At 33.4% G+C, this 71113-nt stretch overlaps 7 protein-coding genes and 1 non-coding gene across 12 annotated transcripts in view; 4 read left to right on the forward strand and 4 right to left on the reverse strand.

Annotated features, from left to right (window-relative positions):
• Window positions 1-5090: 5090 nt before the first annotated feature.
• Window positions 5091-13857, reverse strand: LOC129873610 (DExH-box ATP-dependent RNA helicase DExH17). 4 transcript variants are annotated; one of them, XM_055948737.1, is made up of 29 exons: window positions 13642-13857; window positions 13470-13511; window positions 13294-13375; window positions 12557-12740; window positions 11937-12098; window positions 11610-11847; window positions 11488-11524; window positions 11360-11406; window positions 10780-10817; window positions 10538-10559; window positions 10223-10435; window positions 9911-10067; window positions 9784-9835; window positions 9539-9610; window positions 9306-9355; window positions 9084-9201; window positions 8930-8993; window positions 8766-8849; window positions 8565-8690; window positions 8289-8485; window positions 8021-8209; window positions 7678-7929; window positions 7523-7572; window positions 7190-7207; window positions 6963-7045; window positions 6676-6868; window positions 6350-6387; window positions 5913-6269; window positions 5091-5839 (listed from the first exon to the last, which is right to left on the reverse strand). In XM_055948737.1, the coding sequence occupies exons 3-29, from the start codon at window positions 13359-13361 to the stop codon at window positions 5304-5306; spliced, it is 3645 nt and encodes a 1214-aa protein (XP_055804712.1). In that variant the 5' UTR covers window positions 13362-13375; window positions 13470-13511; window positions 13642-13857; the 3' UTR covers window positions 5091-5303. The 4 variants fall into 4 exon arrangements, with proteins under 4 accessions (XP_055804712.1, XP_055804709.1, XP_055804711.1 ...); XM_055948734.1 differs by having other exon boundaries at window positions 10223-10559; XM_055948736.1 differs by having other exon boundaries at window positions 10223-10559; window positions 13458-13511.
• Window positions 13858-14250: 393 nt separating this feature from the next.
• LOC129873611 (pentatricopeptide repeat-containing protein At2g13600-like) lies at window positions 14251-17831 on the reverse strand. The gene is made up of 2 exons (XM_055948738.1): window positions 15003-17831; window positions 14251-14880 (listed from the first exon to the last, which is right to left on the reverse strand). The coding sequence occupies exon 1, from the start codon at window positions 17327-17329 to the stop codon at window positions 15146-15148; it is 2184 nt and encodes a 727-aa protein (XP_055804713.1). The 5' UTR covers window positions 17330-17831; the 3' UTR covers window positions 14251-14880; window positions 15003-15145.
• Window positions 17689-17848, reverse strand: LOC129875338 (U1 spliceosomal RNA). Its single transcript, XR_008763143.1, has one exon. It is a non-coding gene; the product is annotated as a U1 spliceosomal RNA (small nuclear RNA).
• Window positions 17849-18476: 628 nt separating this feature from the next.
• Window positions 18477-22846, reverse strand: LOC129874406 (sirohydrochlorin ferrochelatase, chloroplastic). The gene is made up of 7 exons (XM_055949690.1): window positions 22441-22846; window positions 21218-21304; window positions 20852-21060; window positions 20692-20753; window positions 19831-19941; window positions 19590-19682; window positions 18477-19021 (listed from the first exon to the last, which is right to left on the reverse strand). The coding sequence occupies exons 2-7, from the start codon at window positions 21256-21258 to the stop codon at window positions 18917-18919; spliced, it is 621 nt and encodes a 206-aa protein (XP_055805665.1). The 5' UTR covers window positions 21259-21304; window positions 22441-22846; the 3' UTR covers window positions 18477-18916.
• A 4527-nt stretch (window positions 22847-27373) lies between these two features.
• On the forward strand, window positions 27374-34410 carry LOC129873425 (glycosyltransferase BC10). 2 transcript variants are annotated; one of them, XM_055948520.1, is made up of 11 exons: window positions 27374-28071; window positions 30315-30431; window positions 30958-31058; window positions 31426-31497; window positions 31774-31855; window positions 32012-32092; window positions 32495-32533; window positions 32690-32755; window positions 33411-33560; window positions 33877-34005; window positions 34144-34410. In XM_055948520.1, the coding sequence occupies exons 1-11, from the start codon at window positions 27826-27828 to the stop codon at window positions 34183-34185; spliced, it is 1125 nt and encodes a 374-aa protein (XP_055804495.1). In that variant the 5' UTR covers window positions 27374-27825; the 3' UTR covers window positions 34186-34410. The 2 variants fall into 2 exon arrangements, with proteins under 2 accessions (XP_055804495.1, XP_055804496.1); XM_055948521.1 differs by lacking the exon at window positions 31426-31497.
• A 13055-nt stretch (window positions 34411-47465) lies between these two features.
• Window positions 47466-51168, forward strand: LOC129873852 (probable galactinol--sucrose galactosyltransferase 5). Its single transcript, XM_055949043.1, has 6 exons — window positions 47466-48108; window positions 48206-48475; window positions 48568-48998; window positions 49092-49269; window positions 49896-50263; window positions 50349-51168. Exons 1-6 carry the CDS (start codon window positions 47580-47582, stop codon window positions 50910-50912), a joined length of 2340 nt encoding a protein of 779 aa, XP_055805018.1. The 5' UTR covers window positions 47466-47579; the 3' UTR covers window positions 50913-51168.
• A 3563-nt stretch (window positions 51169-54731) lies between these two features.
• Window positions 54732-60665, forward strand: LOC129873205 (class E vacuolar protein-sorting machinery protein HSE1). The gene is made up of 3 exons (XM_055948249.1): window positions 54732-55157; window positions 58064-58342; window positions 59404-60665. Exons 1-3 carry the CDS (start codon window positions 54879-54881, stop codon window positions 60478-60480), a joined length of 1635 nt encoding a protein of 544 aa, XP_055804224.1. The 5' UTR covers window positions 54732-54878; the 3' UTR covers window positions 60481-60665.
• A 4352-nt stretch (window positions 60666-65017) lies between these two features.
• LOC129873263 (zinc finger CCCH domain-containing protein 41) overlaps window positions 65018-71113 on the forward strand; it is a 7336-nt gene continuing 1240 nt past the window's right edge. The window contains exons 1-4 of the mRNA XM_055948321.1: window positions 65018-65213; window positions 68132-68948; window positions 69030-70175; window positions 70698-71051. Coding sequence (XP_055804296.1) covers window positions 68229-68948; window positions 69030-70175; window positions 70698-71051 — 2220 coding nt within the window. The 5' untranslated portion in view covers window positions 65018-65213; window positions 68132-68228. The remainder of the gene's footprint in view (window positions 65214-68131; window positions 68949-69029; window positions 70176-70697; window positions 71052-71113) is intronic.

Here is a 71113-nt window from a genome sequence, read left to right on the forward strand (position 1 = left end):
GCCAAAGGGTTCAACCAACAAGAAGGCCTAGACTACAGTGAAACCTTCAGTCCTGTTGCCAAAATGGTTACTGTCAGAGCTGTTGTGGCCCTTGCTGCATCTAGAGGATGGTTTATTCACCAAATGGATGTTCACAATGCATTTCTAAATGGGGACCTGCTGGAAGAGGTTTATATGACCATCCTTGATGGGTTTGCTAGACAGGGGGAGTCTCCTACCAAGGTCTGCAAACTCCACAAGTCCTTGTATGGACTCAAACAAGCTCCTAGGCAGTGGAACTTGAAGCTGACTGAGGCCTTACTGAAGCTGGGATTTCATCAAAGCCACTATGACTATTCCTTGTTTACCAGGCAAGTTGACAGTGAAATACTTATTGTACTGGTATATGTGGATGACTTACTGATTACAGGTAGCAACACTGTACTAGTAGAGGACACAAAAAAGGGTCTACAAAAGCAATTCAACATGAAAGACTTAGGTGAGTTGAAGTTCTTTCTAGGCATTGAATGTGCTAGATCCAGTTAAGGAATTCACATGTCTCAGAGAAAATATGCACTGGAACTGATTGCTGAATGTGGGCTAGGAGGAGTTAAACCTGCAGGAACACCATTAGAACAAAACAAGAAGCTGACATCAGTGAAATATGATGAACTCCTATCACATGAAGGCACAATTGATGATAAACAACTGCAGCACCCTCAAAGGTACCAGAGACTTATGGAAAGACTTTTATATCTCACTATGACTAGACCTGATATATCTTTCCCAGTCCAGGTGTTGAGTCAATATATGCACAATCCCAAGGAGTCACATATGGAGTCTGCACTAAGAATTGTCAGGTACCTCAAGGAAGCTCCAGGCCTTGGGCTGTTAATGCCATCTCAAAGTACAAATACTTTGACTGCCTACTGTGATTCTGACTGGGGTGCCTGCCTGGAAACAAGAAGATCTGTTACTGGATATCTAGTAAAGTTTGGTGGATCACTAATTTCCTGGAAATCAAAGAAACAAGAGACAGTGTCAAGAAGCTCAGCAGAGGCTGAGTTTAGAAGTATGGCCAACTGTGCAGCTGAAGTCACCTGGCTGGTAAGTCTGTTTAAAGAGCTAGGAGTCCAGATTGAACTACCTGTTAACATGATCTGTGATAGCAAGGCTGCTATTCAAATTGCTGCAAATCCCATCTTTCATGAGAGAACCAAACATATTGACATAGATTGTCATTTTCTAAGGGAAAGAATCTGTCAAGGATTGCTGAAGACCAAGTTTATACATACAAAAGATCAGCTAGCAGACATACTTACCAAGAGTCTAGGGAAAGCTCAACATCAACATTTACTAAATCAGCTTGGAGTTATGAACCTCTTCAAACCATAAGCTTGAGGAGGAGTGTTAACCTTGCAAGCTACCAAGGTTGAAGAGTGGTTATAATATTGTTATAAGTTGGTAAAAGTAGTTAAGAGTTTGTTAGCAAGCTGTTATGGTTAGTTAAAATGTAGTTAAGAATCAACTTGTATAAAGGTATAAATACAGTACATATATACAGTACATATACAATGTGGATGTATATATAAAAGGTGATGTACTGATGAATATACATACAACTTCATTTTACAGATATTTTCCTCTCTCTAAAACTCTCTGCTCTCCCTTCTCTCTATAACTCTGTTTGTTCACTCTTCATCTTCTTCCTCTCGTCTTCTTCATCTTCTTCATCTAGCATCTTGCATGCTTGCTCTAACTCCTTTGATGGAGTTATCAGAGACAATAGATGAGACACTATAGGTGTATCATTGAAATTATATGATAAATAATATGACGATAATTATTAGGAAGAATGTCGGGAAAATCTATTTTGATCAGTTGAGGTAAGAATGCAATATACGCAATTCGCCTGATAAGCGCTTGCGGTGGAAGGACAATATTATACATATTTTTTGTTTTTGTATTCGATATCTTTATTAGAGTTCAAATCATTTGAATTTGTATGTTGCTATCACCCATGCTTTTAAATTTTTTCCATTGTCAAAAGCCCAAATATAAAATTTCTAATTATGAGTGAATAAATCTCAATCATTCCGTATAATTTTATGTTACTGTTTATGCTTGACCGATTGTGGTGGAGGACCATATATAGCATTAGCAGCTAAGCTTTGGGACTTCACTGTTTCTGGACCACACGATCCTTGAATGTCAACTAAATATATATCTGCCACATAAAAGAGCTCACAAACATTATTAGAAAAAACAGAGAGAGTAGGTATTAAATTTGCATATTTCTTTGGTTGCCGGGAAATAAAATTGAGGTGAATAAACAACACGTGTTTTTTTCTTTATTTATTAATTTCAATTTTCTTTGTCCAATAGGGAAGCTATTTTGGCATTTACAGAGATCTGCAGGATCACACAGAAGTGAAATTATGATCCTTAAATGTTTAATTTGTATGGCAAATTCTATACAATTCAGCAGCTAGACAATACTACTAGAATCTGATACATATGGGTAGATTAGGCTAATGCCATGAGTTTGGACTTTGTTGGTACAGATGTTTGGTATTAAGTGGAGAAAGAGTATAGTTGCTGACTGATATCCATCAAGTTTCTAACTGATCCTCAAAAATTTCTCAGTTATAGCAATTGCCTGCTTTTTTTCTTTGCTTGAACTTACTAAATATTGATATATTATAAAATAAATAAGGAGATACGCAATTTATTAATGCAACACCTTAAGATATTCTGCTATTTTGTTTATGAATTATGATTTATTCATTTTAGAAGATTTTATAAGAGAGAGAGAAATTTTAATAGTTTTCACGTATTGTGAGGTTTTAAGTTTATGAGAAAAAAATATACCCCCTCTATCCATCTATATTTATCCACTATATAAAAAATAGATATCCAACAATTCCTAATTTACCCATATCATTAATTAGTAGTCATTTTCTTATTATATTTTTCAAGACATTGTATTTATTATATTCAAAAGGTGATATGATATATTTATAGTTTCTTAAAAATTGTACAAAGTCAATAATGAAGAAGTATTGTTGGACAAAGGGCGTAACTTTTAAGATCTTATTAATTGCATATCCAAATAACATTTCAAACTTCAAATGGGCCATTAATTTTGTTTGAGTCATGGTTCAAATTGGTGAAATGTCAGAAATTATAGGTGTAGATATAGTTATGAACGATAGTAAGCAAGTACATATTTTTATAGTGAGAATACTTTTTTTAAAAAGACTTGGGAAAATCTATTGCTAAATTGATATAACATGATATGCAATTCGGGTGATAGGCGCTGGGACATCACTGTCTTAAAGCCCCTGTATTTGACTATTAGGAATTCGACTACTAAGAACTGGACCACACTATCCTTGAACGTTCAACTAAAAATCTGCCAAAGAGTTAATAGTAGTAATTAGTAAGATATATATGAATGTAAATACTGCATTTATATATGTTCTCCAAAATATACTACAAATTGAAAAAATAAAACCTGAAAGAGGCCTACCTCTGCCAGATACACACATCCATAATTCCATATAGGATATTTTGGAAGTCATTGAGGAAATTTTACACATCCTTTTTTTTTTTTCTTTTGTTGATCATAGTAAAGAAAGAGAACATTGTCCAATTCATGAAGTTATTTTGGCATTTACAGGAAAAGACTGCACTTCATGTGCATAAATGTTACTACAAACTCTGTACTATATCAATGTTAATTCATAAATGGCAAAAATGGATCTTTTAGAGATCTGCAGTATCACATGAAGTGAAACAAGCATCCCAAAATGTTTAATTTGTATAGCAAATTCTGTACCATTTACCAGCCAGGCAATACAAGAATCATCCACTGATTAAGTTGTCATTTCATGTTAGACAGAATCTGATAAGCAAGAACTTAAGGCTTTACACTTCAGAAGAAGTGCGCAACGGGGATTGTTTTTGTATAGTCTATTTGTCCCACATCGGAAAGATCTAATGCGTATCTACCCGAGAGATGCTACAAAACTCAAGGCCCAATGACGGAATGGTGCATGCCTTTCACGGCCTTTTGTCTAAGAGCAAATGTAGTATCTAGGATATTTTTGTTCTTATAAATATAGACTTAAAAAAAGCAAAATAAAATAATTATCTTTTAACCTCATTGCAGTATTTCTCTCTCGAAATTTTTCTTTGTTAGTTTTTTAATTTCTTTATTAAAAAAAGAACATTGAGTTTAGTCGAACCACAAACGCACATGTGGGGGCGTTTGACATGAAACTTTTTCACGTATTTCTGGAGTTCCAACTCCGGAAAACACACTTTGACCATGCAATTCCGAATTCCAGAATTTTTAACAATTTAAAAAAACAACAAAAATCACATTTTTCACTCCGAATTATTCACAAACTCCAATTATATTCATGGCCAACCGCAACTCTAACTTCCAAATACATTTTTCATCTTTTATTCAAATTTCACAATCAAATATGGCGAAACGCTCACATAGTAACTTGAGATCAAACGTTTAACTGTATCAAGCAACAAAAAGCAATAATCTTACCCATAGGAATCATCTACTATAGCAAATAATCATAAAGTTGAAGAAGAAGAAGGAAAAACAGAGGAGGGGAAGGAGACAAACCTTAGCAAGCAGATCGGTGTGAGATGGTTCCGCCAAAAAACAGGGGCACGAGAAAAAGAGTTTTTGGCTCAACACTAGAAGCCGCCGAAAAGGGTAAATACTCGGTAAAACGAGTTCACTCTATTTATGGTGGTCCACAGGAGAATCGAGAACTATCCAGAATTCTGACGAAATTTGACTACCTTCTGTATGGCCATTTGGAAATATTTACTCCACCTTCTCTCTTTCAATTTCTTTATCCATTTTTGACTTATGAATAAAGTGGGCATTTAGTCTATCTCTATATATAATTTATTTTGCCTGTTACAATTGTCGAGGCTCTCAATTTCCTTTAGCTTAGTTACAGTTTCAAAAACACACAAAAAAATGATGCTGAGAATTTGAACCATGATAGGAGTTTTTGACACGTAACCATTCATAAAACGTGACACTAGTAACTTGTTAAATAAATCAAGTTACCTGCTATAATAAGTGAGAGTATGCTAATAATGTAGAAATTCTTATACGTCATAAATCACAAGGCAATACCTTCTAAATGAACATTACTGTGGAGAAAGTAATTTTATTTAACTAAGCAAAGGAGACCAGACAAAATTTCCTCGTCCAGTTTTTACTTCTTCCTATAGTTCTCAATATGCAAGTCATTGGATTCAACATATTGTAGATACCACCATGTTCACTCAAACAGAAATGTAAAAATGCTTTTAAACCCAAGAAAAGGATTTGGTTGGCTGATTTCTCCAACTTGTACTGAAGAAGTGTCCTGTTCCTGGAAACTTGGAGAACATAGTGGATATTTAACTTTATTCCTTATAAAGCAAGCATTTGCAGCTGACAACAATCTTGATCTTCCCACTGCATCTTTTCTTGAGGTTTCCATAGAAAGATCATTTTTTTCACTTGTACCTGGTGTGTATCCATGAAGAGTTAGATCCTCAACCTCTTCAATTTGTTTAATTGCTGCATTTTCCGCAACTTTTGCATTTTCCACAACTTTTGTTGGAGTTGTCTCTTGAAACCCAAGGATGGCAGAATTGTGCTCAGGCTGGTGTATTATGAAGGTTTCATTGGCCATACTGAGTAACTCGGATCCTGTGTTCTTCACATTCTCAATGCTGTGGAAGATCTTAGAATCCACAGGCTTATATTCGAATATCATTCCTTCATCCATTGTTTCAAATGGAACACTCCCAGTCTCAAAGGAAAGCTTACCTAGAACAGTATAATTTGATGTCAGCCTGGATATAATTCTATACCAATATAAGTGCCAAACTTCGTATATTACCTGTGTCACTAGTCAGGTAAATAGCCGAAGAGACGTAAGGATCTGGTCTATGATTTTTGTTAGAAAATGGTCTATTTTCTTCTAGATCGATATATTCTGCAGATTGAATGACCATGCTGTGACATGGGACTTTGGTTCTTCTAACTTCTTCAGATACTCCTACAGCATTCTCAACAAGAAGCTGTTTCTCACGAGTGCGCTTTCTGATGAGATTCAAAGTCTCTAATGATGGTGAACATGAATCTTTCAGTGAGGTCAAAGCAGGGAGGTTTTTAGCCTTTTCACGTATATGGTCAAATATCGTATTTTCGTTTATGATTCTGCATTCATCATCTTCGACCGCAGGAGCAGGTACCACTTCATTGATGTATATAGCAGCAGAAGTCAGTAACACATTGACGCACATAAACACAACACGTGAGAGCTTAAATTGCTACCTTTGTCTAGATCTTCATCTATTAGCTTGAAACTGGGCCTGATAACAGAAACAAGAAGCCAGTTAATATTCAGTGTGGAAGCAGATTCGACCTGTCATACATGTAAGAGAGAACAATAGAATCTGGATCCTTCAGTTTCCCCAAAACAGATCACACAATTATTTCATAGGATCCCATCAAATAGAGTCAGAATTTGCTAAAAGTTTAAACTTCCCTCTCCTATAATCCAAATAAGAAACAGAAACTACAAAAGTTAGCAGTCATATTGTCAATCATCATGGGTATCACATACTTTACGTTCATAAAAAGGGAAAGTTAGCTCTCACATGTCTGAGCTCCAACCAGCTTCAGTTAAACTGTGAGACACTTGGTATGATGCTTGAGCTGCATCTTCTGTGACCTCTATGATGCAGTCATCATTGTTCTGGAAGGAAGAGGGTTGCTTGGTTCTGTACTTCATCACAAAATTAAGGTCAATCACCTTTATCAATACAACCTTTTGATGGAGATCAACACCAACTGCAGAAAAATGAAGTGATCTAGTCAGATAAAACTCAGGGGGAGAAGGAGTACACATAAATGAAACTACACATAGAATGTGTGAGGAGTTAACTAAATTCATCAAATATCAGATCTGCTTTAACAGTCAGCTTCCCTTGCTGAGGACTTGGCACCATAACTGTCTTGCTATAAGGGCTGTAAGAGAGAACCAAAATATCAGTGAAGATCACTACTAAATCTGACATTCACAAGAATTTCATGAATTTAATAATATAGTTGGTATAGTTCGGCAGTTTCTGAGGCTTGATTTGGAAATGAGGACCAAACTTCTAAGAGTACCTAGGAAAGTCATCCACCCTGCAGCAAGAAAAAAATTTCCAAGTCATTCTAGTGGCTAAATAATCTTAAAGAGAAACTTAACATCATTAGTTCATAAGTAGAACAGCCAAAGGAAATCATTAGAAAGGCGTCAAACGTATGACTAGTCATACAGAAGTAGATGCTAATAATTTGTTGAGAACCTTCTTTTTTTCAAGAAAAATAATGATAATCTGAATTTGAACTGATATAAACATGTTTTGAAATGTTCATATTTTGTTGAGAAGCTTTTCTTTTCACAAGAAAAATGATAGTCATTTTAAAGTGCACACTTCATCTTTAAGAATCTATTACCTTATTTTCTCATGAAACAGTACCAGATTATCTTCTTCAACCCCAACCACCTATCAGAAAATTTTCAACTGAATGTCATTGAGTAAATTCTACAACAAAATAAGTGTGATGTACAAAATTGCGCGCAGGCGAATTTTTCCCTATAATTACCATACCATATCAGCATAATGTCGTTTAGTTGTTTGCACAGGTTGTGACAACCTAGTCAGTGTTACCATAACCTTGGACTTCCCTTGCCTTTGGCTCTCAGTTTCCTCAACCCTCATCTCAACTTCTGGGGGTAGTGATAGTAATGACTCTTTTATATGATTCCCGAAAGGATATTTTCTGCCAGTGACCATCTCTATTTTCCTTGGATCTGCATCGGAGAGTGAGGTAAATGATTTTACTCCCATTGAATGCAGTGCCTATGCAGGAAGATAAGTGTACATCAGGAGAAACCTTAGGAATCTGTCTGTTCCCAACACATAAACTATCAGATCAATATAAGCTACAAACCTTTGCTGTCACCATTCCAATACCAGGCAATTGTTTCAGCAAGTACGGACTGTCATCCCAGACCTTTTGATACAAAGATTTGGTTAGAAGTGCTGAACTCAAAGCTCCTTGATAGTTCTTCCTGTATAGGAAATACTCTTTCATGCACTTTGCAATTCTGTAGCCATTTGCACATATAGAGTTCATGTCCTATATCATTAAAAGACTATTAGCCCATAGCAATGCTTTTGATGCATGGTTATAAAATACATGAACTTGATGACAAAACCTGGCTAAGGGATAAATCATGGACTAAAGGGTCCCCCGTTAGGCAGTCATTTGCCAAAACAAATATCTTCTCTTCTCTGGTTTGGACCCGCTTTTTTCTTTTCTCTTTGTCCCCAAGGATGTGAAAGCGGAGCCGATTGTCTTTGTCAATGTTTATGTCATTCAGGAGCTTCTTTTCATTGCGCCTCAATTGTATCCCTTCATTTTACAGGAAAGTGAGATATAACACCTGTTGCAATTACTCAAACGTTTTAATTTGTGGAGTATGAGAAGATACAGCTAAGTTCCTCAGCACGGCAAATTATTTGAAGTGCATCCTCTATGCTACAGTTTCCAGGGGCTTGCATGATGTGCTTCATCGTGTCGAATTTCAGATAATATTTCGTCATCAACTTTCCAGGTTCTGCATAGACAAGAGGCAGAAATTAAGATTCCCAACATGGATATAAGACTATACTGCATTCTGAAATCTCCATACCAAGAGGCTTTAAGAGGAAACCATCTTCATCTGTCCAAATCAATTGATACCTTGACAACTCATTTACATTCTGAACACAAATATCTGGAATATATATTTTAAGTCAGCACATATGGCTAAATAAACTTGAAAGAACTTCATAGTTTACCAGTGTCACTGATCACCTTGCATATGCCTCTCTAAACGGTCGCCAGTTAGCCCCTTCCTCACTGCATATTTCTCTGGATTCTATATTTTGAGTGAAGATTGTTAGGAATAAAACTTTACAGAAATTGCAGATAGATCATGTTCTCCATTAATCAGCTCAGGAAGATATACCTTTCTTATTCTTACATACAAAAATGAGCATTTCATCCATTCAATTGCTCCTGTTATATCTGACACGGTCAGTTGAACAATCTCTGCTGTTAGGTGCTCTGTAATACATGGAAGCAATCTAAAGAGAAAGAAAACCACATCAACTTCTTGGTTTCACAGTCCGTTTTGGATGAACCCAAGATCAAAAAGCATCACTAACTAACAAGATGAATAGTTACATACTGTGACTCCACCAATTCGCATCCACTTAATAAATTCTCGTACAAGTGAACCTAATGTGTAAAAGAAGGTTCAGATAGGAAAATTAGCAGCAATGATCAAGATGAAGTACAGAAGATTAGCTACTGACTGATGACTTCAGGGAAAGGAGAAAAGAGAACATAAAAAAATTACTCTTTCTAAGTCAAATTTTCATAATGCAGTGAACCTTATCTGTGCCACAATCGAAGACTCACAGTTTCTTTTCTGGTCATGATTATGACCATTCCCGTGTCATCAAATGGTGGTCGACCTGCTCTTCCTGACATCTGCAATAGTTGGATAATATATAGTTCTTATTTGGAACTAACAATAATTTTACTTTAGACGTAGGTTTCCAAGTGTGGACAAAATCATCATCTTCGAATTCTAGATACAGTACAAATTTGTATTGCCGAATACAAATGACTTAGCAGAGGGACCCCAGGGATGAGTAGCATGCCTGCAGGACGGTTGATCTGTCATATTCCATGTAAATCCCTTTTTCCTTATTGCTGGAAAGAACATGATAGAATTACAAGGATGACATCTGACTTATGAACAAATTAGATAATAGCTGGTGGACATACAAGTACTGAGTTGATTTAAGCACAACGGTATGTGCTGGTAGATTAATTCCATGGGCAAGAGTATTTGTAGTGCACAGCACTTGAATATCACCATTCAGAAAGAGGCCTTCAATGAGGTTGCGGTCGTTCATGGAAAGACCACCATTGTGATAACCAACTGCATAACACAGATAATCAATAATCTGCAGGATCTAGACACCTACATATTCAACATTCCACCACAAAGGAAAAAAGAGAGAATGAAAAACACATTTTTGTTTCAATCAGGGGTCTGATAGTGCCGCAACAAAAGGTAGGGAGGATAGTACATACCACCATACAGAATATAAGACTGCATTTGTTTGTCTCTACATGATAGTGAAGCTTCCCTCAACCTTTCTTGTTGCTCTCTACTTTTGATGAAAGGATTTGAATGACCAAAGGTCATTGCTGTCTGAGAGAGCTGTTGTGCTGCCTCTTGTGCTCCTTTTCTGGTTGAGCAAAAAACTAGAGCAGATTTTCCTCTAGAATGTTGCATGAGAATATCTGTACAAAATCTCATGCTTAGTGCTAGACATTGAATAGAACATAGTAAGGAAGAATAAATTGAAAATAGGAGGTATGTCACAACTAGCTTCTTATGCTTACCGAAGACATAGTTCTGTAGGCGCTGGAAAAGAAAATCAAACAGTATTGTCAAGATATTAAGAGGCATTTCAAGGTGTAATAATGAAAATCTCTAGCCATCCCGTAAAAAATATTCCAAAATTTAACAAAGCAAGACATGAAACTGGATAGAAGTGGGGAGACATTCAAAACCTTTATTTGTTGAAAGGGGTAAGAGAGGCATAAACAGAAAACTGAAAAAGAAAAGCCAACAAACAACATACCTTTTCAAATAGAAAGTCATTCTTCGCCGGAGTGTATCCTGCAGACAAAGGGTTGGCATTGCAGAACTTATAAGAAGCTAAGGCAGTGTTTACCCCAGAGGCATGTCAATGCACTTCCTACAAAGGCGCTTGATACATTTTATAGGCATTATACCGACATGTGTGACTCAGTTTCCTCACTGTACTTCCCTCTCATTTTATCAGAAAGTACCCTCTCTTCCAAAACGAAGTACTTTGTCATTTACTTGGCATTTGGTTCACAATATTATCCAATCAAAGATCTAACTGGGACCTGCTTTAATATTTTTGTTTGAACTCAGTTTAACACTTCCATTTTTTTTTAGGTTTTAACTTAACAATATTATAAATTCAAACTCCCAAGCGTAGCCCTCCCACCTTCCTAACTAATACCAAGCAATGCGTATTATAACTCTCTAGATCTTAAAACAGAGAAAAGTCAAAAAATGACACCTAATTTGAGATAAAGGTAGTGCTAAGCACAAACTGCTTTGACTAATTGAGTTAGGCTGTAACCAGGACTGAATCAAATGGAACATTCATCGTATGCATAAGTAAATACCAAAAACTTTGGTAGTCAACTTCACGGGTCTCATTTCTTCCCCAAACCTGCATATTGGACAGTGTCATATAGAATTAAAGGTTATTTTCTTTGATCAATAAAAAGATGACATAAATATTGAATTCTACCTTTTTACTCCTTGCTTGGGGACCATGAGCCATTCCGCTGCATAAAGCAAGACTTACAATCAAACTACTATATCAGCGATTATCATAAAATATTGACTTGTTTGAACTGTCTTCAAATTTACCAAGGTCATCAATGTTGGGAATGGTTGCAGAAACAGCTAAAAAACGGACATTAGCTAGAGCACTTGATTTCAGTTCAGGTTTACGAGAAAGCATTTTAATTCTACTGACAATTGCCTCCAAAGCTGCTCCACGAGGATCATTCAAGAAATGGACTTCATCAATTAGCACCAATGCAATATCACCAAAAAAACTCAGGCATCCATCATTTATGCGATAATGAGTCACAGCATCAAACTTCTGCAGAAAAATGGCAAATTCAATGACGAACAGATAGTTAGCCACAAAACAGAAAAAGAGTGGTGGCTGGCTTTCATCTATAGTCCGACCTCAGGAGTGGTAAGAATTACATCAGCGTCCTGTATATCTGTGATTTTGTAGTTCTCATTGTCCCCTGTCAGTTCCAAGCAATTTATCCCCCATGAACCAAGCTTCTGGTTCCAATTACGAAGCTTCTCTTGTATCAATGCTTTTGAGGGTGCAACATATATCTATTTATCACAAGAAAAAAGGAGGTTGCAGTAGTGTTAAATGACTAAAAGATGATGAAAATTTCAAATGGCTACATAATCGTCTTTGCACGGGCAGGAGTAGGCAAAAGTGACAAACATCACTGTGAATATCCTGACTGACATATGCAATTTGAAACAATATATCAATCTACAGGACGTGAATAGGAATAATGACCAATAAAACCGTGCATTATTGAGGTGCTAACTCTTTCATCCCAAAGGATGATCCTTTTGGTGCTTGGAAATGATAGATAAAAAGTTGAAGCAAAAAGAGAGTCTGAATAAGCTGGTAGTGTGAAATAAAATAGACAAGGCATGCAGTTAAGGCATCATAAAATGAAAGTTTTCCAGCACGTTTGACTCCTTCCATTCAATGGATCATTCTCCTTGAAATTGCAAATTCAGTTATCTTGTGCAAAACATTAATAGAAACTTACAGTCTTCAGAGACCCCTTTATGTGAATAAATTTTCCCTCTCCTGAAATAAACCTTGAGAGAAGCCTCAAAATGCATAGTTCAAAAAGCACTGTTTTTCCACTTCCCGTTGGCGCTGAGATTACCATGTTCACATCCGACAAGAAACAAGCAGGAAAGCATTCACTCTGCAGTGAGTTAAAATATCTGCATGTAGAAACAACAGTACCTGAAATATTACCAACTAGTTTGGGATACTAAAGAATGTGATACAGTGATAGCCTAGCGCAGATGTGAAGCTTCTGATCAAACATTCATCTCGACAGTTTGATTTGTGACCAAGGGCAAATAAAAAGAGCCAGCAATCATCATTGAAGCATTTCTAGGAATCTGGAAACAGTGTACAAGCTCCGTGGCTAGTCTATGTGTAGTGGCTTCCTAAATGATTTACGTTACAACAACAATAACTACTACCCCTCAATCTCTACACTAGAGGTTCTCTAGATCCCACTTTTTTATCCCTACACGTGCATACAAATTTCAGGTGATGCCCATATCGCAGTAGGAGAGTGTGTAACTTCTTCATTTCAAGGATTCCAGTACAATAAGCCACTTGAACAGTGAATTGACAGTGTTGACTAATGGAAGCCTTAATAAAATTTTACACAAAATATCTCAAACAAACAATAAAATTTCCTAGCACTCGGATATAAAAAGGCGCATAGAAATTTGATTGATAGGATACTGAAAAGAGTAGTACCTGAAACTGAAAGTTGAACGGAAAACAGGAGGCAAGTCCGACACAGCTTTAAGCGCATAGCCATCCATGATTATCTAATTTCCTGATAAAAATGTACGTCAACAGATTTCACCTCAATCCAAAAGCAAAAAAATACATTCGAAACAACACATAATCAAAATTACATTATTACCGACCACAGTATCATTCGTCGATATGGATTACCGGCTACTGAATTGCTGGAGTCATGTAAGGATGAAAATCACAAAGCATTAATCGAAATATTTATGTCTATATCCGTTTTGATTGCTATATTACCTCTTTTTTCGCTTTAAATCGCTGAAACTAACAACATTATGAAATACTTACTTCGTATTGTACCGTCAGAATTGGAGAAGACTGAGCATTTCAACTGAACTCGCAATTCTACTGCATCCGAGAAAATCAGCGATCACTGTTTCCTTTGAAGAAATTAGAAGAAGAAGAAGGGAAATTCAAAGACAAAATAGAGAATCTGTAAATCGAGTTGTTGTCGAAATAGATCGGTAGGAGCTCGACGGAGGAGAGATGGTGAAGAAAATTGGGATAATTTGAAATTGGCGCCGATTTATGTTTCATTGAATTTGAAAAAGGAAATTTATATGGGGCCCCAGCAAACAAGCCCAAATGAATTGTATATTAGTAACGAGAGATTAGTAATTCACCAAGTATACATCTTTTTTCATTGTAGTTATTTCAGGAAATTTCATTTATATTATTTGAATGTTGAGTTGATCTACACGCATCTATTGTCAATTGGGAACAAACATTTAGCCATCTCAGCATCCAAGTGTGTTTTAATATAAAGAAAGTGATAATTTAGTTAAGTAAAGAGACAATGAATAGTTAAGGTACGAAACTAGCGAAAAAATAATAGTTTCAATTTGTTTTTTGTTATTAACTCTAAAAAAAATCATATATAAACCCATAAACTAGTGGTGAGCGGCAACTGAACAAAACTTTATTTTCTTTTGTATGAGTGAAGTAATAGTTACAGAAAAATTTTCCATTCATTATCTTTAAGGAAACTTAAAAGTAAATCATCTCTCAAGTAATTATCAAGAGACCTGCACATGCACTAGCACACCACTGTATCTCGGTTTAGCTTGTGCGCACATCGACTAATTCCATGGGGTACCTGTCACCTCCTACTAATAACAGGTACTAGATAATTCTATCACCACTGCTACAATAGATGAGAAGAAATCACCTTCATGCGAACAAAAAATTGCCACTTCTTATAGGCAAATAATCAGTGTTCCTGTTTCTAAATATCATCTTTCTGGAAATATACAATGATTGAGTAAACAATGAATATTGATCTGAAGAGCCTTGACCTTGGGTAAAAGGTCATAAACTACACTTTAAAGAATGTTTGCGACTATTTGGGATGAGTCAATCTCTCCTTTTTGTTTCTATAGCCAACTCTTTTTCCTACTTTCCAGCCTTTCTTGTTTTTTGGTGGCGGTAGAAGAAAAAAAACTTCTACTACTATGCCAAGGGATTGAAATTAGTGAAGAGAGAGCTTTCCCTACTTGTATTGCAGTTCCATTACAGCTTCAGGCATTTCTGCAGCAATGATTCACACATTTACTCCACGGGATCATTTATACACTCAATTTACGAGGATAATGAGAGGGCATCAATGCAAATCTTGGATTTTCAAATTGAGAGTGATCAAGAATTCTCACCATTTCTTAGATTTATGGACCCAGTTCAATTCAATGGGATCTGCATTCACATTTTCTACACCAAGAATGTTCTCTAGAACTCTTTTGACCTCTGATCTGCATCTGGTGGCTTCATTTAGGTGTCTTTCAAAAGTTGACACTATCTATGTGAGCAGCATATCTGACCTCATTAATTCCAAAACCCCGTAAATTTCTGTGAACTCATTGTGAGAACCATCCTGAGAATAAAAGAAATGCGGTTGGTTCCGCACTTCTATCCAACTACATCCCCCGCTTTTCCTCAGTCCTTTTTCCTTCATTTGTTTTCTCATGTGTAAGACATCTAACCATCTGCCAGCTGAAGCATAAACATTTGACAGCAACACATATCCTTCGGGATGCTTTTCAGCCAGCTCTGAAATCTTTTCCGCCACCCTTTCTGCCATTATCTCACTTCTGTATGTTTTGCAACCACTTAAGAGAGCTGCCCAGGCTTGAACTTCTGGTTCACAGGGCATGTCCAAGATGAACTTCTCTGCTTCAGAAAGACGTCCTGAACGAGACAGCATGTCCACTACACAGGTATAGTGCCTATCATTCGGCTGTATATTATAGACCTTTTCCATTGAATTGAAGTAATGGAGTCCTTTATCTACTAGTCCACAGTGGGAGCAAGCAAATAAAACAGCTAAAAGAAGCAGTTCATTAGGTTTACGGGACTTGGTCCGTTCAAATTCTTCAAAAACAGCAAGTGCTTCCTCTGCAAAACCGTTTTCTGCAAGACCTTGAATCATAGCTGTCCAGGAAATCTCATTGAGTTTGGGCATCCTTTTGAAGATTTTCTTAGCGCTTTCAACATCACCGGATTTGGCATACATATCCACAAGGGCAGTGTCGACAAAAATGTCGGAGTGAAAACCAAGTTTAATTGCCTTACCATGTGAGTTCTTCCCCCTTTCTAGTGAAGCTAAGCTCGCACAAGCACATAAAACGCTAGAGAAAGTAGACTTACTTGGTCGTTCTCCGGACAGAAGCATGTCACCGAAAACTTCAAAAACCTCATCAAATTTTTCATACTCCAAATAACCAGTTATTAGTGAATTCCATGAGATGTTATCTTTTTGGGGTATCTTGCCAAATAGCTCATTAGCTTCTTCGAGCTGGTTATTGAGACTATAGCCACTAACCATTGAATTCCAACAAACAACATTCTTCTCCAAGATCGAGTCGAATGCTACACGCCCATCCTTGGTGCTTCCACATTTGCAGTACAGGTCAACAAGTGAGCTGCCAATGTAAGCATCTCTCTCCATCCCGATTTTTAATATATGTCCATGAACAATCCTTCCCATTATTGAAGCTTCCAGGCTAGCCAACGCACTTACTACACTAGCAAAACATGACTTGTTTGGTTTAAACCCTTGTTGGACCATGCGAACGAAGAGATTCACTGCCTCTTCTGCATCACCACTCTGACTGTACCTCGAGATCATCGTACTCCAAGAAACTTCATTTCTTTCTGGCATCTCATCAAAGATACGACGAGCTTCTGCCAATTCTCCCATCTGAACATACATGTCAAGAATCGCTGTCCACGAAACGACATCTTTACTCTGCATCCTATCAAAAATTGTCCTAGCTGAAACAGTATCATTTAGTCTCAAGTTAAACGTGATCAAAGAATTCGAAACTGACAAGTTATTTTCATAGCCAATCTTAACAATCAAACCCAATACACTCATTCCCAAATTAAAATCACCCCGCTCTCCACATGCTCTAATAATGGAAGTAAAAGTGACAGCATTAGGCATAACTCCACATTGAAGCATCTCCAGAAAATACTTCATTGCTTTAAAACTTGACCCATTTTGAACAAGCCCACTGATAACTGCTGTCCACGAAAACAGATTCTGAAATGGGTTTCTCTCAAAGTACAGAATCGCCTCTTCAACTTTTTCAGACCTCAACAACCCCGAAATTACAGCTGTCCAAGAAACTTCATTTCTCTCAGGCATTTCCTCAAACAGTCTACGAGCTTCGTCCAGCTTTCCCCATTCAAGATTAGCAGTAATAAGACAATTATGCACAACTAAGTTGAACCCATCAAACTCCTTCAGCATCTGATTAATTTCATTTGGTTTTCTGGATTTAAGGTACAAAATAAGCAACTTAACGGCAATATGCTTCTGAGATGAAACGCCTTTTTTTATCAAATGCCCATGAAAAATGGTCCCTTGGACTATTAACCTCTTTTCAATGAAGTAGTTCAAAACGGAAACAATCTTGTGAACATTATCTTTCAAGTTTTCTCTTGAATTGGATAAAATAGACCTCACAATACTAATCATGCTGAAACCTAGGCCTAATTTCTACGGTTGTTTAATTGGGTTTAAAATTTCTTATTTACCCCCAAACTTTTTTTCAAATTAACCAAGAATCTGATAAATGTTTCGAGGTTTAACGACGAAATGTTGGGACCTTCAAAGAGTGTCATATGACAAACATTAGCATGAAATTAACAATTTTATAAGCCCCGACATCCTAGGAGCACCAACTTATAATTAATTTAGAGTAAACATAATAATTTTCACATACTTGAAAATAGAGACTACCAGAATATCAGTACATTTTCTATTAATAGTAGTACCGGTAGTTGGGCCTCAATAATTCAGGAAGCCCACCAGTGAAAGATTTTGTTTAGATTTGGTAGGAGCCGCGCGAACGCAGGCCCCCTCTACCACAAATTATGACGTAGGCTCGGCCACTTGGGCCGACCTTAGGCGGGCGCCCCTTCAAAGTGCAATGAAGGTCACCAACCTAGGCCATGGACCTTTAGGATCGCCCATTGACCCCGTCCAGGTAAGTATGTTCCAGCGTAGCTCCCTCCTCCTTTTTTATTTCGTTCCAGCACCTTGACTGCCTTTGTTTCTACCGATGTGGGATAAAGCTCACGTACACTTTTGACTTCACCCCTTTTCACCCCCCTTATAATCTTCTGTATGAAATGGAACATCCTTCCACCTTTTTTTCCTTTTCCTCTTTAAACCGCAAATTCAGCAATAGCTTATAAAATACGAGTATATAACTTCTTGAAGATTTACAAAACTTTTCAATATGAAGAATCTCCAATTTCCATTAGTCCTAACTTTTCTTTGAGGGGTGAAGGTCACGATTTACAGCCAAGTAGCAACTACTGAATCAGAACCCAAAATCACTTCGTCAACTGTGTAATTCGTTTCTTCTTTTATTTAATCTTTTGTTATAAATCACAAGTTTATGAAACTGCAGGAGGACGAAATCCAGGCAGAGCACATGCTCGAATTAGTGACCAAAGATGAAATATTTAAATTCTGCGTCATCCATTTTTGCACATAACTATATATAGTGCCATATTCAAACAAAGACGCCACGGAATAGCAGCGAGCATGGTAATCATGAAAAAATGAACATTCATCTTATTGACGAGAAAAGCTAAATACAAATATCCAACCCATGTGAATAAATCCTTGTTTATTTATGGTAATGAGTAAAGGAAGACACTACAGCACAAACTATTAGACTGCAACACTCTCAATCCAAATATGTTGAGGAATAAATAGCAACCCACCGGCACCTGATGGGCAGCCATGAGTTTAGTAAGACACAAATGATAATTTACAACAGACAGGATAATCAGAATTGCAGTCCAGCACTTGCAACTCTCCATCAGCTGTGGGGAGTAACTAAGCATCCTCTAGTCGATATTTGTATTTGAAATGCTATTACTAACTCCCAAATATCGAAGTCCTCATGGTAACTTGGATGCTTGAGTTTTGGGAGATAATTGAACATACTGTCAAGCAGCAGTAACTCAGCATCCAGACCCGAATAAGTCAACTTGCATCGGTAACAACTCCTCTCTACATAACAAAGTCTTGCTAAGCTTCATAAGTATGTTACTGACGGAGGCGACATTTTCCAGTTCCAGCACAAACTGAACACTCATCTGCTTTCCCGGCGATATGACTTAGGCAATGATTGATCCTATCATTCACCACATCCTGTAATAACATCTTCAAGAATTAGAATTTTAACCTACAAGCTTTCTATAGAAGAATTTCAATGAGAAAACATTTAGCTGTTTTTAAATCAGGTTTCTAGAATTAAAATTTCAACCAAACAGCTTTATTACGGAAGGATGTCAATGCCAAAATATCTGACCATCACGGTCTATCCATGAAACAAAAATTTGCTAGTTACTTGAGCAATAAGAGTGTTGGGATTTAAATAGGATGTTGTGAAGTCATTGTCACAAAAGAAACTCAGATTGAACAAAGCATTCAGTAAAAAGGAATTCTAATACAAGAGCCAGTAGCCTAGGAAAGAAAAGGCAATTGCAAACCAATTAAAATAACAAAAGCCCTAGTTAGGCAAGAACTGCTATAGGGCCAGTGACTTAGGAAAGAGGGGAGTTTAGCAATTATAAGGGCAAGTGTTGATTGACCTCACCAGCTTGAATGCAAACTATGGATTAGGAATAGGCGAAGGTTTCAATATTGATGGCTGCCATATGTAAATGAAAAGAATAAATAGTGAGAAAGTGAATCTAGCGAGGAAAAGAAGTCTTACAACAAGTAATTCATGAAGGCCAAGAGGTGCTGTAATGACATATGATACTCCTGGATGCTCCTTTGCAGCTTCAGCTGTTAAAGAAGGAATATCCTGAAAAGGGAAAGGTCATAAGCCTTTGCACCAAGCTCCTTGCCTTTAACTCTGATATCACGTCAAGACCCTAGAACTATACATCAGCGGCAAATTTTACATCAGCAAGCACAAATTAAGAGTTGAGACTACATGAAACGAAAGATACCTGGTTCCAATGTCGTCCAGGAGAAAGGAAAAAGGGGCTCACAATAACTCGACGTGCTCCTCGTTGAACGCATAAACTAAATGCATCTCTGATAGATGGTTCTGCTAGCTCCTAAATGTCATAAAAGAGATACAGAGTAAAAATGAATATTCCAACTTTTGAGAGGATTAAAAAGAAAGGACAATAGAGAGATTAAGGATGTGTTTGGAACAAGGTATTCTTAAGGATAGGAAATATATCTATATTTGTATTTGAAGTCCTCTCAGTGAAATCAAATATGTGTTTCATTTTTCCAGTTTTTGTTTCTCAATAGGTAGATTTGATATCATTTCAACTACTGATAACTTTTTCCAGAAAAAGTTTGAATTATTATTTTCCATTGCCTTTGCTTTAAACATCCAAACATTAGGATTTTCTTACTCCTACCACATTCTTATTTTCCATTGCCTTTGCTTTTAACATCCAAACATTAGGATTTTCTTACTCCTACCACATTCTTAGTCCTATAACCACTTCCCAACCCCCTAAAGCGATTCCTTTATCCTCTCAATCCTTGTGATATTTTCCCAGATTTTCTCATGATATATATTTTAAGATGATTTCCTTATTCGCAAATTTGATACTATTTCTATTTGTTTCTTTTCTAAAAAGGTATATTTTTTATTTTTCATTTTCATTTTCTTTTGCTCTTTAACATCCAAACATACTTCTAGACTTCTCATTTCTTATCCTTTTCCACTGCATTTTTCTTTCCTCGTCAGTGTTCTAATCCCAAACAGAGTGCAGAAACAAAAATAAACAGAGAAGGAATAAAGAATGAATCGACAAATCATACAAAGAAGGGGAATAAAACATTCTTACCATGTGTGCAGGCTCCACAATGGGATATTTGGTTCTCTCTCTAAACATTGCTACAAATTCATCTGACAGTTATCATCAAAACTACAACTATAAGCAACTCATATGAAACCAGCAGCAAAATTGAAAATAAAAATAAAAATGAAGGGTGCCAGAAACTAACTTAGCATAAGATTGGACTCATTTCTACGGGACCCATGGTCCACAATTATCACTCCATCGCCTTCTTCTATCCCATTCAACCCCTCCCTATTTGAAGTGGCCATACGATACCTTTGTGGTAAATATCTCGATTTTGAAGGACCCGCATGCAATTTTACAAATTCAGGAACTGCAATTCCTGGTTTTCTAGCTGGGTATGTACTGGTTAAGCTTTCATCATTTCAACAACACAAAAGAACATCAATTAATCGTACAAACTTCCAGTTAAATACGTCTAATGAACTTAATACTAATCAATAATTAAACTTTATGAAAATTACAACATGAACAATCTGTTGCATGAAAACATAAGAAAACTATTAATTACCTCCTCAAACTGAGATGAGTTTGTAAAGACAACGAATCCATTCACCTTCTTCCAAAACCGATTCGATTATTCTTCCATTTTCCGGTACTAAAAGATAAAATGTAAAAGCCCAACTGAATCAGACGTTTTCTCGAGAACAGCCCAAACATAATAGGAGAAATTATGAAAGCCCGTTTTTGAAAGGCGTAACGGGTCACAAGGCCCACAATGCTTTTTTTTTCTTGAAATTGAATGTCATAATTCGAGGCTGTACATGAATTCAAAGAGTTTTTATATGAAGTTTTAAATTGTTGAATTATGAAACATAACATGTGCACTATATATGAAAGATAAAAAAATAGAATTGAGTTCAAATTTTAGAATTAAAATGAGCTACTTGTAGTTGACTAATATGATAACTAGTGGTTAATCACATACGCGTAAGTCATAACTTAGAAAGGGAGTCATTATTAGTGAAGAAAAAAGCTCTAGTCATTAATGATTTGCGACTCAAATAGCACGAATGCAATAAGTTTAGCAAATTTAGATTCAACACAACATTTATGAAAATACCCAACGAAAACACAAATCTACAAACTTAAAGTACCTAATTTCAAAACAAATCCTAATGAATTTCTTTCTTTGATTTCAGTAGATAGGCGGGCAAGATTTAAAAATCAGGGAAGGGGAAAACACAAATCTACAAACTTAAAGATATCTAATTTCAAAACAAAACTTAATGATTTCTTTCTTTGATTTGAGCAGAGAGGCGGGGAAAGTTAAAATGAAAAAGGGTCTAAAATATCCATAAACTATTGAAAATGATACAAAACTACAAAAAGTACCATCCATCTCCTTATTAGCCCCAAATACCCTTGATATCTATTTTAAGTCCCATATTGCTCTTATTTTTTAACTGCCCCCAATTTAAACCCAATTAATAAACTCATTAATGACGTGATGCTCATCTACCCCAAAATTTATTAAGCACTTTGAAAAACTCCATCACAACATGAAGTCTATTTGGTGCTGGTAATCACAGAAAACACAGCATAATTACCAATGTCAGCTGAATTAAGGCTCCCACTTAAATTCTACTTGAAATTTATACATATCTCTTAATGGGAACATAAAAAACATTACCCAAAATAGAACTCCCAAAAACAATTCTGACCCAGAAATCCAATCAATCATTTGCAGTCAAAACAACGAAAATAACAGATAAACCCCAAGAATCTATATACCTTGTTGCCTTTTTTTGTAAATACGTCGTATATCCTCTGAGGTAAAACGTCGAGCAGGTGGTGGTAATTGGACGGAAACTTAGAATCCCAAAACGGCGTCAGAAGATGCAGCTGCACAAAAGGCGTGGTTAAGCCTAAGAAGATTACAGATTTCCGGTGGGTCAAGGTACATAAACACGCAGGCTACAAAATTTTCCGGTATGTCACCAAGACCTGGTTCACCGTTGGCCGTCGATTCATTATCCGCTGGGCTGGACAATGATGCGCCCGGGCGAAAATTACCTTTAGCTCTATTTGATTTGGGCGGGTCGATTTGATTTGGGAATGGGTGGGGTTTTTAAATTAATTTAGGTTAATTGTAGAATGATCAATAGATGAGTGTCATTACTAATGAATTTATTAATTTGGTTTAAATTTGGGGCAGTTAAAATAAGAGCAATATGGAATTTAAGTCATGTAATTTCATGTCATAATTATAAATCATGAGATGAAATCTTAAATTCTTCAAAAAGTTTGATTTAAGAATGAAAAAAATTATTTCTTTTCTAATTTGTCAAAAATGATAAATAAATAAGAAAATCAAATTGAAAAATATTTGATAAATAAATAAAAACGCATGAAATATTAAATTTTGGACACCCTTAATAAAAGAATAACAGAGTGGTACTACTATGTTTTAGATGGAAGCTGATATGGAAGAAAAATAATAGTACGAAACAAATTACTTATATGGAGGGAAAGGAGGAGTAGAGACGCGTATACGTAATAATAATAACATTATAACAAATAAAGAATATTGTGATAATTATTTAGCAATTATAATATAATTTTTGTTATATTATATTGGAAAAAGATATAAATTTTCTTCTGAAATTGTATCGAAAAGTCAATTATACTCTTAAACTATCATGGCGACCTATTACATACTTAAACTACCTAAAAGTGAAACTATTACACACCTGAACGCATAACACCACTCTCATAGTATGTGGTGTATTACACTCGCTGGCACGCGGCGTCACGTCAGTGCCACATCATCACCACGTCAGAAATTATAATTTTTTATATTTTTTTCTTTATTAATTAACCTTTTTTTTATTAACTAAATTTTATACTAATTAACTATTAACTATCCATCCGATTTTTTATATTTTTTTTCTTTTCTTTATTAATTAACTTTTCTTTTATTAACTATATTTTATACTAATTAAATCCTAATTAATTATTAACTACCCATCCGATTTTTCATATATTTTTTTCTTTTCTTTTCTTTATTAATTTGCTTTTCTTTTATTAACTATATTTTATACTAATTAACTCTTAATTAATTATTAACCACACATATAACCCCCCCCCCCAAACCCCAATCATCTTCTCCACCAAAATGGGGAGAAGAATTCTTTTTCTTCTTAATGAATTTTGAAAGAAAAAAAATCAAAAAGAATTCTTCTTCTTCTTAATGGATTTTGAAAAAAATATATCAAGATTCAAAATGGAGAGTAAATAGAGGTGGGTGTAAAGAAGAAGATGGTAGGTAGGTGTGAAAAAGAAAGGATGTGGGGTGGGTGATTTTTTTATTTTTTTTTCACTTTAATAGGTTTTGAAAGAAAAAAAATTAAGATTCAAAATGGGAGTAAATGAAAGTGGGTGTGAATAAGAAGAGGGTGGTGGGTGTAAAGAAGAAAGGATGTGGGGATGGGGTGATTTTATTATTTTTTTAATTATTTTTACTTTACAGAATCCGACGCGCTTTTTTTTGCCACGCCAGTTGTAGGAGGGTAATAGTTTCACTTTTAGGTAGTTTAGGCGTGTAATAGGTCGCCATGATAATTTAAGTGTGTAACTAACTTTTCGGTACAACTTCAGGAGAGAATTTATGCCCTTTTCCTATTATATTTAGCAATAATAATATAATATGAGTATTTATAACCAATATTCTATTTAAATACCACTATTCAGTGACTCTAAATATAATAACATTAACTCAACTACCACTAAAAAAATTACGGCAAAAAATATTATCTCTAAAGGAAAAAATTGTTGACATTAATAACTTTTGGGAAAAGACTCAAATATGCCATCGAACTTTAAGAAAAGACCTATTTATATTATCCGTTAAAAGTTTGACTCATCTATGCTATTGCTGTTTGAAAAAATGGCTCATGAAGAATACAAAAGTTTCTTCAAAGTTTTAAAACTTTAACATCTTTTAATGGTAGAATTTTCTTCACAACTCCAAATCACTTGAAATTTTGATCATAGACATAGTGAACTTTAAAATAGTGTTTTGGGGATCTACGTTCAAAATTTTAAGTAATTTGGAATTGTGGCAAAAATTCCACCATTAAAAGAGGTTGAAATTTTGAAATTTTGAAAAAAAATTAAGTGTGTCTTTTGGATTAGGTTGAATTCAAGTTTAAAAGATATTGAATTTTGATTTCTAACTCGGAGGGATGTTACTATTGAAATTTAAGATGATTTCGTGAAAAATTGAAGAAGTTGAAAATCTGAATTTTTGATATTCTTCATTAGTTCTTGAAGAAGAAGAAGACAAAAAGTACATTTGATTCATAAAACTCCAATAGGAAAGTGTTAAAAGTTGTTTAGGTGGTTTTGCAAAATTGGAGTTAAAAAATAATGGTATAAATAAGTCTTTCTTAAACGACAATGACATAGATGAGCCAATTTTTTAATGAATAATATAAATAAGTATTTTCTCAAAATTTGATGACATATTCAAGTCTTTTTTCATATTGTTTGTCGCAGTGTAAGTTAATTCCCAAGCCACCTCCCAATATGAAGGCATTGGAAGTTTGCAACACCCATGGAGATAAATTTATTAATTGCGACATCAACATTTTTTTGGTACATATTTAAGTGAATGGTGATGCCCAAGAAGTTCTTTTTTTTCTTTTTAATTTCTCCATAGTTGTGTCAGATGGGTATAATTAATGATGGTTATTTATTTTGGACAAGAAAACATAGAAGGATTAAAATTAAGGGCATCAATTAATGAAGTAAATATCAAACAACATGGAAGTCTTACCAAACTATATATTAATTAATTAGAATAAATGTGATAATGATGCTACCTTCATATTACATATTTTCTTTAATCTTCATCTATCAATGCTAAAACAATATAGCCTACTAACACGTTAAACTTTTGAATTGAATCAATAAATATATAACACATAATTTACATTAAATCATGGCTAAAAATGCTATACCCAAATTTTTTCTTTATGTTAAAGGAATTCAATGATTAGAGTACATTAAAGAAAAATATTGGTATAATTTATTATATTATCTCTTTTAATAAAAATAGATTTATTTAGTTTTTAGAATATTGCTCAATTAAGAATATAATTAAAAATAATTATTAATTTAAATTTAAAATTTTAAGATTTAATTATTTGAGATTATTTTTTTTAATCTAAATGACTATTAATTTAGGACAAAAGGAGTACAATATTTGGACGACATGAATTTAATTGAATGTTATACATGCTTGCTTTGGGTTGGTGTGTGTTTTGATGTCTCATCAATTTTATTACTCCCTGGTTATATTTTAGTAGTCATAAATATGCTTTTCGAAAGTCAATTTGATTAATTTTTAAAGTTAAATTATATTAGTTTAACTCAATATTAGAAAGTAAAAAATTAGATATTCAAAAACTATGCATAAAGTACTATAAGTTACAATTTTTTTCATATCAATACTATCTTAAAATGTTAATCAAAATTCATATAATTTTACTCTAAAAAAAAAGAAATTATGACAACGAGACGAATAGAGCATCACCTAAAGGAACATTAGTAGGCCAATTATGTTAGTTGTCCAGTAACTTTCAAGCATGGATTCTATTACTTCATCATCATTGATTTTTTTTTTGTTGTTGAAAACAAGTCAAGAAATATGTGGATTGGTTGGTGGGACATCAATAATATTTTTTCGAGATAAAATATAAGGTTATTTGATTTTGTATTTGATTATAAATATTAATTGATTTTTGAAATTATTTTATCTCAAAATTAATTATCCCAAATACCAACTTTTATATCCATGAGCCAAATCTTGGATTTTATATATGTTTCGTAATTTTAAAGAAATTACTTGCAACTATTATTAATTATCTTCCTATTTGAAGAAAGTGTGCAACTATCTAATAGTGGAATAAATTATTGCCATTGTGTAAATGAGTGTTAGTTGTTATAGTAATACTTGAGATTTTTGCTATTTTTAGTTGTCGTGGTTATGTACTAATTTAAATGTCTTATTTACTTTAACCAAAAAATGAATAAAAGTTACAAATATTCCTTATTACTTCCTCCGTCATATTAGTTGATCATTTTTTATTTTACACATGCTTAAAAATTATAATATTTAAAAGTAACGTGTAAAATTGAAAGTAATCAACTAATATTTTGAAGTAAAGTGTCTTAAATTATACTCTTTCCGTTCATCTTTACTTGTTTAATATGTTAAGAATAATTGTCCAACTTTACTTATCCAGTTTGGAAAATCAAGACATAAATTTATCATTTTATTACTATTTTACTCTTAATATTAAATACTACTCATTTTTCAATATTTAGATGACTTATAATTAATAAGAATGTTATAATAATATTGCTCTATTTATTATTCTTAAGAGTTGTACTAAATCAAATATTAACGAGTAAGAGAAATAAATAAAGTACTTAATAATAAGGAAGGTACACTTTTTTTTTTCTTTTTAATTTTCCACTTTATATTCAATTTTTATATTTAAATTCAATTAAATTTGAAAATTCATGCATTGGGAGATATATTTTTAAAAAGTAACGCTTTCAACTACACTTTTCTTTTAATCCAACCACTATCCATAATCCATATGGGTCGAAGGTACACATTTATTATATTTGGAAGTAGACATAGGGTGAAAACATTAGAAAGCTGAGAAAAATAAGAAGTTAAAAAAAAAAATACATTGAAAAAAGAAGATCAATTTTGAGTAAAGGCAAAGCCTGCAGCGGCCCTCAAAGTGGAGGCAGGTTTGGTAGATTTGCTGGCAAAGAGAAAAATCGTTCAGCCATTGAAAAGGGATTCTCATTCTCCCTGCAATTCACGCAATCCAATTTGTACTAAGCTTATCTTTTTACTCACTCAATAGTAAATATCCCAACAACTTATTAAGCTAAGTGAAGACTCAAGTCAGCACTCTATGTCCCTTTCTTCTCTTTAATAATACAGTGTCAGTTCATAGCTTTAATTTCTTCCCAGATCCTTTAATTTTACTGCTACCTACTTATATTTCCACACCTTTTGGAGTTGGATCGATTTTGCTACTGAAATCTTCATGGGTAAGTAATTAAAACTCTACAGATTTGAAGTGTGAGAATATGGGCTTGAAATTGATGCGAAGATCCAGTTCCCAGAAATCTCAACATAGATGGAAGATAAAGGTGTTTGCTATGATGTTATTTGTTTTTTTCTTCGGGACTTTAGTGTTAATGGAGACGCAGTATAATAGAATTAGAATGCTAGCGTTGATTTCTGCTCCTCAAGTACAAAACCCCAAAATTGCATTTTTGTTTATAGCTCGGAATCGTCTGCCTTTGGACATTGTTTGGGATGCCTTCTTTCAGGTATTGGATTTTCCTGTTTTTTTCTCTCTTTTTGTCTTTTGGTGCCTTAATTATTTTGCTTGTATTATTGAATTTTTTGTTTACATTGATTACTTCCTGGGGTTTCTCATTTTTTGGTAATTGGAGTGTTTTAGGATCTTTTCACTCTTTACTAAGTTAATTAAAAGTGCCATGAATATACGGACTTTCAATATTAGTATAGTTAGCAAAGATTATATCTTTATGCAAGCTGTTTTTTTTCTTTTTTTCTTGTGGGGGTGAGGGTAATGGTACCTGGATCCTACTGAGATCACAAATTATCCAGAATGTGCAAAACAGAAGCACCCTGTTTTTTCTTTTTTTTGGGAATCTTAGTAGCTCAGTTGACTTGAACTTTCACACCACCTTGTAATTCTCTTCCCGTTTTCCCTTCTCCTGTCCCCAATTTTAAAATTTCCAAAAAAAAAGGCACCCTTATCAAATATGATCTTTAATGCATTTGTTAGTGGGACGGGATCTTTGTGATTATTTTTTAAAAAAAAACTATCGCCAAGCTCCTTAATCCATTGTAGTTATTGCTCAATATGCTTTGTTTTGCTTTCACTTTCATTACTTCTTTTGGACTGCTTTGGACTGTTTTTTTAGGCGAGGGTTTATCAGAAACAACCTCTCTGTTTCTCTCTAGGGGTAAGGTCTATGTACACTCTTTCCTCCCCAGACCCCATTTTATCCGACTACACTTGGTGTGTTGTTGTTGCCAAGCTCCTTATTCAATCAACTATCCCATAATCCCAGTCTAATCCTTTTCTCTATACCATTCTATTCAGGCTCATTATATTCTAACATGAAATAATTTGTCTTTGAAGGAAAAGTAGGCGTCTGTAATGTTGAAGGTTTTTCTAAAATTCACACTTACCCTATACTGATATAAGTGATATACAATAGCCGTTATAAAAAGACTCAAAAAACTCCTAAAAGTCCCCGACTTAATGTTAGATTTTTTTTCCTTTCCAAGACTTGAATACAAGTATAACAATAACAATTAATCCTTAATTCCTACTAGTTTATATAGCCTCTCCAGATCCGTTGCCTCATGTTATGTTCCATTCTCAGTTAAGTCTCTATTGATTTTGAGGAATTGTATGTCTTTTGGACGACATTAGCAGATCCTTATAGTTTGAGAACTGTTGCAATATATCAGCTATTGGTTCATCAGCTACAATTGGGTTTAATTTTGACTCCCCCACGAGAAGTTTCCTTAGAGTCCTTTGAGAACAGATGAAATGTGTTTAGTGCTTAGGGTATATTTGATTGTTTCTCCAATGTACATATCGATGTGCCCATAACTGTTTGCTATTGACTCTGATTTTATTCTTCTCCCCAAATGCTCCCGCTCTCCCATGCATGCTTGTCACACCACCTGTAGGTAGACTCATTGAGTTCCCCTCTTAAGACTCATTGAATTCCCCTGTTTGTATCTCTTTCCAGTATTATGCAAATCTCTCCTCGTTATTCCAATGTTGTTAAAGGAGTTTGCCTCGTCGCCAATGGCGAGAGGTGAGGCGACCCTTTATTGCCTTTTAGCTTTGTGGCGAGGCGATCTTCAAAAGGCGGCGCCATGGCAACAATGGTGAGAAAGGCGAGAGGCGAGAAAGGCGTCGTCGCCTTTTGTATTATCTTAAAAAAAGGCTACTAATTTAAGGTTTAAAAGTTAAATGGTAATTTTAGGGTTTTCTTTTCGAATTTGCACAGTTGCACTCTTAGAATTCAACTGCGACTCAACCCAGTCAACTCGACTAGATTTCTCCGACGACTCCAAAGTTGTTCAATGCGTATTTCTTCTTCTAATTTCTTCTTCAATTTTTTTCTTCCTCTGGTTCTTTTTCCTCCTTCTTCAGAGTTACTTCTACCTCTGTTTTTTTCCTCACTGTTTTGACCTTTTTTTTCTTTTTTTCTCATTCTAGTTCTAGACTTTTAGTATGTACTATCTATTTTCAGTTTTTGAATTGAAATATTTGTTAATATGTTATTGTCATTGAGATTTTGATTATTTTCACATATGCAATCAAATATTTTAATTTTTTGGCATTAAAATTGGCGCTGCATTTCAAAAAGGCGAGCACCTCGCTACTCGCCTCGCCTTGTGGCGAGGCATACCCTTGTCGCCTTTCGCCATCCAAAACACTGCGTTATTCAAACCAAATCTTTTTCTTTCGAACTCTTGCTGGATTTCTCAACTTATGTTTTGTGTGTGTGTTTTGCAGGGTGATAAGGAAAATAAATTTTCAATCCTGGTTCACTCACGACCAGGGTTTTTATTGAACAAAGTAACAACAAGATCAGCGTATTTCTTGAATCGCCAATTGAATGATAGTATACAGGTTTTTTCTGCTTCTGAATGAAAAATTCTTATTGATAGCATCATCATCATTAAGTCTAGTGGGCAGGTAATCTGTCCATTGAGTTTCTGTTGCTTGCTTCATCCGACTGACAGCATTTATGATAGAAATACATGTTCTGCATTGTTGTTTTGCTCATCAAACGAAAATCTGTTTGTGTGTGTGAGGGGGGGGGGGGGTCCCTTTCTGTTTGTTTTTTTGGTAATTAATATATTTATTAACCACCAAGGGTATTTCCTTTCTGGTTCATTAACCCTATAATACACACTGCAGGTAGGCTACTTTTCTTTCCTGATACCTCTTACGGATTTTATAGAACATTCATGAGACTGTTACCAAAAAGTCATTACAGATTCCCTTCTTTATGTTATGACAAGCAATCATGTAAAGATTTTCTGTGAATCAGCTCTTTATTTTGATTGATGAGCTTATAACAACATTTACATTTTTTTTTCTTTCACATTCTTCTTATGGCCTAGCAATATTTAGCAAGTGTCTTTTCCTTCAGGTAGATTGGGGAGAAGCAAGCATGATCCAGGCAGAGCGCATTTTACTTCAGCATGCATTGATGGATCCTCTCAATGAACGATTTGTTTTTCTTTCAGACAGGTGAGATATAATTTCCCTTAATATCTTCATTTATCAAATCTGTAGCACAAGCTGACTCATTTGGTATTACTGGTCAGCTTAATTGCCTGTTAATTTATCAGAACCGTAGTGGTATGCTTCTTTTGCAGACATGTACCTGTTAACCCTATTAGTTTTCTAAGCTAAGTGTCTGAAATAGTCAAACTTTGTCACAATACACTTTTCAGATAATGATTTAGCTTCGGATCACTGAGCATAATCATAGGCCACATCAGTTTTAAAAGAGCACTTAGCAAATTGGTCTCCAACATTGATATCTCTGCAATAATATCCATCATAGTAACATTTGTGTTGCAACTGTCATCTAATATGTTTCATGTTATTTCAGTTGCATACCTTTGTACAACTTCAGCTACACATATGATTACATAATGTCTACGCCAAATAGTTTTGTTGACAGGTAAAAGACATTGATTTTTCTGTTCTTTCTCGAGTAAATGATTTATTCCTGTAGATAGAATTCAAGTAATAAGAAAACTTTAGTTCTTCCACTGAAGGACACTTGTCATTCTCAAAGAACTGTTACTTCTGAATCCATTATTTTAGCCAAATATCTAGCTAGCATCTTACACTGATTAGAAAAAACACAGCTAGCATCTTACTTTCACAAATTAAAATGTGGAACCATCTTCATGCTTCATTTATCTAATTGTCTTTTGTTTAAAAATGAAAACAGCTTTGCTGATACAAAAGAAGGCCGCTATAACCCCAAAATGGATCCAATTATTCCTGTTCAATGCTGGAGGAAAGGATCTCAGGTATTGGTCTGAAATATGAATTCTAACTTCATGAAGTTCAATGTAACTCCTTAAAAGGAAATTCTCGAAGGAGAAATGGAGCAAAAAGGCAAGGTGTATCTTTCACTTTTACAAGTTGTATAGCTTACTAGTTTTCATTTTCACGTCTTTTTACAGTGGGCTGTTCTAAACAGAAAGCATGCAGATATTGTAGTGAAGGATGAAATATTATTTCCTATGTTTCAGTTGCATTGCAAGGCAAGTTACTTTTTGTTTTGGAAACCTACCTTAACTGTTATTCCGAAACCCGGGATACGGATTTTGATTTATGATGCTCATGGATGGTCGTGAGTTCAAGAGCATTACAAGACAAGTTATCTTAACATTGTTTTATTTTCAATTTAAGAAAAAAAGGATTGTCCTTAGTTCTTTTAGATGGATGGAGACTAGGCAATAGAAAAAACATTGTTAAAGTTGAATCTATTAGTAGTAGTTTCTTATGTGCCTCTAATTGGCTGGTTGAACAAGTATTATGGCTACCCTCCTAATGATACAGAAGTTAACTACACTAATGATATGTAAAGTTCTGCATTTGTTTGTTCTCATTGCATACCTTCATATTTCTGTGGTGTTCACCGTAATTACATTATCATTGTGCAGAAAAAACCGCTACCTGAGTTTTGGCGGGATCAGTATGTGGTGAGTGTCCATGCTATTTGAGTATTTCTTCTCTTTATTGTTTGTTTATCTGTTGACTTTAACTTTTGCTAAAAGATCTTTACATGCTATACCAATCTGTAAGCTTTTATTCTTTATACTGTTGAACTGTTTTCTAAAGTCTGTTGTCTTTTGCAGCCTCCAGATACATCCAAAATTCATAATTGTATACCTGATGAACACTATGTCCAAACTCTGCTTGCTGTAAGTTGTTTTCTGTGATCTAAACCTGTCTTGGCAACTTGATTCTTTGCCCTAAGATATTACTGATTTCACTTCAAACAATGATATTCTGTCAACAAAAATTCCCATGCACGGACCATTGGTAGCATAATGTAATCCATACTCTACAACAGTTCAATTCAAGTTTGAGCTGATTGCCAATACATTTTACTATATCATGACCTGGTTGAGTACTAACAGTGTTTATTGTTTATGAAGAAGTAATTGCTAATATAATAACCTTGGCAGTTGCATTGTATTTGTTGCTTTATCTCTTTCCCCCTCCACCCCCCCCTCAAAAAAAAAAAGAGAGAAGAAAACAATGCCTAAATCCCAACTATGTTGGATTCGGCTATCTTAATCGTCGCTATTCATGTTGCACCATTTAATCCCATCTAAGGCCAATATTATTTAAAAAATAAGATTAGCTCATCTTGCACCGTTAGTTGAGTTCAGCTAATTTTAATATTATACCTCATTAATAGGCTGGGTAACTAGAAAAGTTATTAATGGATAGAATTTGAATAATGCAAGAGGCAATGAGGCATAATTGCTCTAAAATGTAACTTAAGTTTTCATTTGATACTTTAGTATCAACCTTTATCTTTTTTCTGAGGAGACTTTCATTTAATGTTAGCATAAAGGACTTGAAGGTGAAATTACACGGAGGACACTGACTCACACTGCATGGCTTATTTTATCCTCCAAGGAGCGTGAACGGAAAGGATGGCATCCTGTTACCTATAAATTAGCCGATGCTACTCCCATGCTAATCCAATCTATCAAGGTACTCTCGGTTCTTTTCAACAAGCAGATTAGTAGATTAGCCAGGTCTACTAGAAGGAAACTTGGTGATCATTTTGGAGAAAAATATTTCAGAAAATTATGTCACTCATATCGACAAGAGGAGAAGATAATGAACTAGTAAGCCCACTCAAGTAGCTATTATTAGGAAGTAAGGAGGGTTCACAACACTGAGAAAATTTTACCTCGTCTTTGTCAGCAGTTGAAATGAGCATGATTGTCTTACTATATGATGCTGAATTGTCCTGTGTAAAATGATGAATGTGCGCACACCTTAGAGATCTATTCGATTTTGACAGGACATAGATAATATATATTATGAGACAGAATATCGGCGAGAGTGGTGCACCAGCAAGGAGAAACCTGCCCCTTGCTTCCTTTTTGCAAGGAAATTTACACGGCCTGCAGCTCTGAGGCTTCTCAATATGGTTAGTGCCATATCTATCTTCATTGTAGCAAAAATATCAGTACAATTTATCTTTCAGCTGTTTTGTTCCTTTTCGTTTTCTCTAATTTCGTATCTGGTTCCATTTTCGTGGATGGTTATTGCTCTGGTCTCTATGCAGTCCGCGCTTGGACTTTACCACGAAGAAATAAGTAACGTTTGACACCACGATGAAAGATCGAGCAACATCTGACATCTACAATACTTTACCATCTAGCTTCTAGCTATTAGAAGATATACAAAGTTAACTGATGACTAGCTACAGAAAATTGTAATCTAGTTAATAAATGGGGAAGATGTGTAAGTAGAAAGAAAAACTAATGAAAATTGTTATGCCAATTTGTATATTTGTAAAATTTTCCTTTAAACTCAATAATGTTTGGTCGTATATGTATGTAGAGTGAGCTCAGTTCTATTTTTATTTCCACTTTGTAACGTCGTAGTGCCATGATCTAGTTTTATTCGATTTACTATGATAGTAGTGACAAATGAGTGGATTGGATTAGATTGAAAATTGATTGAACTAAAATGGATTAAGTAAGATATAGATGGAGTAAAAAAGATGCACAAGCTAAGTCTGGTTTCTTGCTGAGTCGTTTTTTTGTGAACAATTTTGAAATTTTGCCAAAAATAAATTTTAAAAAAAATCAACTTTCTAAACTAATATGTTTTTTAATGAAAATTTCTACTAACAAAATACTCACGTATCTTCAAGAAACTAGAAGTATCCAAATATGGTTCTTTTGTGCAATCTTTTTTCCTTCCGAAAGCTTTCTCTTTTGTAACTTTGTAATTGACTTACCTTATTTGATATGGAAAATTGTTGATGTAAAGAAACTCAATTTGAACAAAGCTCAAATGCATACCTGATTTAATAATCACTTCTATTTCGTGTAACTTTGTAATTGACTACACTTACCTTGTTTGATATGGAACTTGTTAATGTAAAAAAAATCAATTTGAATAAAAATCAATTGCATACCTTCACTTCTATCATGTGTAATTTTCTAATTGACTTATTTTGTTTGATATGGAAACTTATTAATGTAAAGAAATCCAATTTGAATAAAAATCAATTGTATACCTTATTTTACCTTCACTTTTATCATGGGTAATTTTGTAATTGACTTATCTTGTTTGATATGGCAACTTATTAATGTAAAGAAATTTAATTTGAATAAAAATCAGTATAATTGCATACCTTATTTTATCTCCACTATTATTATGTGTGAAAGTAATTGATCACTTACCATGTTTGATTAAAGAAATACAATTGAAATAAAAATCATTTGCGTACCTAATTTTATTTTCACTTTCATTAGTAAAAATAGGAGTTTGTTATTGGGCTATTGGCATACCCTTGTTCTATCTTCCTCTAATATTTTTGGTCAATCTTTTGTGTTGTGAGATTTTGGATCTTAAGAAGCCAACACTTGAAAATTCATACTTAAAGTAAGTTTCTTTTCTTGATGTTTTGAACTTCTTTAATTTTATTTCTCGCATTTAGCTTGATGTTGTTCTTTTGTTTGCCTACAACTTGTTTCATTTGTTTAAATATTTTCTTGGGACTCGCCTTAGGCTAAGGTTGGAAGCAAAATCAAGAATCTTTAAGCTTTTTCTTGACTAGTTTTTTAATCTTTTATAAACTTATATGTCCTAGAGGATTGTACAAATCAAATCGAATCGATAAATTAAGTAAAATTGAAGAAAAAAATCGACATTGTGCTTGAGAAAAAAAATCGCCCACTCTTGATTTAGTTTAATATTAATAGGAAAAAAAAGTTAAACGTATCCAAACAAAACCGACCTAATATATATATATATATAAAATTAAATTTTTTATACATAAAAATATTAATTATAATCTACATTATTAAGAAGAAATTAATATAAATAAGGAAAAATTTGTCAAATCATAATTAATTTATATTTATTTTAAATAAATTTAAAGAATGGTTATAAAAAATATTTATTATCTTTTTCAATTATTGTGTAATGGTAAGAAAATTTAAATATTGACTAAAATCTAAATTGAAAAAAAATCGACTTTGTTGATTTGATTTATAGATTTAATAAATCAACATAATTGATTTAGTTATGTTTTAATGAAAAATCAAACCAAACCTACTCATGATTTATAGATTTGCAACGCTACTAAAAATCATTTGGGCGAGATCAATATAAACAACACCTTGATTCAATTGAAAATACAAATATTCCTTTTCTTTTCTTTCATGTGTGAATCATATTCGATCGATTGAAACTTTTTTTTTTTAAAATAGGATTAAAATTGCATCAATTTGACAAACAAATGGCAATTAAATATTCTTTAGAATATATGCATAAATTTATCACAATAACTATACGTTATGTAAATATGTGCAGTGCACGTATCCGTATACTAATTATACCAAAAATGAAAAATCTTTTGAAAATTACTATAACATCCTTGCAAAAAAGTTGAATGTGTTGTAAAAATATAAAAGAACAAGAGATATAGCCAATATTTCTCTTTAAATTGATGTATAAATGAATTGAATTGATTTTCTAACTTTTGTGAGGATTTTTAGGAAGTTAAAGTAATTAACAAGCTCTTTGCTTGAACTACTTGCAAGTCGCCTGCTTAATTACAAGCTCATCTTCCGTGTGTAGTGTTTATGAGACACAACTCATCAAACTTGGTGTCAAAATTGACAAATTATCTTGCATTTGAACATTCTTTTAACAAAATTATCAAACTCATTGAACGAGGATAGGTTGAAAACTAAGAATAAAATTGATGCTCCTTTTTTATTTTTTTATTTTTTGAATCATTTAGAAAAGACGAATTCGCTATTGCATAGCATCATTATCTGAAATTTAAAAAACAATCCAACCACTTATAGTTGTATCAATGCTAATTGGCGTGCAAAATTAACAATTTATATGAAAATAGCTAGGTGAAAAATAATAGGACGAGACAAGAATTCTTGACAAGAATAAATAAAATAATTAAAAGTCTGTCGAAACTAAATAAGTAATGATAGTCGAAACTATTATTTAGACGGCAATCCCAAACTTTTCGTATAAACAAAACCATCCATGAAAAGGGAAAGTGGATCAATATCATCACACAATCAAAATGCCATATTTGATCCTCACTTGTTCTATAAATAACTTTTGCACCATAATATCCGTATTGGTATCGAAGTAGCACTTGACCATCGGAAAACCTATATATAGGTAGAACTGATATAGCTCCATTACTTAGTAATGTAAGTAACTTTGTCCAAGATTCCTGAACGCCATACTCTTTCATTATCCATAAATTGAAAGTGATCTCATTGTTATTAAAAACACAGATATGCCCATTTCAATCGCGACGCTCATTTCAATCCTGACGCCCATTCCAGAATCTAAACACACATTTTTTGGTAAGGGTATTCTCTTGTATTTCTCATCTGAAATATTTAATGCAATCATAGATTCCGTCACAAAGAAATCAAAACTAAGCCAGTGAAAAGCTCCATTTATAAAGGACAAACATTCCTTACCATACAACATGGAAGCATCGCCCTCAACCCTTATTGAGGGCAAAGAATAAATTTCTCTTCAGGAACCACTTTTTAGTGCGAGAATTTCATCTGGTGCATCGCCCTCCTTGTCAATCCTAACAACTTTATAATCATCACTAATTGAGTCATATCCCAATCCATAAGTAAATTCCAGTTCTAACGACGATTCTAAAGGGGGAAGTACTATTGATTCTGACGTGGTGAGGGTTCCATAGCAATAACGTTGAAGGCTCGGGTCTGGTCCAAATCCCGATGAGAAACAAGGCGTCTCAACAACAATAGACTTTAAAATCGCTGAATGGTTTAGAAATATTTGGCCAAAAAACTTTATGTATATCATTATTAACTCGATTTGGGGATAAAGAAGTGCAATAGAAATTTAAATCCTTTTTACCCGGAGATGACGCCCCAATAAACATTTTTTGGGAATCGAGTTGACTTTTGACATGATTGAGATGCTTCCTCTTAAAGTAAACATCAGAAAATAATGTCTTCCAAGATTTCTAAACACATTTGAAACGAAAAAAAGACTTAACAGGAAATTTGGTGAAGATGTCCATAAGTATTTCCACCTCTCAAATGTGAGTTCCCATTACCATACTTAGGAAGAAAATAAGAGGTTGATTTAATGCTGCTTGTGGTTTAGGGTTAAGTGCTAATCTATTTATAACTTTGCACATAGAAACGTAAAGGGTTTGAACTTTGAAGTACTAAGTAGGTTTACTTTACTAATACATACCAAACACTGATATTAGCTACCGTACATAGAAACCTAAAAGGATTGGAGTACTAATTAGGGTGACTTTACTAATACATAGCAAACCGTCATATATATTAGCAATATATAGATTTTTAATACATATCTATAAGTATGGTTATAAATACAACTAGTGAATATAAAAGACGACAAGATACCAATTTTTTTAATTAAATATTTCCATTTCTATCTATCTATAAATATAATTATTTGATTAGTTAGTAGACTTCAATTGAGCCGAGGGTCTCTCGAAAACAACCATCCTATCTTGGTAGGAGTAAGGTCTGCGTACACTTTATCCTCCCCAGATCCACGTTGTGGATTTCACTGGGTTGTTGTTGTTGTAGTTAGTAGACTTCAACAAAGTCATGACTTGATATTAATTAATTGCAGTGCTTGAAATTTGAAGAAGACATCAAAAAACAAATTTGATTTTTATATAAACACACAAAATAGATTTTACATAACGTACAAAGTTTCAACGTTTGAAAGACTTTAGAATTTTCAATAATGAGAGGATAAAAATAGTGAAAGGAGAATAAAAAAGGTAAATATAAGAATAATAATGTGGTTTCATGATAATCGTCAAAATATAAATGAGTCAACAAAATATAGGCATACACCTAAAGAAGGATGCTACAATGAACTTAACACTATTTCATTTCTCAATTGTAACAACATCCCCACTTTAAATAAGGTAAAAAAATATTATATTTTCTACCTAATTTTTTTTTCTTCAAGTTGATCTATACATGAGATTTTTTTGACGAAGTGGGCCCTCAAAAAATTAAAACCTCAAGCGATTATTTTAGTGACCTTATGATCGAGCCAGCCTGACGAGATTACTCGCATGTCCATTAAATACGAAAAAGGGATTGAGGTTTTAGGTTTACTTATTTTAAAAAATTTCATGCATGATAATGTTAGCAGGAAAGTGATGGCACAAGGATTGGTTATATTTTCAAGAAACATACCTCCATTATGTTACTGAAAAACTTAGATCTCTCAAATGGATTATATCATGGGACAAATACATGCAAATGTGTGTACAATATGAATAACGTTATACGGGCAGAATTCATGATCAAGAACCAATGCGCTTCTAAGCATGGATTTGGACAAGTATTTTAAAAGGCATGGGCGCAATCGCGCAAGGCAACACATTTTACGTAGTACGAATTATCTATTCGTATCGTTTTCTTCCATATTAGAACCAACATTAATGGTTTAAACAAATTCGCATAACTAGACCCAATTTATAATTAGTTACCAACAATATACAATGCATTTTTTGTTATTTGTATCCTTATATATACCCCTCATATTTTATTTATGTATTTTTTTAATCTACCAAACGAGAAAATGAACACGTACGACTTATCATGATTGTATCCATTAAGATTGTATGCAGTGAAACAACCATTAGAGCGAAAGAATATAACGAATATAAACTGTTTGTAGAATGAATGAATAAGTGATACAAAAGCGAATGAATACAATCCCTGTAATATTTTTGATTTGTATATACACCTTTATATCTTTTGAAGTATGATATTTGATTGATTTGTTGCATTTGCCTTCTTAAAAAAATGTATCGCACATTTTATCTCTCTTAATGATGGTTGATTTCATTGATACATCATAACTAAGCATATAAATACAACAAATATAGTTGTCTGACACCTGTAAAAGTTTGTTTATTTATTTTTCCTGATACCTCAAATTAACATACATTTACTACAAATGATAAATACTTAAACAACTAAATTATATATAGCTACAGATTATTAATAAGGCACAAATGATGATCATCGTTTATAAAATTTACTTTTTAATTTTGGTTGCAACAATCAATATATTTAAGGGTTACAAAATAAAAATTAAAAAATAGTACTCCACTCGAATTTGACAACTAACTTCCACTTTATTTCCTTTAAAATGGTTCTTTTCTGAAGATGTCAAGACTAAGTAAAATTATAGTTAATTTCAAATTCCTAAATATTAAGAATTACTATATTTTTTGAATATAAAAAAATTATATTTTGATACAATAACACAAAAGCTCATATTTTATTACCTTGTAAAAATAACAATCCAAATATATAAGGAAAATACTTTTATAAAAGTTGGTGGGTCTTCTTTTAAATTATTACCATCGTACAACAATAAATTTTGGTAAACGCTTGTCTTAAATTTCGGGTCTTCTTGATTCCTTTATATTTACACTTTTTTTTATAATTAATTAGTTTAATAAATAAAAATGATTGCTATAAGTTAGCAAAATTGTAATTGATTTAAAGGGTAAATATTAGGATTTCAATATAATTTAATAAGAGAAGATTTATGAAGCAAAATTTTAGTCAATTTCAAAGTATTAAATATTTAATTAATAATTATTTAAGAAAAATATTTTAATAAAGAGCAAAAAATTCAAACAATATTATTAAGGACCTTTGTGCTTTTAATATAGTATAAATAATCTTATTTTATCCTTAACCCTGCCTTATCCATACCCTACTTTCCTTGTATGTTTAATTATCGTTTTTTTAATGTAGCTCTATCATTTGAATTGTTGATGTGTCAATACAATACAATTCAATACAAATTGATACGATACAATTATGAAACAATACATAACAACAATTCAAAGTTTCAAACAAAGAGTTAGTTGTCTTATTCTTTTTCGCCTAGCTACTTCTAGGTATTTCGTAGAAAATATTTTTCTACGAAATTGATGTTTGAAATTTCCGACCAATTAACCCCTTTAATGTCTATATTTATCAGAGAAAAATATATGATAAATTCCTATATTTATATTTAAAACATAATAGTAAAGAAACAATTGAATTTTTCAAATTGTAAACCGAATTTCATAATACGTCAAAAAAATAAAATTATATGGTCAAATGATTTCTCTAATTTACAAGTATTAACAAAGGTTGTCATGGTTGTCACTGAGTAAAACAAGTTTTGAGTTGTTTAAATGTAGATAGATTTTTTTTTTCATATAACTTTTTTATTTTTCAGATATTTTGTCTTAATGGGGATTGTTGACATCCTTTTTCGATTTATGAGTAATTATGTTCAATTACACTTTTTACTTTGAATGATTTTGCACACAGTTGTTATCTCAGAATAATTATAGATTTAATTAGTATATGGTTTTGTAGGAATTTTTTAAACTTTTTTTAAAAAAATTGGGGGTAGGAAAAATGGGAAGGAAATTACTATATGGGGAATTGAACCCTCGCCAGCATGATGGGAGTAGGGGGGAGCCACCTATTGATTAGGGGTTCATCCGAATTCCATTCGGCAGAAAATTATATTATTTATACATGATAAAAATTATTTTTTATGCATATGTAGTAAATATCGAACTCCTTTCGGCAAGTTCATGTGTCTACTTCTTCAAATTTTAAACCCCCTAAATCAAAATTCTGGTTCCGCCACTGGATGGGAGTTCATGTAGTCAACCAACTGAGTTACAAAGATTTTCCATTTTGTATGGTTTTTTGTATCACATTTCTCTTTTATTTAATTTTTTGATTTATTAATTTACATAAACTTCTTTTAAAAATTAAAATATACACATAACTATTATTTGTTTTAAAAAATATTAGTAGCTAGGTTTACATCAAATTAATGCCAGTATGCATGCAAAGTGTGAGCTGCTTATTGGAACGTGTGGTTAGCTAGCTATTACTACTCCAACTATGAGGTTAGTTGAAACAAATTAAAGTGTCAACAATTTTCAACTATTTAATAACCGTAACCGTTGAAGAAGAGGTTCGAGGTAATGAATAAATTATCTTTCGTATGATTTATATAGGTCATAATCTAGAGTAATATCATAAGATCCAGATTTTTGTTGTTATATTTCTTGTTGGAAAACATATATTATTCTATATTAGGCTAGTATTTATAAAGAAAGAGTTCTACTAGTATTGATCAGATTACCACGTACATTTTCTGTGTTGAATTTTTTTTAGCCAAAACGTCTGTTAACAAAATGACTATTTCTTAGTGTACGCATAAACTCTATATTTAGTCAATAACGTAACAGATAGTAATACATATTTAAAAAAATAAGAAAATACTCGAAAAACAAGTACCAAATATTGTGTAGAAAAGAACATTGTACGTGTTAAGAAATTAAATATCATACTTAGGGATTGCAAAAACCGATAAAAGTAAAAGGATAATTAGTTTAAGGATATTTGGTCACCGTCTGCAGCTAATTACTGGTCTGCTCCACTAATTAGCGGACATGACAATCCTCACAAAGTCACATCATCCATTCTTGTTGCTTCCCTTTATTTCAACCAACACGCTATTCACGAACACACATGAAAAGTGTCTAACCCTTGTAATTAAAAAAATTAAATATCATGCTTAAGGTGTACAAATATTGAATCGAAAAGATAGTTATTAATTTATTGCTATTGTGTTATTGGATTAACAATTAGTTAATGATTTTATATAAAAAAAAATTATTGGGTTGTCAGTTCGGTATTGATTTTTTAATATTGGGTTATTGAGTAAATCGATAACCCATTAAGACTATAATAATTTACTATTTTAATTTTTACCCATACATAAATATCAAACAAAAAGATATTAATATAATCACTATAGCAGATTATCAGTACCCTACATAATTCACAGTTCACACTACTTCATAGTTCACAATATATTTACCTTTTATGCGTTAGTATTACCTTAGGTTCACAATGTTAAAATCTAAAGAACTAAGAAGGGCGGCGGCTATGGTTTGCAACGACAACGACAAGGATTATGCGATGGCTGGGGTTGTGAATTGTGAGTATGCACATCAAGAACGTCTGATTTGCTTGTTTCGTTGTATGCCTATATCGCGTCAAATTATTGGAGAAGTCGTATATTTGTTTTGAAAACATTTTCTTAATGGTTAAATTGAAACCGGACCGTTAAAGATCAAAAATCGATAAATAAAAAACAATAACAAATATCTTATTAGTTTAATTATCGATTTAGCGTATTTAAAAAACGAAAACCAATAAATCGAATCGATAATAGTTAAAACCGAACCAAACCAATAGATACTCACCCCTAACATACTCACATGAATTATTATTATTATTATTATTATTATTATTATTAATAGAGATACATTTCAAGATTAATTATACATCTGTAATTATAAAGAACTATGGTTTTCATTATAACAAGTTAAAGTATACAAAAAAAAAATCTAAGGCAGTAACTGACTTTGTTGTTAGTTACACTACATCTGCCACTAGTGAAGAGGCTATTTTTTATTTTCTTTTTTTACCCTCCATTTTTGGAGGATTTATAGTGTTTTCACACTTTCCCTCCAGTGTGACTCGAACCCAGGATCTAAGTGAAGAGGCCATGACATGTCTAAATCTAGGAAACGTTACGTGGGCATATCTAACCGAAAGAAAAATAAATTAAAAGTAGCAGCTAGCGCGTTTTCACTTTTATGCTTAATTTATGTAACTTTTTCTTTACCAAATTAAACGTAACGTCCGCCGACTGATAAGGGTTTAAGTATTTGATAAGGAACATGTCATTGCATGCAAAGTGTGACCTGCTTATTGGGACGTGTGGTCTGCTAGCTAGTTACTAGTACCACGATGGGGTTAGTTGAAACAAACTGTCAACTGTTTTCAACTAGTTAAGTAATAACCGTAATCGTTGAAAGAGAGTTTAGAGGTGACAAAAAAATTGTCTTTATATATTTATAGATCATGTATTCGAGTCGAAAATGAAATTAGCAATTGCTATTTGTGTTAGAATTGACCACTTATATTATACTCAAGACTCTACATTTGAATGTAAATTGCTAACTTGTTTTGTTAAAATAGATTCAAAATTTAAATTTTATTATTTTTTTTATTATTATTATCTCAAATTAACATATAAAAATAACTAAATTCACGTTTAAATGTTTGATATTTTTTTTAATGTCATACAAAATTTATATAAGTTGGGTTAATTGAATTTTCATAAATCTGATGTTTCCATGCACTTGGTCGGCTTTTTTCTTGTTTCTTATTAACCGTAACCGTTGGGTCGATTTATCCCAAGTTTTCATTTCTTGTTTACGTAGGTTTTAATTACGTGGCTTCTGCAATTATATTACACGTACTTTTGTTACCGTTTTGATAAGAAAAAGCGTTGGGTCTTCTTAGGAAAAAGGAAGAAAATAATAATTTTCTTATTAGAGATATCAAACTATTTTATTTATTTTCCTTATCTTGTTTTTTTTCACAAGTAAAAGTCATGGATATTAGAGATGGTCGGTGTTTGTGGGTCCCATTGGGCCCCATTTTGCACGCTACCGAACCTATACGCCAATTCTAGTAGCTCTTCTAGATAAGTGGACCCACTATTACACGTGGACGCCTTTTTTTTTTCTTCTTCAGGTTGGTTGTCGTACCTTTTTCCCTCTTGATAAACCATATGAATTTAATTGTTCTTGATATTGCATTAAATAGTAGTAAAAAAGTATTTTTAGAATTTAAAGAAATTTTTCATCAAAATTAAATGGTAAGGTTAGATAGGGTTTAGAGTTACACCCTTTTTAAAAAATTTAAGAATTTAAATTCTATATAATTACGGATAAGTACTAATTGCAAAATTGAAAAAAATTAGTAAATAATAGTACGTACAAAAAAATCTATTTTAATTTTTTCAAGAAATTAACTGTATATAGTATCATAATAAATCAAATCTTAATACAAAACTAAGAAGATTTAAAGATAGGCCACTTTTAGGGAAGATAATTGGCTAGACCTCAAAAACAGAAAAATAAAATAAAAATCAATGACTTTAGTAGTATAACTACAAAACATATGTATCAATTTTTGACAGTTCCTAATTTTTCTAGAGCCTGAATTGTCTTCTTTTTTTTCGTAAACAACTTAATTATATCACCTCATAATATAATCTATTTCAAATGTTCATATGATGCCAATGGATCATTTACAATTCAACTTGGGAAAGTCGAATTTCAAGAAACTCTACGCAGGAGGATATAAATTTTTGCTAGATTATGAGTTAGCACATTGCATATTTGAGAAATATATAAAATAATGATATCTTCAAAAAAAACTCATCAATAACCATATATCCTTGCAAGTAATAGCTATTTTCCAGAATCTTGACCAATCATTTTGTAAAGCTCGTTTTCAAAACCCTATGAATGGCTAGCGCTTCAACGGTTCTAGCCTTCCCTACAAATTGTCTCTGATACCTGTTCTTTATACGGTATAAATTTGTCTGACGGTTCTATTTGGTATCTGTATACCAGTTCAGGTAATCAAAGTCTCTCTAACAATTGTGACCTATACACAATCAATAAATAAATGCTGACAATTCTTTGGAGCCTCAAAGTTAATAACTTTCATCTATATTAATTGAAATACTTAATCTCTACAAAATGGAGTTCATAAGAGAAAGCAAAAAAGATTTGCGATGAAGATGTCTCCTATGTCCACATCTCTACTTAATGGATAGGTGCAGATAACACTGGTTAACAATACTTTTTGATAATCGATTTCCTTTTTTACACTGTTGATATCTTATTTAAATTGTTGCAAACTTAAATACCATAACTATTAGTTATGCCTTTTTGCCAACTAAACTAATCTTAATAATAACTTTCCTCAAAATTATTTATTTTGTGATCAACTAGTTTTCCAAAATTAAACCAAAAGCAAATCAAACGCCTATGTTACTACCGTACTACGTAGCCTTTTTATATAGCAAGCTTCATTTCCTACTAATGGAATCTCTGTGTGGACTGGATAGTACAAATCCAATAATTTTTTGGTTCATAAGATTAGATTTGGGTTCATAAAAATCCAATAATTTTTGTTTAGATGCTAATTATTTATATATATTTTTAGAACATATATAAATTTGTAATTTGAATCCAATGACTAAACTGCATTTTGAAAAAAGAGAAAGTAAGGAAAGAAGAAAAAAAAAAGAGAAAAGAGTGTGTACTGTTGTTTAGCAAGTGACGAAACCATTTTAAATGAGAGTCAAAATATAAAAAAAAATAGGGGAAATTGACATATAACAATATATATATAAATTAAAATTTCAGTCTACCTAAATAGTATAATTTTCAGACGATATACAGCATAAGGTGGCTCTACTTCTGCTTTTAACAAAATATTTGAGCAAATATATGTGGAAGATTTGATTTTGTAGCTCTTTACAAACTTATTTTAAATTTTATATCCTTTTTATAAAAGATCTTTATTTTTACATAGAAGATATCTCAAAAGAAATCATTATTATATGGTGATCATAAATTGCAAAGATGACAAAAGATTTTTATTTTCCCCTTCATACTTCTATTCAAATTGTTAGCGATTATAAAGAGATCATAATTCAAAATACGCAACCAATTAATTTGTAGATTTTCCTTGAAGATATTAAAAAGTAAAAAGTAAAAATAAGAGGGAAAACAAATATTACTATATGGTGCACTCTTCTCTCTAGCGTAGCTCTCCACATAGTTAGTGGTCGTTTGGTATATCCGAATTAAATTATTTTAAATTGAATTGAATAAGATAAATATCTCATGATTAAATTTGAGATAAAATTTATATATCATTTAATTGATTATATATAATGTCAATCAAATATATAAATTTTATCCTAAACTATATTTTAAGATATGTCACATTATCTCACATACAAAACAACTACTAAAATTAAAATAGAATCGAACTCATTCATTAATTAATTTCATATGTATAGACACTCAACTTTATCAACTATAGTAGAAAAATCAGAAAACTATGCATCATTTATGTCACAATCCAAATAGCCTCTTAATTTATTTGAAATTATATCAGTCAAAGTGAAATCACCTTTAAATTTAATTTCAAATTTCTACAAAATGAGTAGAAGCAATCTTATCTACGATAAGTACACGTGGATAAAATTAATTAGCTACCGACGTTATACTAGACTGTCCCCACCTTAATCTATCAAAATTAAATTCTTGCCAAACCGACAAACAAATCTTTCTTCCCATGGAGTTTCCCATCCGCACTGTCATCACCTTTTTTATGCGGCTATAAATTTGCAATCTCCCAATTACAAATCCTCATAACTTCATTTTACTCTTAACAACACTCTACATACACATTCAATTATTTCCTTAAAGAAAAAATATTTCTGTTATATTCTTGATTAATATTTTTCTTTTGTATATTTTCATCCATGGCTCCAATTTTTAACAAAGCTGATGGAAACTACAAAATTCTTGTTGATGGTTCAGATATTACCTTGGAAAATTCAAAATTCTTGGTTAATGACCAAATCATCCTTTCTGATGTTCCAGATAATGTTAGTGCAACTCCATCACCTTACACCATCAGGGACAAACCAGTAACTTCCACTCCGGGTTGCTTTGTGGGCTTTAAAGCAAATGAAGCCCAAAGTCGCCACGTTGTGCCAATTGGGAAACTGAAGGACATCAAGTTCATGAGTATTTTCCGGTTTAAAGTATGGTGGACTACTCATTGGACCGGAACTAATGGAAGAGACTTGGAACACGAAACCCAAATGGTCATTCTTGATAACTCTGATTCATTGGGCCGGCCTTATATCTTGCTTCTACCACTCATTCAGGGCCGGTTCCGGGCTTCTATCCAGCCCGGAAAAGACGACTTCGTCGACGTTTGCGTTGAAAGTGGGTCCAGTAAAGTTACCGGAGACTCCTTCCATAGCGTACTGTACATGCATGCAGGTCAGTAGCGAATTCATAATTTTGTAAAATTAGTAGTATATAAATATTTACGTTTTCAACTCATAAAGATTAAATTTTGGATTCGTATACGTTGCAGGTGATGATCCGTACAGTTTGGTTAAAGATGCAATTAAAGTAGCTAGGATTCATCTAGGTACTTTTAAGCTCCTTGAGGAAAAAACACTACCAGGAATTGTGGATAAGTTTGGTTGGTGTACATGGGATGCATTTTACCTTACGGTGCACCCTCAAGGTGTGTGGGAAGGTGTGAAAGGGCTAGTTGATGGTGGATGTCCACCTGGGCTCGTGTTGATTGATGATGGTTGGCAATCCATTTGTCACGACGATGACCCAATCACCTCAGAAGGTATGATCGATCCTCATTGAATTGTTTGATTGATTCATCCAAAAGTCTTTATATAAAAGAAAAAATATATTAATTATATTATGTCTGAACAGGTATAAATAGAACTTCTGCGGGTGAGCAAATGCCTTGCAGGCTCATTAAATTCCAGGAAAATTACAAGTTTAGAGATTATGTCAGTCCGACAAGTTTGGGACTGGGTGACCCTAACAACAAAGGCATGGGTGCTTTTATTAAGGACCTTAAGGAGGAGTTCAACACAGTGGACTTTGTGTACGTGTGGCATGCTTTATGTGGGTACTGGGGCGGGTTAAGACCCGGGGTATCGGATCTACCCGAATCCAAAATTATTAAACCCAAACTAACCCCTGGATTGGAGAAAACAATGGAAGATTTGGCAGTTGATAAAATAGTGAACAATGGAATTGGGTTGGTCCCACCAGAAATTGCTGAGAAGTTGTATGAGGGCCTACACTCTCACCTAGAATCTGTTGGGATTGATGGAGTCAAAGTCGATGTCATTGACGTAACAACTTTATCTCTTATTCAATTTCTTATATTATCCGTGTATATTATTGATTTTTAAAAAAATTGAATTATTTTTGTAATGGATGTGCAGGTGCTGGAAATGCTATGTGAGGAGTATGGTGGTAGAGTGGATTTGGCCAAGGCTTATTATAAAGCCTTGACATCTTCAGTGAAGAAGCATTTTAATGGAAATGGAGTCATTGCTAGCATGGAACATTGCAATGATTTTATGTTTCTTGGTACTGAGACTATTTCACTTGGTCGTGTGGGTAAGTTACTAAATTATATTGGATCATTCTTCCAATTTTACCCTTTATTATATTGACTGTTGCAAAATTAAAACTTACAACACAAGCTAGAGTTGGTAGAACTTTAATTGTTTATTGATTATGGTCGATATTTTCGGTGTTTTGTAGGTAAGTTATACTACGGATAATTAATGAATTGAGACAAGTTATAGGAACTAATTTATGACCATTAATTATAACGAGGACACGTATACATACTATTGGTCCTTATAGGACAAAAAATATACTTACTGGTAATTCATAGATGTAATTGAATAAGCTTCTTTAAGTGGAAAGTTCAGACGACTAGATGGAAACATCTCGTTATTAAACAGTAGTAGTTTGGGAATTTGTTTAACTCCTATACCAAAAGTTTTTTTTTTTTTAATAATATAAAGTTACTTCAAAGGTAAGACCTCAAAGGTAATTATATTAAGAAAATCATTACATGTATTAAAAAATCAATTACTAATATTTTATATCGCCAAATCTCACTTGTTGTTGTTGTTATCAATATTTTATATCGATATCCTAAAATTTAGAATTCATATAAGAAAAATGCTTGGAATATTATATTGAAAGGGCTTTTGGTTTTTACGATTTTGCAGGAGATGACTTTTGGTGCACAGATCCTTCTGGTGATCCAAATGGTACATTCTGGCTACAAGGTTGCCACATGGTGCATTGTGCTTACAATAGTTTATGGATGGGCAATTTTATTCACCCAGATTGGGACATGTTTCAGTCGACACACCCTTGTGCTGAGTTCCACGCAGCTTCTCGAGCTATTTCTGGTGGCCCTATTTACATTAGTGACTCTGTTGGCCAACACAACTTTGAGCTACTGAAAACATTGGTGTTGCCTGATGGTTCCCTCCTGCGTTGCCAGTATTATGCACTTCCCACTCGTGATTGCCTTTTTGAAGATCCACTCCATAATGGAAAAACTATGCTCAAAATTTGGAACCTCAATAAGGTAAGACATCACCCTTATATATTTGTTGGCTATTATTTTGATCGGTAAATATCACATTCTTATATCTTTTGGTCCCTTTTTTCAGTATACGGGAGTTGTTGGAGCTTTTAACTGCCAAGGTGGAGGATGGGACCGTGAGGCTAGACGTAACATTTGTGCTTCTCAGTATTCCAAGGCTGTGACTTGCAAGGCCGGCCCAAAAGACGTTGAGTGGAAGCATGGAACCAGCCCATTTTACGTGGAAGGAATTGAAACCTTTGTGCTCTACTCATTCAAAGAAAAGAAGTTGGTTTTGGTAAAGCCTACAGAAACGGTCCAAATCACTCTCGAGCCCTTTAATTTTGAGCTCTTAACAGTTTCTCCTGTTACTATTTTGGGAACCAAATCAATCCAATTTGCTCCAATTGGGCTGGTGAATATGCTCAATACTGGTGGGGCGATCCAATCTATTGAGCTGGACGACGAAGCTAATTCAGTTGAAGTTGAAATAAAAGGCGTTGGCGAAATGAGGATTTTTGCTTCTCAGAAACCAAGCACTTGTAAGATCAATGGAGAAGTTATCCCATTTGAATATGAGGATTTCATGGTTGCAATTGATGTACCATGGTCCAGTCCTTCTGGTTCATGTGTCATTGGTTATTTGTTTTGATGTAACTAGCTAATCATGAATTGGCAAGTTTTAGCTGCCAACCTATTACAACCTTTCTATAGGTAGACGATCCTAACTTTTTATGGGGACTAAGGCATAATAGTTATTGCTGTTTAATGTAACTAGCTAATATGAGGGGCTTTTTCTAGTTTTTGTATTTGCCCCATTTCTTATTGAAGTTGTTATGATTTTACATGTACCTCAAGTGTTAAAGATTAAATTGAGGATGAAATATAGTAAATAAGTTTTGTATATACATATAGTCTCTCTTTTTCTTTTATTATTAATATTAGAATCAACGCAATATCAGATGATATTAAAAACGGTATTACAATTTGTTTTGTATTTGTTGTTGTGAATTGATGTAATAGTGATACAGAGCGAATTTTATAAATTATTGTATCATTGATATACAGTTAATTTCAAAAACTGTTGTTAGATTGGATAATTATCCAAGTATTACTATGTTTGTAATTAGACTTCAAACTATTGTTATTTTTAAAAACTAGATAATCCAAAATGCAGAGAGACTTGCGAAGGCAGAGTACTATGTTTGTAATTAGACTTCAAACTATTGTTATTTTTAAAAACTAGATAATTAAAGGCACGATATCTCCTATTATTTTGTCTATTTAAAAAAAATTGTTCACAAAAGATACTATTATAGCAATTTGACCTATATTTTGTTGGCATTAATTATTAAAACATTCACTTTTATATTTTGAAACTATTATGATCTAACATTTTTATTTTTTACTATTGCATAACAACATAAATTTATTAGAATTCGAAGTTAATCTATTTATCATATTGAATTGAATAATATAATAATCGTAAATCATTGTGTGTTACTATTTCAAAGATTAATATTTTAAATTTACTATTCAAGTAGAAATTAGATTTAAGAAATGCAGACATGAAGTTCAGCGTTATATCTTAGAGCCCGTTTGGATTGGCTTTAAGTTGGTCAAAACCAACTTAAAGCTCCTTTTTAGCTTTTGGACGTGTTTGACTAATGCTGACTTTAAGTCATAAAGTTCTTAAAGTCAGTCAAAAATGAAAAGTTAGGATTCCTAACTTTTTTTTTCCAAAGTGCTTAAAGTCATTTTCTTTGACCATGGAAATTACTTTTATATCCCTTATATTTTAACTAAATTCCCAAACTACCTTTTTTTATTCATTTAACCCTAAAATTCACATTATAAGCACTTTTATCCAAACACTCAACTGCTTATTTATAAAAATAACTTTCAGCACTTCAAAGTTCTAAAAGCACTTCATACATAAAAGTTATTTTTTTTAAGCTCATCCAAACGGGCTCTTAATCGATAGTCAGAAAATTATTTGCATACATAATATTTATTTGTTTAGTTTTCATGTAGAATGATATCTACACACACAAAAAAAATTGAAATTAGCTATGAACTTCGTTTCTACTCTGTCGCTATATAGCTCATATCTAACATAAATTTGTCGTTGAATGAAATTAATGAAGGAATTTACTGTTTAGCTGCAAAATTTAATTCTTTTTAGTAGTGATAGTTTTCTAAGTACTTCTATCATTTACATTGATGTAATTAAAACATAACATATAGCCTCCAATGATAAGTGTATTTTGAAATTTTTCTGTTTAGAATGAAATTTTAATTTTTTTTATAAAAATTTTCTACGTGTACAATATATATAGTTATATGTCAAATTCATTTTTTTGGCCTAAATATTTTTACTTTATTTCAATATTTTTTTCTTTTCACCGTTGATTGGCTATTTAATTTTTTTAAATTATAACTACACATTTGTCATTTATATTATTTTCTATTAGCATATGTTTAAATTTATTTATTTATTTATTTATTTATCTAATTGCTAATAACTAATAAGTTATGTGTTCAAAACATGTTTAGTGTGATATTTCACTTTTTGTATTTAAAATTATTTTTAAATTTTTTTTCCTACAAATATAACATTTGTGAAAACTCAAATTCTCCAAATATAACATTTTTATGAGATTTATTAATATGATAAAGAAGATAACTCGCTAAAAAGAAATTATTTTTTATTCTTATCTAGACAAAAAAATAATATTAAGCTAACTTGAAAAAATAAAATAACTAATATAATATAATTAATTAAATTTTGATTTAATTAATTTTAAAGTAAATATTAGAATGTAAATATACTTAAATTGGACTAAATATACTCTTCTTCATTTTTTTATTACCAAAATTTGGTTCGAGAGCTTCAATGTTAAATCAAACTTAATATTTAAATTAATATGTTTAAAATCAAATAAAGTACAAACTTGATTATATATTTAAATGAAAAACTACTCTTTTATAATTTAGTAAACATTTATATTTTACTTTAAATGCAAATATGGCATCCTTCATTTTATTTGTAAAGCTACTAATTATATTTTAAGATAATAAATTTTTCTATTGAAGTAGTTATTTTTAGTAAATACAATGAATAGAAAAAATATTAAGAATTAAATTAAAGTAATAGAAAAATAGAGTAATTAGATTAGATATCACAATAACTCATAAAAGAAAAGAAAGTGAAGTAATAACAAAATGAGTTAATAGTTAATTAAGACTTTCTCAAAACAAAGCAATTGAATTTTTGAAGTTACTTTTTTAGAAAATAACAATAAAAAATCCCCATAACCTTTTGAAGAATTAAGTAAACCCATCTTAAGATGTACATTTGATTTTTTTATTTTTTTTATTGTGTGTCTATTAAAATTTTCTATAACTTGGATTAATTTTTCTGAAGATCTCAAACACTCTTGGCATAATGTAGCAATTACTTTAAGCTCATTTTTTTTATTGATTATATAAAAATGTCTTTGTTCGTCCTAATTATGCCTTTTTTATATAATATAAATATAATAAGGAATAATAATAAATACTTTCTAGAAAAAGTTAATTTATGAAATTTATTTTGGATATTTAACCACGTATATTGAATTTAGAGGACAAGTGTAATGCAAAATATATATTTTAATGAATTAAGGTAGAATCATCGATATACCCTTGGTTCCTCATGATGCTTCTAGAATTGTTATTTTTCTTGTTATCTTTCTTGGTAGATTTTTGTTAACATGAAATTATTTTTTTACCTTGGCCATAATCCATTTCATCTTTCTAATTTTAGAAAGATGTTTCTAGAACTATTTATTTTTCTTGATAGATTTTATTAGTATGAAACTACATTTTTATCCGGAAAAATTACTTAATTGAGTGCTTTTTAAAAATTAATTACTGATTTTAGCGATATTTTTTATTTATTATAATTTACAGCAATACATAGCAATATTATGATAAATCTACACATGTATTAAAAGTGAATTATGCATACAATATAAATGTATTATAAGTGTTTTAAAATATATATTATGCTTGTGTAGTAAAAAACTGACATAATATATTATAAGTCTATTAAAGTATGTGATAAATGTATTATTTATCTATAAAACTTTTATTATATATGTTTTATAAATAGTTCTCTGCAATATGTATTAAAACTATATTATAAATGTATTATAGGTTTTCAGTGAAAAAAAAATTATTGCTATAGATGGTAAATATTTTCTTAATATTGTATATTTATGTAAGTTTCCCTTTTTATCCTTGGTTGTCCTCCAAATAGTCTCAAATAGCATTTGACTCTAATAAAATGAGTTTCCCGAACGCAAGCCCAGTTTCATTCGACTTTTCAGATCAGGCCCATATAGATTGACGTTTCAGATTAGGCCCATATAAAACCCACAATTAGGATCCGGGTCCAAAAGGTCCACCGGAACTGAAAAGCGACAGCGACATTTGTCATCTTCAAATCATCTTTCTGATACAACTTCGCAAGAAATCCAAATTCCGGAAACAACGCAAAGATTCCATTTCGTATCTACAAGTATACATTCACAAATTCGTGAACAATTTTGTTTACATGATATAAACACATCAGATGAATTCATCGCACTACATGGATAAGCAGATCATGGATCTATCGAATTCGCAGAACAACAACAATAATGACTTCATCGATCTCGTTAACCCTCAGGCGGACCATCACATCAGTGGCGGCGATCCGAAGAAGGAAGATATTGTTCCCAGTTACGAATTTCATCCAATTCGACCAATTGGATCTTCATCGCCCAAGTCTAACATTGATTCTAGTAATGTTGGGGCAGCTAGGGCTTGGAATTCTGCTGATTCCAAAAACAATACTGAGAGTAGTATCAGAGTAGACTTCTTCATCTATTTATCTCTCTTTGCATGCATACATGTTTTTTTTTATATCAATATTCTAGGCGGATCTAGGTTTTAAATTACTGTGTGCAGAAATATATATTTATCAATTTGTTCAACTATATATACATGTCTTTGTTGTTGACGGTTGCATCCGCCCCTTGCCTATGGTGGTATCGTTATTAATAGTGAACAAATGATCTGCGTGTTTATCTGGCTTAGGAGTCGTTGAGTGCAGTGGCTATCCTTGGTGGTTATTTTTGGCGATAATCAATGTGATTATGTGTATTTAGTATCAATTGATTCATTCTATAGGAATTGGTATTGAAATTTGCTGTTAATAGTTCAAAATTGTCTCTGTTGTTATGGAAATGTTCAGTTCAGATAATCAGATGTGTGCAAGGATTTGTGGGTTGTTACACTTATTTTTTTGCATTGTGACATGTAAAACTAAAGTGGTCTAGTGGTCAATGAAGTGGGTTCAAATTCCATCAAAGGCAGAAAAAAACACTATTCCTATTAAGACACTCTTTATGTTGCTAGCAAATTGCAAATAAGGAAAGTTATTATGGATATTGATTACCTAACCCTTGAATCCTTGATTAAGAAGTGCTCATTAGTTGAAGAAGCATCAAATTAAGCTACTCAACATATGACACCAATGCTTATACTAGCCTTTTTTTTATAATTAAGAAACCTTATGAGTTGGCTGGCCCAACCACAACTTTTGCTTACAGTTTCAGAACTCGGGAGAGTATGGACCTGCCCCTTTACCCTGCTCTAACTAAAATACCAAGCTTCAATCGGTGACAGCCTATGAGCTCATGAAGTACCCTGGCCCTTATTTCATCCTGTAGGTGTTCCTTACACTGAACCAAATCTCTGGGGACTTTATTAGCCTTGTATTCACTCTTGAAAGAAAGCTGATCACTTTATATTTCTTCTTTCTTGAATTTCTTCTGCCACTGGATGCTTTTAATGAAAGCATTAACTCTTATTTATATAACCTTCCTCTTTCATATGGATCACAATTTATATAATACCTGTGGAAAAAGATCATTTTTATGGCTTCTCTTAATGTGTGCCCACCGTTCCTATTCAGAACTACTGAGCCACTTTTTAAATTTCTTTTGCCATGAATATATTCTCAGTTGGTAAGTTTTCTTTATGAAAGCTATTGTTTATGGCTTATCTTTACATGTAATGCTATTTGTGTATTTAGTTACTTAGGGGCTTTGAGTATGGATGTCAAATGGGCAGGTTGGTCAAATTTGGACGGCAAAGACGGGTTGGATCAATGAACGGGTCGCTGATCCATTAGAAAAGTTTACTTGGGCTAAGATAGAGAGTCAAGATGGGAACAATAGATCATAGTCCCACACCCCAACTTGACCCAAAGTTTACTTATTTGATTTCCACGGTCTTGGTATTTAAAGTCACTAGAAGTAATTTTTAATTATTAAAAAGTAAGGATGCAACATTACCATTGTCCTGACCATTCGGTTAAATTTGTTTACTTGGATATTTTTGTCAACACTTATCCTGGGCCATTAACCATTTTGCTTACTTCAGATTTAAACCAAGTATTTTTTCCCCATATTACTAGTTAACTGTCTTTAACAATTTTCAAGCTCATGTTTTCTTTTTAAAATTTTCTTTCCAAGTAATACCATACATATATGATACTGAAATTTCTCTCTGAAAAGCACCGGTTGGATCAAAGCAAGCAAAAGCGAGAGTGACCAGACCACACTACCATATAAGAGTATAATAAACTTAGCTCCACAAGCAGAATTTCCCCGAGCCGCAGAGTAAAATTTTTTATTAACAATTGGTGGCGTTTTCCTTGCATAGAGGAGGACACCAGGGCATATTCTTAGGAATGCTGTACATATGTAACAAAAAATAGGACAAAATTGATAGCACCACAATTTCCAAAGATCTTCTCAGTAAACCTAATTTGTTTATTTTCCTGTTTCTGTACAAGATCCATAATATCAAACATAACTCAAAAGAGAGTACTTTGAAACAATTTTTTCACATGACAAAGAAGAATCACACAGGAAAATACCTAAGCAAACTAGAAAATGGAAGCTGCTAGTCAACTGTTGTAGGGCTTGGGCTAGGTTGGAACTCCATCGCTGGTGCTGTGTGTGTGTGTGTGTGTGTGTGTGAGAGAGAGAGAGAGAGAGAGAGGGTTTTATCATCATTTTCGCTTTTCCTTACGGGTTCTTTGGGTTTACATCTTCAATTTCTTCATGCGTTGATCTTGGGTGGTCATAATCGGAGCTAGAGGTAAGGAAGGGGATTCAATGGAATCCCCTTAATTCTAAAGTTACATTTGAAGTTGGGTATCATTTGTGTATATATATTTTAACTTTTGAATCCTTTTAACATAAGGGATACTTCTAATTATAGCATTTTTGCATATTTATTAATCCCCATGGAAGGATTCCTTGCTATGCCACTTGTAGACATTTTAGACAGGTTAGTTTGGCTTATGGCCAAAATACCCATTCCCAAATTAAGCGGCTAATATTATATTGCTTGCCCAACCTGTCAGAATTTGGGAGGGTGGGATGTTTATACATTCTTTGGTAAATTTTGATAGTTTTACTTTTTAGGCATCAACCTTCTTATTATGCTTTTCTTGTTTTTCTTACTCTGCATATATATTTTTCTGGATCAGAAATGCCTGTTTAATTTATATTTGTCCTTTTGGATTCCAAGTTGTGGAGTTGACATGCTTGATGTCACCATATTAACGAATCATGTTCATCTCCATCATCATTCTCCTCCGGGGCTGATTAATTAGGTTAAGGAAAATATGAGGCAACCCTAATGTTAAATAAACACTCCTTTCAGTTGAGATTTTCTTATTTTGTTCTCACTTCTATGCAGAATTATGGTTCTCTTGACACAATTGAACCTGCCAAAGTTATTGTGGAGAAAGATTTGGGCAGTGTTTATTCATCTTTGTTATCAGAAATTGATCATACAGTTAAGAAGTATGCCGATAATCTTCTACATGCAATGGAGGGAGTGAGTGCTCGCCTATCACAGTTAGAGACTAGAAATCGTCAGATTGATAACTCTGTTGATGAACTCAAGTTGTCCATTGGTAACAACCATGGTGTCTCTGATGGCAAATTGAGACAGCTGGAAAATATTCTCAGAGAGGTATCCTTAGATCTTAGATTTATCAACTTGTCCTTCAATTAAGCTGCTCTTGGTTTGACACTAGAATGAAATCAAGTAAACTGCTCTAGAGTTGAGCAGCTGTAGGCTGCATCTATGTTTCTTTCCTTGTTGGCTAGGTATAACTTTTATTTTTAGCATTTTTCCAGTTATCATCCTTAGAATGGAAAGTGTGAAAGAATTGCCTTTTCTTACTCTTGTTTCAAGTCCATGGTTGCTCTTGGCCTCTTTATGTATTACCTCATTCCTGATCTATTTGAACTACTGTTCAGAGTAATGAAGTTGTAGTTCTGAAATATACACAGTGAGAAAATTTTCTTGATGGGCTTGTCTCTTTGTGTAATGACTAGCAAGGACATCTCAGACACCTTAATCCATGGTACTGTATATAGGTCTAAACCTGTTAGATGTCAGAGAACCTTGATGCAACCTAAGTTGCACGGACTCTTCACTTTTGATGCCACACCCCTGTCAGATTCTCCAAAAATACACTACTTTTGGAGAATTGGACACGCACCCGTCGACATCTTTGAAGAGTCTGAGCAACATAGGATGCAACTCAATGTCATGCTAGGAAAAATTAGGTGCTCATTAAGGATTGCAGCTGATTTACTACTTGAGTTACATAGAGAGGTTGTAAATCGTTCTATATTTGCTTCATATGACAATTTCAGTTCTGGAACTGTGTTTGCCATTTATGTCCTAGCTACGCTTTCTCCTCTGTGATATAAATTCACCCTGGCTTGTAGTGGTACAATCACTTTGACGTTTCATTAAAAAACTCATTTATAATTTTTGCCTGTCTTATCTGCTTTGCGCCAGAGAAAGATGAAAATATGATATCCTATCAGAAAAAGGATAAATTTTTAAATTTAATCATACATTTTATGTCTTCTTTTCCTTTTTGTATTATCGTGATGGGTGATTATTGATTAAGGATGAATATCTTAAGATTAAGTCTGGCGTTTGCACGTCTTACTTCTTCCTTCCCTTTCCCCCCTTTTGGCATTACCATGATGTAGTTTTATTAAATTGTCGTGTAGGTGCAAGATGGTGTTCAGGTGATAAGAGATAAACAGGAAATAATGGATGCTCAGTTGCAGCTCATGAAATCGCAAGCAAAGATTGAGCAGCAATCAGAAACCCACAGTACTACACATACGGATTCATCCCAACCTACAGCATCTGCTCCTCTTCATTCTCACCAGCAATTTCCTCCTGTTGCTCTTACACAACCACCTTCTACCCTAGCTCCTCCACCCCCACCTCAACAGAATCTGCAATACCAAGTTCAGCTTCAGAACCAGTTTCCCCAGAATCCAATTCCCTCTCATCCCCAGCCAGAGGCTTATTACCCGTCAGCTGGTCAAGCACCAGAAAACATAAGTCATCAGTACCAACCGACTGTAGCACAGCAGCATCAAACTTCCCCAGCACCTCCACATCAACAACATCAGTCCACCCCTCAGCCAATCTACTCTAAGCCACCTCCACCTCATCTCCCTCATTTATCTGTTCATCCCTCGCAACCTCAACCTCTAGTAGGCCATCATCGTGAAGAGCCACCTTTTGTACCATCCCAGACTTATCCACCGCCAAGCATCCGCCAACCTCCTCATCCATCTAGTGGAGCCCCTCCATCCCAGCAGTTATATGCTACTCCCCCTAATATGTTTGAGCCCCCATCTATCAGACCTGGTCCTGGCTATTCTGGTGGATATGGACCATCCTCTGTGCCTGGTGAACCTTATCCTTATAGCAGTTCCCCAGGCCAGTATGGCAGTGGCTCTTCAATGAAACCACCACAAGTTTCCCTACCTGCAATGGGCCAGAGTGGTTCAAGTGGATATCAGCAGATCCCCACTGCAAGGATATTACCTCAAGCACTACCTACTGCTTCTGCTGTTAGTAGTGGGTCTAGTTCTCCCGGTACTGGTAATAGGGTTCCTATTGATGATGTTGTTGACAAAGTCACAAACATGGGATTTCCAAGAGACCAAGTAAGGGAAACAGTTCGGAGGTTGACTGAGAGTGGACATACAGTGGATTTGAATACAGTGTTGGACAAGTTGATGAATGATGGTGAAGTTCAGCCACCACGAGGCTGGTTTGGTCGGTAGCATGTATCCTCTTGTTCAAGGTCCTGTATAGAACTCTGAATTTTGAAGTCTTAATTTTTTACTATGCTTGGATTTTGAGCAGCATTCTTTACTGGTTTAGCGCTTTGTTTTTCTGACTGTCCTGAAACTTCATACTTGTGCTCACTAGATAAAGATTTGTTTATGTGACATTTCCCTTTGCTTCACGTTTCCTTTCTCTTATTCTCTTGTACAGCATGGTTGGAGACATGTAATTTTTGCATTTGCTTGATCAATTTTTGTGCTTAACCAAGCCACCTTCCCTTGTGTATTTTGCTTCTCTTTTTGTTTAAATAATGACGTGGTTATACATGCATCAATCTTTCTCAAACTTAAATCTACGTTGTTTTGAATCTTATGGTATATGGATAATAAGTTCATTAATGTGAACCTTTCTTTTTCTGACAACCAAGTGGATTAGATTTATGAAGGTAAAGTTCTTAATAAATTGAATTAAACATTTGTTTTAGCACTATGATAAGAAAAAAAAAACATTTATTTGCAAATTAACTCAATCCTTCCTCCTTTTGCAATGTGTAGTAAAAAAATTGTTAGCCATCTATTCTATTTGAGATTCTACATTCTTTATTATTATCATTCTTGAGTGGGACTAATTTATTTTGTATTAATACTTGGTGTTTTTCTTTTGGGGATAAATACCTATTTGGTACAATGGCAGATTTTGGATTTTCACTAAAGTTTGTAAATAAAAATATAGTGCTTGAGATTTGAAGTTGAACCTCAAGATGAATTTTGAATTCTCAACTTGTAATCTCATTTTCAAGAGGTTCATAATTTATATATATTACATAAAAAAAAATTAATTTTTTTTATACATGGCATATAATTTTTTGGCGGTTTCAAGTGAACCCTTCACTTACCTCTAGATCCACCTCTGGCAGACACTTCGGTAGCATAGGTTCACTAGACTCAATGTTTTAAAGACATTACAATAAGTGGGACTTCTAATTTCTTATAATTATAAATAATAATAATATAAAGGGATTCCTATGATAAAATAATATATTTATTCAGGCGTTACCTTATCAAAAATAAAAATATACATTTTACTAACCAAAAAGTCCAAATCATTAGTTTAATTACAACTCTACACATGACATTAATATATTGTTAAACAAGAATGTATATTAAGTTCAGCATTTATTAATGATCGTGCACTCCGCCCCCCTCCCTACCTTTAGATTGGTGTTAGCAAATATTCTTAGGGCGGCTCATTGCACGGATTGATCAGATAATTATGCATAATAATTTAACTGATTTGATATTTGTTATTAATCAAAAATAGTAGATATCTCGTGAAATTAATTGAGGTGTTTATAATCTGACTCGAACACTCATAGTTGTGGCACGCTAGCTTTTTCCTAATCTAGTAAAGGAGTTGCTAATTGTAGCACGCAATGTACTAGTAAATAGGAAAAGCGAATAGAGATTATTAATGACACATGGAGGTTGAGGAAAAAATTGGCCTATCGCATATTAACTTTTAAATATATTAATTCGCTAGATAATCAATAAGATATTGATTGGTTTCGATATCAAATAATAATTATCGGGCTGTTTAGATGGTGTATTAAATCAAGGAAAAATTATCTATTTACACATGTTATATTATCATATTTACTAATATTCTCCACCATTTGTAAAAATCTCACAAAACCCTCTTTTTTTTAACTCTCTCTCCATCTCACAGATACATCACATTTAACTTCTCTCAACTATCCTAAATTCACGCTTAATTTCAAGGTTGAGCTTCGGCAGTTTTTTTTTTGAATTTCAGTCCAAGTATTACTCAATTTCAAGCTTCTAAGTAAGGTATATTCAAGTTTTTCCTTATCGAGAATCTCACCTCCTTCGATTTCCATTTATTTGTTCTGTAATTTTTTGTTGTTTTTACTCTTATTGTTCACTGATACATATGAAATCCGCTCCATCTTTTAGTGTTGGTTTCACACAGTTGAATAAAAATCAAGAAATTCTTGTTTCACCGAGTTCTGATTCATCTTGGGAAAGTTACCACAAGATTAGATCCAAACATCATAACGATCCAGTAGTTATGGATAAGTTATGTTCGAAATTGAAGTCGAAATCTCCAGTTCAACATGCACCCAATGAAACAGACAAAAAGATTGAAGGGGTTACAACAAGTCCTAATCTCCCAAAGGTATGAGTTCATCTAGGCTGTGTTCTGTTTATTTTTTTTAATCTCGATTTTTCTGATACATTTCAATGTACCTTTCTTAATGTTCCTATTTTGATACTTAAGCTTCTGATATGGTTTTGTTATTGTTGTTCTGATACATAAGGTCTAATGTTTTTTTATAATTTTCTGATACATCAAGTATTAATCAAGATACATAAGACATTTTTGACTTTGACATTATTTACGATACATTAATTTCTGCTTTTCTATTGTTTTTAAAACCTAAAGGCAAAAAAAATATCTCATATCAATATACATAAGCTCTATATGTATAATGATTAGCCATGCATCTGATTCATAAGGTCACTTTTGTATCATCTATTCTAATGTATCATATCAGATGTACAATGTATCAAGTTCAAGTTGTATTTAATTATTTTTCATGTCAATGCAGGGACTGAAGTACGTCATCAAAAAGATCATTTCCTACTCTTTAAGATTCGGCACTACATCTACGGTTAATTTTATTAATGATTTTAAATCATCAATAGGTGAAGAAGCTATACAGTTATTTAGGCAATTTAGCAGATGTTGTTGAATATAATTTTTTGTTCATGATACATAATCTTTCTAATATGTGGTGCATTGAAACAATGGTTATGTATCAACCCTAACTCTGTCGAATGGTCATGTATCAGTTATCAATGTATCAAATTCAAATATAAGATGAAAGTTTATGTATCAGATTCTCATGTATTAAACTTTACTGCTTCTGATACATTTACAACTTATGTCAATACAAAATGTTATGTATCAACCATAAATCAGTTAAAAGCTAATACAACAATCTTCAATGTATCAACCCTAACTCTGTCGAATGGTCATGTATCAGTTATCAATGTATCAAACTCAAATATAAAATGAAAATTTATGTATCAGATTCTCATGTATCAAATTTTACTGCTTCTGATACATTTACAACTTATATCAATACGAGATGTTATGTATCAACCATAGATCAATTGAAAGCTAATACAACAATCTTCAATGTATCAACCTTAACTCTGTCGAATGGTTATGTATCAGTTATCAATGTATCAAATTCAAATATAAGATGAAAGTTTATGTATCAGATTCTCATGTATCAAACTTTACTGCTTCTGATACATTTGCAACTTATATCAATACAAGATGTTATGTATCAACCATAAATCAATTGAAAGCTAATACAACAATCTTCAATGTATCAACCCTAAATCAGTCGAATGGTCATGTATCAATTATCAATGTATCAAACTCAAATATAAGATGAAAGTTTATGTATCAGATTCTCATGTATTAAACTTTACTGCTTCTAATACATTTACAGCTTATATCAATACAAGATGTTATGTGTCAATCATATATCAGTTGAAAGCTAATACAACAATCTTCAATGTATCAACCCTAACTCCGTCGAATGGTCATGTATCAGTTATCAATGTATCAAACTCAAATATAAGATGAAAGTTTATGTATCAGATTCTCATGTATCAAACTTTACTGCTTCTGATACAGCTACAACTTATATCAATACGAGATGTTATGTATCAACCATAAATCAGTTGAAAGCTAATACAACAATCTTCAATGTATCAACCATAAATCTTTTGAATGGTCATGTATCAGTTATCAATGTATCAAATTCAAATATAAGATGGAAATTTATGTATTAGATTCTCATGTATCAAATTTTACTGCTTCTGATATATCTACAACAAAACACCTGTAGTGCCTTGTACCAAAATAATCCTAAATCAGTTCTGTCGCCCACTACGATTCTATCAATTTTGTATCGTTCATAACTCACCTCAGATTGCCAAACTTCAGAATGTCTCAGTAGAATCAAGATATTCATCTCGAATTGCTTGATGAATTTTGAATTTTGGATTGAAGTTCGGTACGATCCTATGCTCTGTTTTTTGAATTTTCCAAGTCCCTCATAACTGTTACGCTTTGTATGGGTTAATTCCCTTATTTAGCTAAGTAATTGATTGAAAGAAGAAAACTTAACTTGATTTACGTTATATTTTCATAAAAAAAATCAACAGCATTAATGATTATGTATCAAAACGTGATGTATCAGACGTACTACTAATGTATCAGAAATCTAGGAAAAATAAGAAAAATCGGATAATTTTAAAACAAAATAGGGATAAGTTGTAATTGGACTTTTTTATTATAGGATTTAGGTAAAATATACTTAAATCAATCATAATTCCAACACAATTTTGGAAAATAACAAAAGTATTTCGTAATGTAATTGAAGCAATTTAGTACTAATCTCCCCCAAAAAATCACAATTTGACCAAATAGGATATTATATTGAACACACTATTTTGCAAATGAAGAAAATATTCTCCTCCGTAAAAACCCTCTTTCAGGTTTTCTATACACCAAGAAAAGGAGACCAAAAATAAAAAATCATTTCCCTTTTCTCAAGTATCTCGGCACCCCGACGATGTCTAGAAATTCCGAACGGTGAATCGAAACCCTAGAAGGCCCATATTTAGAGGTTCGGTTATTCTATCTTTTCTTTTCCTCTTTAATTGATTTTGTTTTGGGGTTTAGAAATTGTAATCGAGCTTCTTGTTTTTTTTTTTTTTTGGATTAATTTGATAAGTAAATGTGATTGAGCAAGCTATTGGATGATTATATAGCGTTAGATTGAGTTAGGGTTCTGCCACGATGGTCGCCAGTGAGAGGATTTGTCTTTATTCATTTTTACCATTTTTGGTACTTTGGACTGGAATGATTAGAGCTGGTTCATTATAAAGAGCTTGCGTCCACTACAATTTATCCAAAGGCTTCAAAATTAACTTCTTTTTGGCTCATTTCGAAATGATTTAATTGGCGTTTTATGCCTGTATCAACTGGCTTGTTTTGGTTTGTCGTGTTACTAACTTATTAGTAGAAACCAAACTTGATGTCTGCATTCTTGCGCATATTAGGACAGGAGCTTTCACAAGCCTTCCCAGGATTTCAAGGAACTGCCTGTGTTAATGTGTATAGATTCCTAAAATAAAATGACTTTATTGCACTACATTATTTCCATCCCCTTGTCGTTTTTTTTATGCTGAGAATATTTAGGAAATGAATCCAGTGTCATCCAACTCAATTTCTAACTCACCGCTGTTGTTCAATAATGCTGGTAAATAAGCTAAAGGTGCAAGGCGGAACTACTCCCTTTGTTTGTTAGGTTTGAATTTTCAAGTGCAGAATGACGAAGTAGCTTTCTTAGTGATTTGTAAAATTTGTCAGGAAAACTTGGTTTGATACACAGCCGCACCTAATTTAGGGTATTTTGGAGGTATTCATTTACTGAAGGTTAAATGTGTTATTTGCTGCTAATGTCGTGGTCTGGAATAATATCCTGTTCCATTATAAAAACTAATATCATTACTCATACTCAGTGTTGATTTACTTTTGAGTCGTGTGCAATTATTGGAAGGTCCATGAAATAATGAGTCTATTGGATTGGGTAAATACATGTCAAAATGAGTGGTAGTAAAACATGGTTCAGTGGGTGTAACCGTTGTAGCTCATATTGGGGGTTTAGGGTTAGCTTAACATGGGCGGATCTATGTACAAGTATTGGGGTGCCAGTCCAGGGGCGTATGCAGATGGGGGTCACCGGGTTCACGTGAACCCATGCTCGCCTCTAGAGATCATATATAGTAGTGTTATATTTTTTAAAAAAGATTTAAATATAGATATGTGAACTCACACTCAGTATCATATAATGTAAGATTGGGTGCACCTCTCTAAATGAGGTTAAAAATTTGAATCTTATACCTATCTTATTTTATTTTTCTTTCTAAAATTAGGTAATACCTCTCTAGGTGGTTATTTATAGCACTTTTTGCGTTTTAACTAATATTTTTTTAATTTTACTTTAATCTTTCAAAAGTTTTAGGTTTATCACATTGGAAATTACTAATTTTTTTAGCACTGTATAATTTGTATATAATTTAACCAAATGTGTATATTAAAACGAGTAGTACTATATGATATAACATACAATCAATGGATTCAACTGATCTCAATACCTTCGGCATGGAATATAACTATAAATTTTTTTTTTACTATTTGAAATAGATAAGAATTAGTTTTGGACTTGTAATTTTAAAATTTAAGCGATTTTTAATGATAAGAACCTAAATGTCAAACCGATTAAATTTATATTTTAGATCCACCTTTCGTAATAGTGCACGGACGTCTTGGTTGAAACTCTGTGTATATATGATATATGATTAAGAGTTCTTATAAATAGAAAGCCTGCCACCCGGAGTAACAAGTAACTGTATAGTGCCAATGGTGAAGAGTCAAGTCTTGCTCTCCAAGGTCATGAGTTCTAACCTTCTCAATGACATTTTTTTGGCAAATATATAAACGATGCTTTATTTTTTTAAAAATGTGGTTTAGTAGAACTGAACACACGATCTCTCCATATTAAAGACTCGCTTAGACCAACAAGCCAAACTCTCAGTGACATCTTTTGGCAAATATTTTTAATTGATGATTTATTGTTGTTTTGAAAAAATGTAGTTTATTAGAATTGAACCCAAGGTCTCTCCATACTAGAGACTCGCTCAAACCAATAAGTCAAAACTCTCCCTGTGGTGAAGGCGATATAAAATCTATTTATCCTCTTCTCTGTAAATAGTGAAACCACGCAACTGTTCAAAGAGTGTGGCAACCGGAACTTCCAAATCCTAGATCCAGTTAGCTAACTGAATGAGAACCCTCACCTTTCACCATGTAGGGAGAAGGTTCAAATCCCATAAGTAGCATTAGCTTCCAGCTCCCTCTATATAGTAGGGGAAAAGAAGAACACAAAATCTTAACATTTTGTATCCAATGATTTAAGTTATTTTGCCAACTATATAACTCTAATGCAAAAGAATGTTGGATATGATATGATTATTGAGGTTGTCCCACAATTTTTGTTCTAGCGATGATCGTGCAACAGACGATGTGTGGGTTAGGTGTGTTCACGGGTTCTAACTTTGTCACAAACAAAAGCTTGGTATTTAAGTGGAGAAGGCTAGAGGGGCGGGTCCATTAATCAACTGAGTTTCAAATCATGCGTCATTAGTCCTTGGGGATTTTTCGGTTACTAAAGAAATTATTGTTGAGGAGAGTTACTTTTATATTTCTAGATCTCCATTGTAAGAAATATAGGAGAAAAATATTATTGAATTGTATATTTACATTAACATTATTACACAGAGACTATTGATTACTCTTTTCTGCGTTCTCCTCTTCTCCAGATTGTTTGGATGAAGTAAGAAGAAACATATATAGGTTTCATGTGATTCAAAGACAACTTGTTGTATCTTCTCTGCCTTCATGGAATTATGAAATACAGCTTCTCTTGTCAGTCTGAAGTGCATTATTTATATCTTCCCTTTTGTTGTTTTCCCTTCTCAGGCAGTCGCGATTTGTTGGGTGATGTTGGCAGTTGAACTAGTTTGATTATCTCACATAGCTGAGGCAATATTTTCTATATAAGCAAGGTTGTCGACTCATGGAGCTTAAAGCTTCATATCCAAAGCAGGTATTTTCAACTTCTGATTGCGACAGTGATCCCGAGGAGAAAGAAATTAGTGATGACGATGATCGTAATCATAAGCATCGTAGAAGGGAAACACATTCACAGTCTGCAGAGACAGGGGCTCTTGAACCAGTTTTAAGTAGACCATTCAGGAAAAGGAACAGGCCGTTTGCAAATGGGCACCTTCAGAATCTCCAGGAAGGAGATTCTCACTGGAGTGATACTAGGTTTGGCAAAAGACGAGGAATGGGTTCTTTTGCCAGGACACCTTCAGATTCATATCAGAGGATGAGGCTAAATCAGTCCCTTTCTGGTCATTCTGGTCCTGGTAGGGGTCGAGGAAGAGAATCTGGTACTTGGGGTCCCTGTGAATCTAGGTTCAGCTCTATTGATATTGCATCTCAATTGATGCCACCTCTTCTTTATACTGGAAGGGGGATGCAGAATGTTTCTAGTGGACAGAGTTCATCTTGGAATGCATTTGGAATGGTTCCAGGAATGCCCAATGGTGGGCTTGATACACTTCATACCCTTGGTTTACAGGGAACACTTAGGACAGCCTTGACTCCTGCCATGAATATGGGAATTCCAAGGCAAATGTGTAGAGACTTCGAGGAGCGTGGATTTTGCCTAAGAGGAGATATGTGCCCACTGGAGCATGGAGTTAATCGTATCATTGTTGAAGATGTTCAGGTAGCTGACAAATAGTTGTATTTCATTAATTTTTATGTTCTTGGGCACTTCGATTCTGACTTTTTGTGTTCCAAATTGCAGAGCCTTTCTCAGTTTAATCTTCCTGTTTCACTTCCCATTGCTCATATGCTGGGACCAAATACTGCACAAGGATCTTTACCCGCAGTAGGCCCCTCTAGCTCATCAGCTAGTGGAAAATCTTTACATAGCAAAAGTATCAACCCTCCAATGATTGATGGTGGATTAGGTATGACTGATACTTTTGGTGGTGGTTCTGTGGCTGGGGGAGCTGATTTTTATGATCCTGATCAGCCTTTATGGTCAAATGATCATCCTGCAACTTCAACAGCACTCTTGGATGTCAATCGGTCTAAAATTGATGACATGGGGCCTTTGCTGAATGCGGACTCCTCTGATCGGAATCAGGCTGGGCTTTATGATGGCTGTAAACTCGAACCTCTAGATAGAGGTGCCGGAGCAGCTTCAGGATCTCAAAGTGTGTGCAGAAGAATCAGTAGTTCAAAAAAGAAGTTTGAACCATTCAGCAGCACTCAGGGTGTCACCCGTCATGGTAAGCAAACAAATGTAGATACCATAGACCAGAAAATGATGGAACCATCTTCAGAGCCCCAAAGTAGTTCTGGACGCAATAAGCGAAACCCATCTCAAAAGGCACTTCGTACTCTATTTGTTAGAGGGATTCCTCAAAAAGACAACAAACCAGAAGCTCTTCTGTCACATTTTCGAAAATTCGGGGAGGTTATTGACATCTACATCCCGGTAAATGGCGAACAAGCTTTTGTTCAATTTTCTAAGAGGGATGAAGCTGAGGCTGCTTTAAAAGCACCAGATGCCGTGATGGGAAATCGCTTTGTAAAGCTTTTCTGGGCAAACAGGGATAGCATTATGGATGATGGAGTAAATGGTAGTAGTAATATACCTTGTGGTGGGACCCCTAGTACAGTTCCACCTCATCTATCTGTTCCTCATAAAAGAAAAGACAATCTGCAGATTGTAGCGCCAAAAACTGCTGAAAATGGTGTTGTTCCAGTAGCCACCTCTGATCTGCCCAAGCCTGTGGCTAGGAGTGGTCCCAAAACTACACCAGCTTTGCAAAGAAAGCTGGAAACTTTAGAGCTTCTGAAGGAAGAAATGCGCAAGAAGCAGGAAATGCTTGAGCAGAAGCGGAATGACTTCCGACGCAAGTTGGATAAACTTGAGAAGCAAGTAATGGCCTCTTCTTGATACTTTTTTTTTTTAGTTGAGGCTTATTATCTCTCAGTTATGGTCGCGTCGGTATACTTTTTATGCTTGTCTTGTGCACTTGAAATACACCATTATATGCTATTCTCAGCCAGCATTTTTGCTGTTGTTGTCTGATTAGTTTCCTCATTGTTAACTTAGATGAGAAGTGGCGGAAATATTTGGGGATCAACTTGGCTGCTGAATTTGTGTTATTTATCTTCTGAAAAATGTAATTGTGTTTCTGTAACTTGAAATATATCGTATGTCTGCTGCTTGCTTACCTCCCTGTGTATGATGGATACAACTTCTAATCTGTTCTCTTTTTTTTTTTTGATGTGTGTGTGTGTGTTTTGGTATGAGTTGGGCTTAATTGGAGTTACATAGTCGGTGGGGATTCATATAGTCGAGATTAAAGCATAGTAGTAGTAGTAGTACATTGTAAATACTTCTTTAATATAACAACTGGCTATTGAAACCCCCATCTCTTCTGCGTCCTTTATGCAGGCCGTGGGTGTGAAAGATGAGGCAGTGCCAGATCAGGCTATGAAAAAACCAAAGGGAGGAGGAAAAGGTTCCAACTCTGGTGAAGTGGAAAGTTCAAGTGCCACAGAACCTAGTAATGCTGTGTCATCACCACATGCTGAAGCAACACCATTTAGTTGCAGATCTACAGAGGATGCCGAGCCTATTTGTTCCAAATCATCTTCGATTGTCGCAGCGCAAGAAGCTTCAAACTTGAAGCAGTCAATCCGTCCATTGGCACCAATTGGCGCACCGTTTATCTCAAATAGATACAAACTAGATAACCGACCCACCGCATTCAAGATCCTTCCACCTCTGCCAAGTGGTCTAGCAAATGTAATCTCTCTCTCTCCAGAAAATTAGATATTTGCATTAAATTCTTTTAGAAGAGAAAATGT

The sequence above is a fragment of the Solanum dulcamara genome, chromosome 11, assembly GCF_947179165.1.
Source record: "Solanum dulcamara chromosome 11, daSolDulc1.2, whole genome shotgun sequence".
NCBI classification, from domain to species: domain Eukaryota; kingdom Viridiplantae; phylum Streptophyta; class Magnoliopsida; order Solanales; family Solanaceae; genus Solanum; species Solanum dulcamara.

Coding starts and splice junctions, on each gene's coding strand:
- LOC129873610 (XM_055948735.1), bottom strand. CDS start 13,361: ATGGATGGCTATGCGCTTAAAGCTGTGTCGGACTTGCCTCCTGTTTTC. Junction 11,525..11,609: donor TCCCAACATTGATGACCTTG/GTAAATTTGAAG, acceptor TGCTTTATGCAG/CGGAATGGCTCATGGTCCCC. Junction 7,930..8,020: donor TTGGAATGGTGACAGCAAAG/GTTTGTAGCTTA, acceptor CTTCCTGCATAG/GCACTGCATTCAATGGGAGT.
- LOC129873611 (XM_055948738.1), bottom strand. CDS start 17,329: ATGATTAGTATTGTGAGGTCTATTTTATCCAATTCAAGAGAAAACTTG.
- LOC129874406 (XM_055949690.1), bottom strand. CDS start 21,258: ATGGATTCGTTGTCTTTACAAACTCATCTCAGTTTGAGGAG. Junction 21,061..21,217: donor ACTCATCTCAGTTTGAGGAG/GTAATTAATAGT, acceptor AAATGATGAAAG/CTTAACCAGTACATACCCAG. Junction 19,683..19,830: donor CTGGACGACATTGGAACCAG/GTATCTTTCGTT, acceptor TTCCCTTTTCAG/GATATTCCTTCTTTAACAGC.
- LOC129873425 (XM_055948520.1), top strand. CDS start 27,826: ATGGGCTTGAAATTGATGCGAAGATCCAGTTCCCAGAAATCTCAACAT. Junction 31,856..32,011: donor GCTGGAGGAAAGGATCTCAG/GTATTGGTCTGA, acceptor GTCTTTTTACAG/TGGGCTGTTCTAAACAGAAA. Junction 34,006..34,143: donor CTCTGAGGCTTCTCAATATG/GTTAGTGCCATA, acceptor GTCTCTATGCAG/TCCGCGCTTGGACTTTACCA.
- LOC129873852 (XM_055949043.1), top strand. CDS start 47,580: ATGGCTCCAATTTTTAACAAAGCTGATGGAAACTACAAAATTCTTGTT. Junction 48,476..48,567: donor TGACCCAATCACCTCAGAAG/GTATGATCGATC, acceptor ATGTCTGAACAG/GTATAAATAGAACTTCTGCG. Junction 50,264..50,348: donor AAATTTGGAACCTCAATAAG/GTAAGACATCAC, acceptor CCCTTTTTTCAG/TATACGGGAGTTGTTGGAGC.
- LOC129873205 (XM_055948249.1), top strand. CDS start 54,879: ATGAATTCATCGCACTACATGGATAAGCAGATCATGGATCTATCGAAT. Junction 55,158..58,063: donor ATACTGAGAGTAGTATCAGA/GTAGACTTCTTC, acceptor ACTTCTATGCAG/AATTATGGTTCTCTTGACAC. Junction 58,343..59,403: donor TGGAAAATATTCTCAGAGAG/GTATCCTTAGAT, acceptor ATTGTCGTGTAG/GTGCAAGATGGTGTTCAGGT.